Source organism: Hydra vulgaris, chromosome 03, assembly GCF_038396675.1.
Source record: "Hydra vulgaris chromosome 03, alternate assembly HydraT2T_AEP".
NCBI classification, from domain to species: Eukaryota; Metazoa; Cnidaria; class Hydrozoa; order Anthoathecata; family Hydridae; genus Hydra; species Hydra vulgaris.
Genome location: NC_088922.1, coordinates 65,980,888 through 66,052,976, shown reverse-complemented (window position 1 = coordinate 66,052,976; position 72,089 = coordinate 65,980,888). Strand labels below are relative to the sequence as shown.

Below are 72,089 nucleotides of genomic sequence, written 5' to 3'. Positions count from 1 at the left end.
GTTTTGGCCTAATTTGGCTTTTGCCCATTATGCTAAATCAGCGACAAGCTACTTGATCTCAAAATACATCACTTTTGTTCAAAAAACAGATAATCCTCCTGCAGTGAACTTCTTACAGTTGAGAACTTTTGGTCAGTTTTGAAGGGAATGGTTTATAAAGACAATTGGCAGGCTACTTTAGTTGATGAATTAAAACAACAGATCAAGTATTAAGATCAAGTATTGAAGAAGAAAGTAGATGTAAATGCTGTACAGAATAAGGGGGGAGGGGTGTATGGAAAGCTTGATTTTGTAAGACGAAACGGTGAAACAAGTTTATTGCAACTTCAAAAACAAAATATTTGATTATAAATTTACGAGCTGTTTTTTATTTTATCAAAAAATATTAATCTACTGCAAAGTTAGAGCGTTTCAAAAATATTCTCAAATTTTACTGTTCACCCGTTACAAAGGCAATTGTAGAAAGTGAAAAAAGAGCAAAAATATGGAAAAAGGGTGGAGGAAATTTGTTTACTTTTTTAAGTCCTTCAACTGTAACAAAGGTTATTCAAACAATTTGTAAATTATTATTATTAAAAATATCTGTAGAAGTAAATTCACCTGGTATTTACTCAATTACTATGGGTACAACTATGGATATATCTACCCATGATCAATGCGTATTTATTTTGCGGTATGTTAGTGACAGAACTGAAGACACCAGGTATTTATTTGAAGTTGTCGAACGTGTTATAGTTTTAAACAACGTGATTTTATCTTTAGGGCCGGATTTATTTGATTTATTAAAATTAACTTTAAATTCTATGAACATTAGCTTAGATAATTGTGTAGCAAATGCTTTTGATGGTGCTGCCAATATGAATGGTCGATATAAAGAAGGTCAAGCAAAGCTCAAGGAATTGGTGCCAAGGCATATTCATAAATGGTGCTACGCTCATGTTTTGAATCTAGTCCTACAACAAACTACTTCTTGCTCAGTTAAAGTTATTACTTTTTTTAGACTTCTTCAAAAAAAAATTTTTTTTTCAAAGAATCTTATAAAAGACTCAATGTTTATGAAAATCAGAATAATCCCAATCGTCCGTCACATTTGATAAATATTGGTAAAACTCGATGGCGGTCTAAAAATGATGCGGTTATTAAGATATTTGGTCGTATCGATACGTGGAATGAAAGAACCAAGAATGATGATCGAAAGCAACTTGTATATGCGCAAATTGTATTTGCACTTTATGAAATTTCTGTTACTAAGGATTTTTCAAACAGCATAAGAAATACAGCTCAAAATTTACTAGGTCAACTTACCCGTTATGAAACAGTATTAACAGCAATGATATTTTTGCAAATATTTAAGTATACTACTGCTCTATTTGATTACCTACAAACACCCGGTCTAGATTATATTCAAGCATGGAGAAAAACTGATGGAACAATAAAGTCTTTAAAAGAAAACCAAAGAGAATTTTTACCAGTTAGTGCAGGAGCAAAAATATTTATTGAATTTGTATACAGTGTAATTTGGGAAGATGAGTCAAACATCGATTAGAATTAGAGCTTCCTGAAATGAGAAGAAAAACTATTCCAAACGTTAAAGTACTAACTAAAACATAGAAGATGGAGATACTCCGAGAATGTTTATAAAATCAAAACATTTAACGTAGTTATGAATATTATTGCTTGCTCAGAATGTAGATTTTCGGGCAGTAAAGAACTTTATTATGATCTTGAACTATTTGATCAAAAAAGGATTAAAGAAATTGCGAAAAATGGAATACATTCTAAAGCTATTCAAAAAATTTGTGAATTTTTACCTCATATCAATAAACATAAATTAAGAGAACAATAATTATCGTTTGTGAAATTCTGGCCTTAAATATCCAAAACTGATATTAGAGATGTATATGATATATACTAAAACCAAAGCAATTTGCAAGAAGATTTTGAGAATTTTGAATACTCTCAGGAAAATGATAATAATAAGTGTCCAAGAAAAAAAATGTTACTCATGTTTATTATGCGTAACAAACGTTATTTAATTCAATATGTATACTTTTGAGTATAATGAATTATTTGAAGTATGGAAGTTTCTTTTAACAATTCCCCTTACTTAAGTAACGTGTGAACTATCATTTTTGAAACATAAAATTATAAAAACACGTTTAAGAAGTTGTTTAATACAGGAAAATTTGGAATCATTGTTTTTGATGAACTGTGAAAGGGAATTGTCGGCAGACAATACACCTGATCAAGCCATCAACTTAATGTGTGAAAAAAGTAATGAAATGTTAAGAACGTTGAAATATTTCAACTATTTGTACATTGTTTTCTCTGTATTGAACTATATTTAATAACTTGCTATCCATATTTCATAATTTATAATACGCAACCAAGATCACTTAAATAAAAATAATAATCTTAATATTGTTGTGTATTTATTTATTTTTATAGACTTTGAATTAAAGTGTAGATTTAGTTTATTAATTAGGTTAATGTTCATTGTATAGTTTTTTTTTTAGTGTAAGAAATGGGTAGATAATTTGGCTATTATTATAGGTCTACATGGAACCCATTGATATTAGTAAGTATATAAAATTTAGTAACTGGGCTCTAATTATATCCGGTTTCCCGGTAGGGAAAATGGACCCAGTTCGCACCTGCCTTTACCTTGGAAATAAAAGCGCAAACAAATTTCAGAAAATTATGAAAAAAGCAAACTTAGATTGTTATGCACTTACAACCGTCTAAAAAAAACCCCAAACTTATTGCAACAGTATGATGAGATAATTGCAGCAAGAATCAAAACAATATTATTACAAAATTTTACAATCATTATACAAAAATGAGATTATTATAGAAAGAATCGCTGGTTTTCCACATCACGGAGTAATCAAAGTGGAAAAGTCAAGAAACTACGATTTGTTTATGACGCAAATCAAATAGTCCTTCGTTAAATGATAGTTTGGAAAAGGGTCCTTGTCTACTCCCATCTTAATTGCCATTCTTTTAAGATTTGGAGCTTACAAAATAGCAGTGGCCAATGATATCGAGAAAGCATTTCTTTACATTGCTGTAAAAAAAAAAGATCGTGACTTCTTGAGATTCTTGTGGTTCGACAATGTAAACAATAGCAATCCAAAAGTTATTTCTTCCCGCTATAATAGAATACTATTTTCGTATGAACTCACCATAATTCTTATTATTAGAATCTATCATAATACATCAAGATCGATACAAAATTTGTGAACAATTTCTTAAAATATTTGTATGTTGACGACAGCAATCCAAGAGGAGATACATCAAAAGAGGTACTTGAATTTTGCCTCAAAGCAAAATTTCGTCTAAAGGCAGCAGGTTTAAACCTTAGAAATTGGCTTTCAAATAATAGTTGCCTTGTATCAAAAATATCATCTTTCAATCCACAAGATCACCCAAGTACGGAAAGTAAAATTATAGACATCACATGGGACTCTGGTCATGACAAATTGTCAATTAATCTAATCAAACAATATAAAGCAGGAACAAATGAAAGAGTTACAAAGAGAAATGTTCATTAAAACGTTAAACAATAAAACGGACGTTCATTAAAACGTTAAACATTAAAACGGAAACTTTTACATTGGTTCTTTTTTTTTGTGGGCAATGGTTGCGCTCCGTTACTGATCTTTAAATTCCTTATATTGGGATTCAAAAGGGATTAGGGTAATTTCAAAAAAAGGGTGCAGCAATTAAAATGGCGGTCAAATAATCAGGACAGAAACGGACACAATTGGTACTACATTGATATACACTTCAACCTATAAGGTACCTTATAGTGTTAAAGTGTATATCAATTTGATACACTATTTGATATTCTACAGAGAGGACAATGGTAACAACGACGACTGCAATGATGAACTTATTCTAATTTTACTATAAACACTAATTATTTTTTTATAACAGAACGGATATTGATTTTTTGCTTGGATTTCTTGCAGGGTAAAATTTACGAAAGAGTAGAATTATAGGCAGAAAGTAATTAGAAAATAATATGTGTCCACTTTTCTTCTTCTTCTATATAAACTTTAATTTTGCAATGGACATGTGTCCAATTTTAATATTCTGATACTAACACCTAATCTTACTAGTTTGGTTTTCTTTATTACTTTCAGGCTATTACGGCTTAAAGTGATCCGACCAGTAAACGAACCTATTTTACAAATACACGTGCATATAAAAATAAATAACTTTGTAAAAAAACATTTTTTCACAGTATCTCATCTACTCGCTGTGTTCAACATAAAAAAAAATCTGGATTGATAGAATTTTTGAAAAAAAATACTTTTGCCATCGCTTATGACCGTTAAATATCAGGGCGGTCCCTAATATTGTCAAAAAAAAACACTTTAAAAGTATGTTATTTTGGTTTTCAAAAACGACTAAATTATAAAAATGTCATTTGTAAATAAATTGTAAAAATACACTTATTAATCAGTTTGTACACAGATTAATAATTTAGAGTATATTGCAAAAAAAATATCGTTTTTTAACATTTTTTAACAAAACAAACTTTTTTAGGGTTTCTTAAAAAAAAAAAAACTTTTAATATATTATATATATATATATATATATATATATATATATATATATATATATATATATATATATATATATATATATATATATATATATATATACATATATATACATATATATATATATATATATATATATATATATATATATATATATATATATATATATATATATATATATATATATATATATATATATATATACATATATATATATATATATATTCTAGTAGTAATCTAGTAGCTGCATAAAATATTGTTCCTTTTACTATAAAAATCATTTTTTGTTATGAAAGTGTTTATGTAGCTCATCTCTAAGTTCTGCCGAATTTCATTTTAAGTTTCAGTTATATGAATAAATCCAAAACACAAAACTTCCATTACTTCTGTTCCGTTTTTTAATTTGTTCGGCATAATATTTACTAATGACGGCATATTTCTATTGTATTTCATGTAAACAAACAATACACGCGACGCATTCTTGTTTATTTAAAAATAATGAAAGCAACATAATCTATTACAGCATGCAGCAGTGTTTTATCTATTTTAACTAATTTGTTGTATTTTGATTCGAATGATTCTTTTTTTTCTAAATATTTTGCATAAGTAACAGCCGCTAAATCATAAAGTTTACGTACAAAAAGAAATGTAATTAAAATTCTTTTTTATATAATTAAATACCATGAAATTTTACGATACTTAAAGATTTTTGATTTAAAATAAAATAACTTGTTATTTTTAAACAACATAGTTAGCTTAGATGTGTTTAAAGATAATTTAAAAAACAAGGTTAATAAAAAAAACGAAGAAGCACGTATCATAACACTAATATATTTTTTAAGAAAGCAACTAAATTTATTAATTCTATAATTATATTCATCTTTCCATTCGTTTTTAAGAAATGAAGATGTTTTACGATTTATTATTTTTCTAGCAGTCATAAAATTTAATTCATTTTAACATTTTAACATGTCATCGCATACACAAAAAAGAAAAGAGAATTTGTCTGTAAAAAATAATTTGACTGAGTCAATTAAAAAGAAATACTCAAAAGTATTGAACTCGACAAATGAAATATGGTTGGTTGGATATCCGCTGGCAGATATTAATACCAGTTCTCTGCCTACTACTAGAGATGTCTACAGATTTTTTAGGTTTATACTATTTAAAGATTTTTATAACTTAAATTTTTTATTTCCAAAAATAACTTTATTTTTCAATTTGAAAATAAACTTAAATTCATCTTCTGTTTTGTTTGTTAAGGTATCAATTAAAAATGATGAACCATTCGACTAAAGTGTTTTCTAAATGTACAAAAGAATTAGGTACTAAAAGCAATATTTCAAAATTAAAATTAGCTGCAAAATTAACAATGAAAACCACTTGGTATCAATTGCGGTAAACCAACTCTTCCAGTGATTAGAAAAAATTCCGATACTTTATCTTATATTGGGAACAAGTCTTGGTTGATTTTTCTTAATTTAAAAGATGATGGAAAATGGCTTAAAATTCTTTTTTCAGAATGGGACGACAATGCCTATTATTTGAAAATGAAGCTGTTTATCAAAACTCTAAAAGTGACTAATGACGCAGCCGAGAGAGGAATTAAGTTGTGTTCTGATTATCTCCAAATACTTACAAAGGTAAACCGTAAAATTAGTTGAGAAGAAATTATGAATAAAAATCTAAATAATCATACAAATCTACTTTTAGAATAAATTATAGATAAATAATATTTCTTATCTTTAGGACGAGGCTGTACGAAACTAAGTTTTTAACGTGGTTGAAAATCACAGAAAAGTTGTAGGCAATTTTAATAAGAAGCAATTATTCGTTGATTTAGCTGAGTATAGATAATAACCACTTTTTCATTAGCTTTTCTGTTTTTAATTAGACCCCAAAAAAATTTCAAATAAAATAACTCTTCTGTAATCCAGGCAATATATAATTTAAAAAGGGGTTATAAAAGCAGTTATTACTTGTATTGTGGTAAACCCCTCCCCATATGGGGGAGGGGTATTGAAAGTGTCACCAAATATTACATGGAAAGGGTGGTTAGCTACAATGTGACGTGAAAAAAACCTTTTAATTACAATTCTTATTACAGCAGAATCAGTAAATTTTTAGCAAAAAATTACTTAGAGATATATCTTTTTTAACAATAATGGCATTGCACATAAAAGAGGGGGCGGGGGAGGAGTTGATAAACAAGTAACACAAAATTATACATTAGGGAAGTCCAAAAAGGTTCAAAAACGTGTTGCCTATTAAATGAACAGCCTCAAATAACAAATATTTCCTATAGATATAAAAATTTTAATCTTTTTTCACTTTCCTACAAAATCCTTATTTTGACCTATTTTAGACTAAAAATGAAAATAATCAAATCAAATTTGACAGCACTCAATGATATTTGTTTTCAAATTTTTTTTTATAGTTTGTATTCATATGTGAAAAGGATCACGTTTTTTTGCAGACATGTTAAATTTTCAAAATTTTTTGTTTTTGGCTTACCCTAATATATATATATATATATATATATATATATATATATATATATATATATATATATATATATATATATATATATATATATATATATATATATATATATATATATATATATATATATATATATATATATATATATACATATATATACATATATATATATATATAAATATCGTGTAAGACTAGTTAAATATTAGCATATTGAAAACCGGTTTTTTAAAGCTTAGAAGTTTTTATTATTATAATTTAAAATTAAAGAATAGCAAAAACAAAAATTAAGTACATTGTATATGTTTGTGGTAAAGAAACAGTGAATTTTTCAAGGCTTCTTCAGAGTAAATGTCATGATTGGTCTAAAATAAGTGCTCAAAAAGCATTCTCTTACAAAAATTATCGTAAAAGATTTATAAATTCAACACCAATATTAATAAGCTGTCCGCTTCCAATCTGTATGTCACTTGTGATAAGGCTAGATGATCACTCAAAGCAGGTTTAACTTATGAAACGAACAGATGAAAATTTTGAAAGCGTTCTAAAAGCAGGAACTATTTTTAATAAAAATGACCTTCCTGAATTTAACTCATTTTTCCTAAAAAAATTATAAAAAAAGAAAAATAGATTCGGAAAACAAAGTCGATTTCAAGCTAAATGACTTTGAATCGTCAATTTTCAACAATTGTTCTAAATTATTAGACTAGAAGTTAGCTGAAACATTCTAGAATCATTTCAATAACGATTCTAATCTTGAAGAATTAGATAGTGATAGTTCTGATAAAAGTTTGGAAAATAATGAAAGTTTTAGAGAAAAAACATAAAAAAAAACAAAAAAACGAACGAAAATGAGTTTTTAATTCTGAAGAAATTTCTTTAAAAGCAAATATTGTAAATTTATAATGTTCTTTGTTGGTCCAGATAATAAACAAGAAATTGGATTTTCAGTTAGAGCCGTTGGCGATATTAGTAAATTTTTCAAAACTGTTGAAACTAATCAAAGTGTATGCGAGATAATAAATATTCATACGTACAAAGATAAATACATTTTCAAACTCGAGTAAAAAAAATTAAAAGCAGACTCAAAAAATAAACATTTATTTTCACTTCAGAACTTGTACACGTTTAAAATAGTTGATAAAACTGCTTTAAAAATATCTGGTTGTAAAAAGTCAGATATTAACGACCTAAAAAGTCGTTCCTGCTCTTGCGGAAGAAAGATGTGTTATTTAATAGCGAGAAACATTTACAAAAAAAGGATATTACAAAGAAAAGCTTTGAAAAAATGATTTCAAGTTAGCTTGAGAAACACACAAAAAGTACTCTCAAAGAAACGGAACGTTTATTAAAAGACCAGGAAAAATCATTTACCTTAATAATCAGTGCAAATCTCAAAATTATTACAGATAGATTAAACATGCTTGAGAAAGACATAAATAACAACAAATGTAAAATATCATTATAAAAAAAGACTTGAGTGACATTAAATTTTCAAGAAAATAACATATCGGAAAAAATATCACAAATAAAGAAATACTATGACAAAGAAATCAATTCATTATATAAAAAATCTATAGATCTAGAAAATCAATTGAGAAGAAACAACTTAAAAATAGATCTAGAAAATCAATTGAGAAGAAACAACTTTAGAATAGAAGACCTCAAGAAACACCAGGCGAAAGTTGGAAAGACTGCGAAAAAGCTGTTTAAGAAATTTTCAAAACAAAACTTAAAATACAAAGCAAAGTGGTGGTTGAACGACCTTATTGTATTGGTTCAAAGACAACAAACCAAAAACATTAGTCTTAAAACTCTTCAATTTCCAAGACAAAAACAAAAATCTCATGCATAAATGAAAACTTCGCTCAAGAAACAATATATCATATCAAGTTAAAATATTTACACGAGATTTTAAAAAATAGCGCTACACACATTTGTTTTACTAAGTAAGCGCGTTTTCAATTTTACGCTCTAAAATAATGGCAATAAAAAATAAAGCAATAGATTTCGAATTGATGCACTTTAATGTCTTTGAAACTGCGAATAATATACTCAAAGGCGCTGATACGCAAACTTTTCAAATAAATAATTTTAATTCTCGATATTTTCAAACAGAATCTTTTAAAACTGAACTTGAAGCTTATAAAAATAATTTTACGGTAATTCACATAAATATAAGCATGAATAAAAGCATGACAAACTTAAACATTTCCTAATTGATTGCAATTATTCATTCAGTATGATTGGCTTAACAAAAACTTGATGTTCTAATGAATCAATCCAAAAAAACTCTAACTTTCAAATTCCCAATTTTAAATTATTATCTTCTGAAGGGAAAGCATACAAAAAAGGAGGAAGGATCGTAACTTACGCTCAGAATGATCAAGTGATAAAAAAGAAAAAAGATCACTCCATTTCTAGTCCCGATAGTGAGATTTCTACAATAGAGATCAACTCCAAGTTCAAAATTATTATAGTCTCTACCTGCTATGTACCACCTGAAGGTGATATTAAAAAAAGTTCTATATATCTAAAAGAAATTTTTATAAAAATCAATAGAGAGCAAAAAAAGTTGTTCTATATCGGGGACATAAACATAGATTGTTTAAAATACAGAGAGCTTCCGATTAACTAAATTATATTTGATAACATGTTTCAGCATTGTATTTTACCAATTATTAATAAACCCACACGGGTAACCTCGAGTTCTATTTCTGCTACAGATAATATACTAACAAACTCATTTCTAGATACCTCCTTAAAAGCAGGAATAATAAAAATTGATATAACAGATCATTTTCTAATTTACTTTACAATAAAACATGATACAAAAACAAATAATAACTCGAAAAAAAAAATTTATAAAAAAATAAATAAATGAAAATACTATTAAATGTTTTAAAGACGCACTATCGGCAGAAGATTGGGTTAAAGTGTATCAAGAATGAAACCTTAGGAACACAAACTCTGCATATAATACTTTCACAGATATTTTTCTAAAACACTATAATAATCATTTTCCAATCAAAGAAAAAGAAATCAAAGTAAAACATTTGAGCTGTCCATGGATTACCAGCGGAATCAAAAACAAAACAAAAACTATATGTTTAGTATTTAAAAAACAGAAATGAAGATAACCTATTTACTTATAAACAATATAAAAATTTTTTCAAAAAGGTCAAAAAACATTCTAAAAAAATTTATTATTCTAAATTACCTCAAAAAACAAATAAAGATACCAAAAAAAAATAGAAAGTCATGAAAGAAATAATCTATAAAAATATATAAAAACAAACAGCTCACCAGATTACCAGAATTATTATAAATGAAACATAGCATAACGATAAGAACTGTATTATCAAACAATTCAACAATTTCTTCGCATATATTGGCCCTAAAATGGCGTCTAAAATTCAAACCCTAAATGATTCCTTTGAAAATTGTTTTACTGATGTAAATAGCGAACTAACTTTTCAACTTCAAGCTATGAAGAACTCGAAAATGCAAAAAACTATTTAAAAATAACCAGCAATTGATGAAATTTATAGCAATGTGGAAATGAGTATCTTTCCGATAATAAAGAAACCCCTCTTGGAAACATATAAATCTTCAGTTACAACAGAAACCGTTCCAAAGAAATTAAAATTTGCAAAAATTTTACCAACATATAAAACTGGAGAACCATACTTACTAAACAATTATAGACCAATCTCAATTTTTCCTGTATTCTTAAAACACCTCGAACGAATGATTTATAATAAATTATACAAATATATAACAAACAGCATCTTAAATACAAAATAACTCGGCTTTCAAAAGCAACATGCAACCGAACATGCAATCGTAGATCTTGTAAATAGCATCAATTACTTATTTGTTAATAAAGAATTTGTTCAAGTAATCTTTAGAAATCTATCGAAAGCATTCGATACTATTGATCATGCTATCCTGCACAAAAAATTGGAAAAATATGGCGTAAAAAAATGTTGCATTTCTCTGGTTTAAAAACTTTTTGCTAAATAGACAGTAATATGTTAATACTGATAAAAATATCTGTTCAAAAATGCTTAAAACTAAATGCGTCGTTTCCCAAGATTCCATTCTAGCTACCTTATTGTTGTTATTATGCATTAATGATCTTTCGAAAGTCTTAATCAAACCTGATGTCAAAATGTTTTCAGATGATACTAATTTATTTTATTCATCTCAGTCTGTTAAAGAACTCTTTGCAACAACGAATATTGAACTTGAAAAGCTTAATATTTGGCTAAAATCTAATAATAAAATCTTTCAACACTGAAAAAACCAAGTACATTTTATTCCATCCCAACGAAAAAAGAAAAAAAATACCAAGTATATTACTATTGCTAAAAATAAAAAATAAAAGTATTGAAAGAACCTCAACAATAAAAATTTTTAGGTATACTAACTGACAAAAAAATTCCATGGAAATGCACACATTGCCTATTTAAATACTAAAATAATCAAAAACATTGGCGTGCTATACAAGGCTAGACTAATGTTATCCCCAAAAAATCTAAAACATCTTTATTTCTCATTTATACAAACCTATTATACATATGGTAATATAGCATGGGCAAGTACCAACAAATCCAACTTGAAATCACTTAACCGATATCAAAACATGCCGTTAGAATTGTCTATAAAAAAGATAAATTCACTCATACAGAACCTTTGTTAAGACTCCTTAATGCACTAAACGTCTTTAGCATTTATCAAAACTTATTGTTTATGCGGAAATATAAACTCGGGCTTGTCCCATCACATTTCTCAAATGATTTCTTTAAAGGCAGTAGAAATAGATCTGACACTTGAGAAGTAGGAAACTTTAATATACCGTTTAGAAAAACCAAACTATCGCCTTTTCATAATTTCATATCGCGGTCCCTACCTCTATAACAAACTGATATCCAGAAATGACATAATTACAAAATTAGATATCCTAAATAGTTTAAAAATCTTACTAAAAAAATTTGTTGTAAATATAAACAATTATATGAACATAAACTAAACTAATACTGAAACTAGAACCAAAATTAACGTTGAAACGAAAATCCCAAAACCTTCAATAACAAATATCAATATTAAAAATATATAAATCCATTATAGTTTTACTTATACCTAATCATATATTTATGTGTACAAAATCTAGTATTTATCAATTATTTACTATCTTACATTTTATTTTATGTAAATCCAATATAAAATGAACTACCATTATATTTTATGAAACTAGAAACTTGTAAAACGAAAATACAAAAAATATTACTAGTACAAACGGTTTCTTGATGACAAGACTATCTGGTCTTCTGCAAGTTTCCCGCGTTCTTTTAATATTAATGATACCCTGCAGTTAAATTTTTTTGTATTTTTTAAAATTGTAAGATTTTTATTTTTTTCTCTTACCATTATATACTTTATAAACATTGTAAACTTGTATCAGTTATATAGGATCACAAACTGTACAAATAAAAAGGAATTAAAAATAAAATTAAAATGCAACATCAGTCTGAGGCAAAATATATCGCAAGACGACAAAAAAAACTTTTAGATTCGCCAGGAACTTGTTTACGAATTGATCAATTCCTGAGCAAATAGCCAGTATCTGAACTCTGAAAACAATTTAAAAGCACAACAGTTATTTGATTTTTTTTACTTTGGGCGAGAAAAAATTAGTCAAACTGAATTTATAACTATGAGACCATTTGTTTGTGGAAACACACATCGGGAATGCAAACTGGTCAGGTGTTGTTTCAAATATGACAACTGATGTGTACTACAAATATAAGTTTCATGACATTTTATATACGATCTCAGTTTCAAAACCGAAAACATTTGACACTTTTGGTGCTTTGCATGTAATATTTAAACCAAAACAATTTGAATTTGCGTCTTAAATGCGTCTTAAAGATATAACCGAAATAACTTAAATAAACGTACGAATTAACTGTAAGAAACTTATCTATTTACATAATTGACCAACAATTTATAAGAAATCCAAATTAAGAAGATGCTGCATTAGGGGCATCCTGCATGCTAAAAATTTAGTGGTTCAAAAAATGCTTATCTGAACATTTAATGGAACAAAAAAGGTGTACCCAATTGGAAATGCGCCCCCATGGAAGCACTACCGATCTGCTAAACACGAAATTGAGCAATGAATAATTTTAACTGATATGATACGGAAAAAAATTAAAGATTATAAAAGTACTTGTTAATTATAAATATAGTAATTTTCAGCTTCTTCAAACTTAACAGCTGTTAAGTGCATATCCACGCAAATTCCTTTGTGCGGATTTTATTTCCAAATGGAATTATCTTTATTTAAAACATTATCAATGTTCCGAAAGCATTTTACAAATTGCTAATGCTGATTTCCAAAGGGAATTGTTTGTGTTAAAATCATTGCAAAAAGTTAAATTTTTTAACAAATAGTATAACAAAGAGCAAATAGTATAGTTATTTACCTAATTTTTATGAATTTAACGAGCTTCGCCAGTTTTTTTGTCGACGTCTTGAAATAATTTTTTAAAATTTGCGGTTAGACTTTTTGAAAGCTCTTTTTTTTGTACGACTTTTATTTTTCACTTATTACAATATGAATTTATTAAAGAAAGATCAAGTCAGATACCCTTGTGTAATGTGCTCTAAAGAGTGCGGAGATAAAACAATTTGTTGTGGGGCATATAAAAAATGGGTTCACGCAACCTACCTTGATATGAATGACGAACTTTTAAATCTATGAAAAATCTTGAAAATAATTTTTTTTTTGCCAGCCCTGCTGTTATGTTGGAGATGAGTTTGATTAGAAAAAAAGTCTTACAATGTATTTTTTAATAATTATTAGTATTATTTACTAGATTTGTTTCAAAAATAGGGTACCCATGGAGGCCAACACCAGCAAAACAATACACAGGGCCTTTACAATTTATCAAAGATTTTCATTTATTAAAAATGTTATTTTACAATCGTTTCCAACTTTCATTTAATATGACAGAGAATGCATGTATAGTGTATGCAGAGGAGATTCTACGAATAAAATGAGGGGGTGAGGGTGAATCCTTAAAATGCACTGACTGGCTTCTTAAAAAAAAAAAGTCCTCCAAATTAAAATTTACTGGACTGAACTGTATCAAATACCCGACTAAATTCGTTAAAAAATCGGCTATAACTTGGAAATTGCCTCCGACTGTATGTACAATCGGAATCAAGTTTGGTGTAAATTATCTTTTTACTTTTAATGCTGACTTATTTTAAATTGAAATATAAGCCAACTTCAAGTCGATGTTTGATCGAGCTTTTATTGCTGAAAACATATACTGTTTTCAGCCTCAAACTTTACAACTTTGGCCATCATATCTCATTCCAGGATTGGAAGATTTAACATCCGTTTTGCTAATCAACAAAAGTCAACCTCTAATTCTGCAGAAATACATACCAAGTTCTACAATTAGTGATGGTAACTGCCTCTTCCGGACTGTATCACTAGCTCTATATGGTCCGTTGAGATAATAGAGCACATAAGTAAGACATATTATCTATATGGATAAAGTAAATATGATTTATAAAAGTAAGAACTGTATTACCAAGTCATTCTTTCCCTCCTATTGATTTCTAATAAATAATAGTGAGAATCCACTATTGTGAAGTAACTTACATTTATATAAAAAATAGTTAAAAAAAGGTAGACTATTATTGAATGCTTTATGATATAAATTGCATATATGAATGTACAACGTTTATTTTTTGATTGCTATGATTCATCATCCAAAATATATGCAGGAACAATCACGGACTGAATCAAAACACTAAGGTATCCATAAAAATGTGTTTAATTTAAAAAAAGTGCTTTTTTTAATTATAAATATGTTAAAAGATGTCTTAGATTCATGTAATGTGTATGTGCTTTTGATATGTTAAATCCTTTTTTTATTCTTAGGACTTTAGTACTGTTATAACTAAAAACTGATGTTATAACTGAAAAAGGGTTACCCACCAAGACTGGTTATTTTAGACAAACAAATTGTTTATTTCCTACCCAATAGCTACAATTTTTTTGGAAGATATATTTCTGAGTGAACCGGAATCAAGATGGAAAAAGTTTGAGTTTATTGAATTTATTTTGGAAGCTGGGACATTAGAGAGGTCCAATCAGATGCTTCAATTTCAAAATAAAGATGAGTCAGAAATTCATGGTTTATATTTATTATTATAGTTTTTCTTGATGAAAGAAACTATTACGAGCGTATTAATTATTTTTTTGTCTCGTTTTTTCTATAAGGAAAATCAAAAGAAGTGTGAGCACCTAGTCCTGAGCTAGAATTCACTTTTTTATTCTAATGAACCTACGACAAGTGTATTTTCTTGAGCTGAGCAATAGAAAATCAAATACAGGAGAGAATGTTCTAAATAAAGATTTTCCAGAAAAACTTTTTGTTTGTGTGTTGGAAAGAACAACAAGCTCCCAGTGTGATGTTTGATTTACCGCCTAGTTTGGTTAACAAAAATATTAGAAAACTATTACGAAAATTAAAAAAAGTTCGAGCACCCAGTCCAGAGCTAGTTTTTCACTCTAATAAACCTATGAGCTGTGGATTTTCTCATATGCTAAGCGAAAAATATTTAAATACAAGTAACTAAGTTTTATTAGATATTCCAGAAAAACAATTTATTTTTTGAACTGTACTTTTAACTTTATATAATTTTAAATCTGGTAAATTGAAAATGAAACACTCAAATACAGGTGACGGTGGAGTATCTTTCAAAGAAATGCCAAATGGCGTAGATACTTTTGTATTTATGAAAACTGTTTTATTTTTTTGTTATACATATTTTTATATTATTAATAAGTTTTCAACTATTGTATTTGAATTTGTTTTGAAATTAATAATTTATTGACCAATGAATATAATTAAATCTTGTCAAAAAGCTACATTTCATTCAATTTTAGGTAATGACAACTTGCTAATAATCAACGTTAAAAAACGTTTGCTACAAACGTTACGTGAAGCATCGTTTGTACACTCCGATTTACAGTTCTTAAACGTTCAATACGAACGTTTAAATAACAAATATCGAACGTTTACTTGACGTTAACTGCCAACATTCTTTTGGTAGCTCTTGAGCATTCACCTCAAACACCCAAACACTATTTAACAATTGTTAAATAAGTACTTAGGTAAAAATTTGTTTGTACCTATGTGTAAATTCAACACGTTTTACAGCTGAATTACACCATATCAAGATTATATGAGTCCATGATTTATTATTAGATTTCAACCATGTTCCACAAAATTAGCTGAGCTGATTACAGTAAACAAAAGTTCATACTAAAAAACACTTATTGCAATGAAAAAGTTCATTTATCATTGCTAGTTAGTCTTTAAAGGACACTAATAGCAATTTACAGAAATTTAAGTTAAATCTGTTTACAAAACAACATCAAAAACAAATAAAATAAATGCGTTGTTTCAGTAAAAAGATACATCTTTTACCACTTAAAACATAAAAAAAGTTTTTTTATGTTTTTAGTGGTAAAAGATGTACCTTGAGGATGAAGTCTTTTATAAAATAGCCCAATTTACAAAACTTTATCAAAAAAATATTTTTCTTCTCTATATTACAAATTTTATTTTTAAAAAATGCTTTTTTTTTTAATTTTTTTAAAAAAAGTAGAAAAGGTCTTTGTAGTTTTAATAAACAAGCTAGTTTTATTTAATAAAGACTTAAATGTAAATTTATAAAATACTTAAACTATTATAAACTGCCAATTTTACATGAAACAGTTTTATACACAAACCACAAAAATAGAAACCACAAGCTTGTACAAAATACAATAAATAAAAATCATTATAATTAATACTCAGTACGATTCATTAAACGCTACTTTACATAGTTGAAACACAAAAATATTTTCATAAAATAAAAAATTTATATTCATAGCAATTTCGAACCAAGTCGAATAAATTGTTTAATTTGTCCAATTTAAGACGACCTAGTAATCGTAACAATTTTTTTCCTAGATAAAAATAATGCATGACAGATTGGTAATTAATTTCTGAATGAAAAACTGATTTTACCAAAGGCATCAGAATCTTTATCAGATTGAACGAAAAACTCTTTTTCTGAGTTGCAATAACCTAAAAACAACAGTTGCTCGACATCTGCACTATCATTGGCACATCATGAAGTTGTATCAAAGCAAACTCAATGTCATCGTCGCTTTAACTTTTGCTTTGTTGCGGTTGTTGCTAAAGAAGTCACTTTGCCACCATCCACTTTGGTCTATTTATCTAGCAATGGATATGGTTACGCTTCATTTTGACAATTTTTAAGTATGATAATATAATATATTTAATCTAAACAGAACTAAAGTATTTTAACATAGCAATGTATTAAACAAAATACGTGAAACATCTTCATGTATAGCATTTGTTAGAGTCGGCAAATCGAATCTGAAAAGTACAATTATAAAGTTATTATTATTTGTCCGAGTCAACTAGCGATCAAGTAAGAAAAACACTTCCTATAAAATTTAGTTAAGAAAAACAATACTTTAAAATGAACCTATTGATACTGCTAAAAAATTATTTATTTATTTAGATATTAAGACCAAATTTAAGTACCAATAATAGTAAACAAGCACAACAACAACAACAACAATATATTACAAAGTAAATATCAAACATTGGTTTTTAAGTAATATAATATCACCTGCTAAATTCACTATCGTATAACCTGGTTAAAATAAGAAACACGACTTTCTAAACAATATAAACTCAAAAAAGAAACGGACAATAAAATAAACAGAGAATAAAAATGAAATAAATAAAACATACTTTCAATATATATTCATACTTTTATCTTCTACTTTAAGTTTCACCATTGCTGGATCATCAGGAAGAGAACTCTTCCTGATGATCCAGCAATGGTGAAACTTAAACTTGTCGCAAAGAACATAACAGTACTTTCTTCATGCGACTGAGGCAATTATAAATGGCAAAAGAGCAAGTATAAATTTAAACAAGGGAGCTAAAAATCGGATCTAAAGTTTACGAATAGTGACATAATTAGAAATATTATTATTTATATAAGACAAAGTTGTTATCCCAGAAAATAACTATTACTCTAGTGTTTATTAGCTTCTTATTTAAATTTCATATCAAAAAATTTGCCTTCGTATAGTGTAAAATATAATTCATATGTGTGCCTTACGGTTGAAATGTAATCATTAAATCATGCGCTCTCAAACAACCTTGATATGGTGTAGTTCATTTAAAATGTTACTGTTAAAAAATTAGCTCAAAACTAATAAACAGAGTTATAGTTATTTTGATTTGAAACTTACAATTTGATGTAGAGTGTTATTGTTTTTCCTTAAATAAACTTAACACAAGATCGAAATTAGTTTGCACCATACTTTTTTTAGTTAAAGCTTTTATTGTCTGTAGATTACACAGATTAAGGGTGTTGGCGGTTCAACGCCACGTAGACTTGTTAAAAATCTGATAAACGTCACAATGACTCTACGTTCCAGAAAGTGGAAGAAAAAAGAAAAAAGGATGATCTCACTTGACTTTCATGATCCTCAAGGTAGGAATTAGCTAGATTCCTGTTTGGCATAAAATGTCAATAGTTAGAACTTGTTGAATATATTCTATATTTTAAATAAATTAATGACTAAGCATTGTATAAATAAATGATAAGTAAAGATAATTTTGAATCATTTGTTCATGTACAGGTCCTGTAAATGTTTATTTTGATGAATGTGAAAACCCAGTAGATTATTTTTTGAAATATTTTGACGATAAAATTATGGAGTCTATTACTTATCAGAGTAACTTGTTTATACATCAGTTACAAAAAAAAGTTCCAGTGCTAACAAAAAACGATTTCTATGCTTTCATTGGAATCAATATGGTGATGGGGTTTCATAAGCTTCCTTTCTGAAGCAACTGTTAGAGTAATGAAACCGATTTGGCAGTGCCGTTTGTTTCAGATATCATTCCACGGAATAGGTTTATTCAAATACTTTCAAATATACATTTAAACAACAACATCGTCAGGATGATAATTCTTTAGGTGTGACGTTAGTCTATATAATCCTTATCTTTTGGGGTCATCTGATCCTCTTGAAACTTTACCGTTGCATATTTTGCACTAAACTATTCTTGGATTGTTTGTTTCAATTATGAAGTATTTCCATGCTTAACTTATTTTTCTTTTTGAATTCATTTTGATAGTATGAAATATAAGACGGTTTTAAATGTTGCTGGTTTGCGTCAAATACAAATGTTAAAAATATACTTGACAAGTTTTTTGTATTTCCAATACTTATTGTAATGATTGCTACACAAAAATTTCCTTCGGACAATAATTAACAATATGCTCTCTTTGGACAAATATTAACGATATCAACACTACAATTTCCTTAAGGAAACTATAGTGTTGAAATTGTTGTCTAATTGGACATTGTTTTCTAAGAAAAATTCTCGCATGAATGCATTTAAAAACTGTAGCGCTAGACTTAAAAAAAAGTTGATTGAAGAGAAACAACAGATAACTTACACTTTAACAGATAATAAAATAGATTATATAAAATTAGGATAAAAGATAGATTGTTTTAATTAATTGTAATATTTGATATATATATATATATATATATATACATATATATATATATATATATATATATATATATATATATATATATATATATATATATATATATATATATATATATATATATATATATATATATTATACTCATAACAGCAATACTATCTTTCAAATAATATCGATAATATTAATTTAAACAAGAAAATTATTTCGATTTCAAACAAAGCAAAACCTTTTTTCCGTTATTTCTTAAGTTTATGATTTAATATAAAAAAAAATTTTTTAAATTATTTTATCAAAATAATAATACTTAAAAAAGCTATAAGATATCCATCTCGGATATCAAACTCGGTTTAGTACTATATGGGAAGAAAAATTAACATCATGTTTGTTACCTCATTTTAAACTATTATGAGTTGATGATGTAAAAGCTTTCACAGCAAAGGCCTGGGTAAAATCTCTGTTCAAAAATATGAATAATCTTGCAGATAATTGTTATGATAATCTTGCAGATGTAGTGCGGGGCTCACTATTAACAATATTCTTAAAAAACCTGTGTTCTCGTGATCTACTCATGCGTCTTTTACCACAACTTTTCCGATTTGTTGAGTCTTGCAAACGAAAGGCGTTCTGCACGGCAAATCTCGATTATTAGGGGTTTTGATATACTTCTTTGAGAATAACCTATTTTTACACAGTTTAACATTGTTTTGTAGCCTTTTTGAATTCAGATAAAATATTGCTTTTAATTTTTGTATTTAACCTATTACAGTTAAGGTTGAAAAGTAAATTATGGCAATCAAAAAAAGAATAAAAAGACCAAGGAAAAGAAAGTTTAATGGCAATCAGCATTATAATTTCAATAATACCAATAAGCAATTTGATTCAAACGCAGGAACATGTTCTACAAGTAATAAAAAGCTGAAAATGATCTTAAAAAAACATTATTTTATAATGATGAATTTATATTATATATGCATTTTAAACAAGCGAAAAGTTGTTTTGAATGCTACTTGTAATATATGTGGTACAAAGTTTTTTATGTTGCATGATCATTCAAGACGTTTGAGTTTTTTTTTGTTTTTTCAAATTTCTTGCAGTGGTTGTGCATTTTTTTCTTAATCATTCCTGGTAAATCACACTAAATCAGCTGGTGCCATGGAGTCAGCTGGTGCAACAGAAATAATTTCCTCTTCAGTAAATAAATATAGCATTCGCTACTCTAAATATCTTGGGGACGGAGTCACTACCTAAACACAGTTTTTGCACAAAAATCTTATGTTGATGACCTTGTTCTAATAAAACTAGAATGTATTGGGCATTACCTGAAGCGAACAGGGAATCGACTACGTCTTAAAAGAAAAGTCAAAAATCTCTTTAAAGTTTAAATATTGGCTCATATTTAGCCTTTTTTAATCTTATACAAGCAGGTAATCAGTAAGAGGGACCCTCTCATAATCTGTATAATATTTCCATTCGCTTTTTGGACAACTAACAGTAGTATAACACTATCATAATACTAACTTTACATGTTCTAATAAATATAAAAATATTAACAAATATCGAAATATTAAGTTGGTACCAGGGTAAAAAATTACTATTTTTGGCAAATTTTGAAAAATACCAAAATAAATATCTCGAATACTAAATCAACCTAAATCAATAAGCGTCTTGCTTAAAGCTAAAAATTTTCTTAATTTTAATAAATTTTGCCCCTTTTTAAATAGTAGTTTGATTCTGACTAGATAAGACATTTAGCAACGCTTTCACTCCAATATCTTCTAAATTAATAGTTCCTGTACCCTAAATGTCATGATTATTTGTTACCGAAATAGTCCATAAGTGTCCTCACATTTTCGGAGCTCCTGGAACGAAATGGTGATTTTATGACTTCAGAATCTGAAATCCATTTTAGGACTTCCTTGATACTTATACTACCGATTATATATTTAACTTAAAAAATGTTCACAATTTTATATATATTTAAAAGAATTTCTTTGATAAAATGGACACATCAAAATTTCATATGTTGAACATATTCTTGTTAATAAATTTAATATTGGCATAATTGGATGTGGAAAACTTTGTTTACCTTTAAAAAACCGTGAATTAGAAGTCGATTTTGATACCAATATGAAAAGAAAAAAATTATTATTAAATTGTCAAGTAGTTCGTGGATATGATTTGTGGAGACAAACCAGTTACCGTTACTTAAAGGTACTCTAATCTTTTCCCTAATAACAATAATAGTAATAAAAATAATAATAATAATAAAATTGAAATAATAGCTCGATTTTTTATTACGATGACTTGCACTTTCTTTAATGCTTATTTGGCAAAATAAAACTAATATGTCTGAAAATGTTTTGGATTGGCAGTGGATCAGCCACAAATAACCTAAAAGTCTTTCACAAGGTAACTTTTATTGTCAAACAGAATTTTTGCATATCAAATGGTACTCAAAGTTTACTGGACTTAAGCCTGTATTGCACACAATCTAGGTTTAAAAGTTAAATACAAACTAGCTAAGATAGTAAAAAAATTAACATGATATGTTTTAAATCTAAAGCTAATGCATTTTTTCTTAATAAAGGGTTAAAACATTAACTAATAAATATTATATGAAACTTTATAGAACATATACCGATTGAAATTGTTTTAAAATAGATGTCTAACAATCTCATTTTGAGAAATGCTTACTTCAGTTTATTAAAATAGGTCAATTTAAATTTTGTAAATATTTCTAGATTCTGATTTTGAAGAAAGATATGTCGCTCTTCAATCTTGGTAACAACTGATCAATGTTACCTGATGATGAAAAGGAAAGCTGAAATAACAGAGCTTTGTCGCAGCGCAGTAGCTCTCTTCCTTTTATAAAGGAGAAGCAGCAATTAAAATCTAAGAAATTACTAAAACAGTTAACTGAAGTTGTAAGTTTTTAGTTAAATTTAGTATAAGGTTTTTTGAACTTGTATTGTCTTTTTTGAATCTTTATGTATAAAGTTTTTTAAGGTGGAGGAATTAACAAATCTATGCAATGAGGTTGTTGCTCTTACTTGTCTGGTTCAGGGTGGTGCTCTAGTAGTAGTTACGTCTGAAAGAGAATGTCAGTTTTTACTCAATTCTGAATATTTAAACTTTCAATTTCATTTGCTGAAAATTTGCAAGGTATGACAGTTATTTACTGGTATATATAAGGTTCACGGTTCATAGATTAACATTATAAAAGGAGAATTAAAAATAATATTTGTTGTAAATCATTACAAGAAAGATTAAAATTTTTTTTTATTGCCCATACTTATTTCCAAGGGCAAAACTAATACAAGACAGACATTTTGGTTTTTGCGTTTAATAACATTCTAATGACTTTTTCATACGATATTTTCTTAATAACTTTTACGTTTTTTCTAAAAATCTTTATATAATTGCTAATCGTGTTCGTTTATCTTGCATATAATGATTTTTAAATTTAATGAACAAATCTATCTGATCGATAATAATATATATTTTTTAATGAATTCCGTTATTAGTTTTAGCTCCGTTTTTAATAATGAAATAGCTGAGAAAATAATCTTTGCGTTAAAGTGGCAGACATTTTGAACCAAAAATATTGTATGACATAAAAGAAGAGCTAATTTTAATTTTTTAACATTTATTTATATTTATTTATGTTTGCTTAATAAATAATTTTTTTAAGAAACTAGTCCATTGAAGTTACCAAGAAACTGCAACAAAAATTTAGAAACAATAGAAATTTACAAAGTGTCCCAAGTGTCATTAGTGCACTGGGTTTTTCCTGTAGGACAAATTTTGAAACACCCATCGTCAACCGGGAAAAGTGTGTTATCATATATTGTTGAAATCCACTATTTATTTGAAATTATTCTTAATGTGAAAGTAAGTTTCCTTACAATACAGTAAATATAATAAATCATAAATATTTTTAATAACAAATTATGCAAATTAATATACTGATTATTTCTTTTTTATACAAAATTTGACTATTTTTTAGTGATTTTAATTAAAATCATTTTTTTTAAAAAATTAAGAAATTTACAAATTTTAATTTTAAGAAACTTACAAAAAATTTTTTTGTTAATATTTTGTATTTGAGACTATCAGAACAATTAATGTTTGTTTTAAAGGTTTGTTGCATGTAGAATCTGTCTCTTTGCCAAGTAAGACATCAATTGTTTTGCATTTATACTATTTAAAATAATTAGATATATTTTAAACTTTTATTTAATAATTATCCATTATGTCTTTTTTATTATTAGTTTCCATTTTTTACTAGCAACAGACTAGCAATTGTTTGTTATCAATAGTGTTTGTTGATGTTTTTCTTTTTTCAAATTTTTTGAAATTTAATCTATTAGAATATTGTATTCAAATGATGCAGAAGTATCTTTTGCAAATGGTGAGTCAAATCTTTTATTTTTTATAAAACAGTCGTGAAAAAATGCTAAAAACTAATTTCATTTACATAATACATTCAAATGAAACAAACTCATTGTAATTCTCATTGACGTTATACATATATCATTTTCTTCCGGGGTTTCCTGGAATTACTGTAATTTCCCGGTAATTTTTTCACAAAAACATTATAGAGAGGTTGAAAAAATTGAAATTGATTTTACTGTCTTTTCTAACAGTTAAATTATTACTTTTTGTTATTATTGTTAAAAAAAAAGTAAAAAATACAATAGTGGGGGCTCTAAGCATAAATATTTAGCAAAATAGTTCAAAATGTGATACCAGCATGAAACTTGGCGAAACTGTTGTTAATAACTATACAAATTGATTTAGAAAAGGACCCCAATTGTAAATGTCTTAGGTTTTGAGTTATAGAGATTTATTTTTTTTAGAAATGGACTTAAAAAACTTCATTTTATAGTGTAAAATCGGCTTGAAATAACGACAGAAATTATGTCCGTGGTCATACTGTAAAAGTTTTATAAGTAACAGATTTAGATAATTTGTTTAGGTTAGTGCAAACAGTGTATGTAAACAAAAAATGATTTTTTTAAGTTATTTTTTATTCACAAGTAAATGTATCTTTCAAAATAAGTAACTTTCATGAGCATAAACCTCATGCATTAAGATTTTTGGTATTTCCGTAGCAATTATAGTTTACCAAAGAGATTGATATGTTTGTTTTTAAAATTTTAAAATTTTAAACTATTTACTAGCATTTATTGACGACAATAAATCTATATAAAGCTTGCTACTTTTAGTTGTCTTTTACTGTTATTTTACTATATTTATTCAAAATAAGTGAGACCTATAAAAATCAATATAACAGAATTAGCCCTTAAAATTTAATAATAAATGTCTCAGAAGAGTTTTAAATTTGTAAATGCTGCAACTAGTTATGAATTACCAACAACAACAAATAATGCCATTGAGTGGGATAAATGCTTTATATGTCAAGAGCTATCATCAAATAGTTGCGACATTGTTAATCCTTTTAAATCCAAAAAGCTACCAAGAGACACTGGTTATAAAACATTGCTTAGTAATCTAGAGAAGTTCAAAGAAATGGGTTTGATTTTATAGCAATATATTTATTTTATAGCAATATATTTATTTTATAGCAATATATTTATTTTATAGCAATATATTTATTTTATAGCAATATATTTATTTTATAGCAATATATTTATTTTATAGCAATATATTTATTTTATAGCAATATATTTATTTTATAGCAATATATTTATTTTATAGCAATATATTTATTTTATAGCAATATATTTATTTTACAGCAATATATTTTATATATTGCTATAAAATAAATGCATCTTTTTTGACATTTGTTTTTGAGAGAGGATAGGTTAGTTGATCTTAGGTATAATCATGTTTTGCTTTCATACTTTTCCAAGTATTGAACCAGACTTTCGTTTTGTTACTCTTTTTCAAATGCCTCATATCTTTTTTATATTATTCAAAGAAACTAGTGAGTAATATTTTGCTGAAAATTGAGATTTATTTTATACAGGTAGTTTGTCAGCTGATTTAACTTCCAGATTGCAATGCGAAGATTTGCTACAACAGCTTTGCAACAACAATGCGGTATATCACAAAAAATGTTATACAAATTTTGATAACTATCACTACCAGAGAGCGTCTAAACGAAGAAAAACATTAGACACGACAGAAGAACTACCAATCCCTAGCCATGGTACAAGGTCAAAATTTCAGGCCAACAACTATCAAGAAAATTGTTTCTTGTGTGAGAAGGTGGATAATAAAAATCTAAGTCAAGTGATGACTCTTGAACTAAATAAAAAGGTTCGCAGTTGTGCTGAACTTCTATCAGATGCTAAATTACTTGCAAAGCTGAGTGAAGGTGATCTGGTAGCTACTGAGGCTCATTATCATAAAGTGTGTCTTAGCCAGTTATATAACCGCTTGCGTTCGTTACAGAAAGACCAACCAGTAATTAAAAGTGAAAACAACATTGTTTACGGGATTGTCCTAGGAGAGATAGTGGAATATATCTATCAGTGCTATGAAGATGAATCAACTATTCCTGTGTTTCAACTTTCAGGATTATACCAATTATTTTGCAATCGTTTAGAGAGCTATGATTTAAATTCAAAATGTGAAAACAAAACAAGACTAAAAGAAAAAATTTTAAACCTAGTACCAGAATTAGGAGAATTTAAAAAAGGTAGAGAAGTTTTGCTGACATTTAAGGCAAACCTGGGAACTGCTATTTCTGATGCTTGTTATTTAACAAACGAGGAAGAGGGTTTATGTTTGGTAAAAGCAGCAACTATTTTGCGAAACCAAATTTTTAAAGTCCTAAATACTGATAATGCTCCAATATTTTTGAATGGTTTAGATAGTGAACTAATCCCAAACACATTAAAAAGCTTTGTTAGAATGGTGTTATATGGAAAAGAAGTAAAAGATGTTAACATTGGTTCAGCACATAGTAAAGTTGCATCTACTATTTCTCAACTCATATTTTACAATTGTTTAAAAAACAAAGTTCCAACCAAACAAGAAGGAAAATATAAACGTCATAAAAAAGATAGAATTCCACCTTTTCCATTATATGTTGGTTTAAATATACATTCCAAAACAAGAAAGAAAGGCATTGTAAACAATTTAGCAAAGTTTGGAGTTAGTGTACCTCAAACAAGAGTTGATGCCATTAAAACCACAATTACCAATCAACTATGTAAACTCTACAATGATAATAACATTGTGTGCCCTCCTTCACTTATTGAAAATGTTTTTACAACTGCAGCAATCGATAACATTGATCACAACCCATCTTCTAGTACAGCTACCAAATCTTTTCATGGAACATCAATATCCATATTTCAACATGCTGAAGTAGAATTAGTTGTAAAGAAGTTTGATTATGATTTTTCAGGAAAAGTTACTAAAAATATTTTGGAGTTACCATCATATTACACTACAATAGAGCCTACTAAAGACCATTATGTAGAATATCCATTACAAACAATCAATTTCAACCAGTTCGAAAACTTTGACGCTCTAAGTGAATCAAGAGAATGGTTGACAGCTGTATTTAAAGTTTTACAGAAAAAATCAGAAGGGGAAGAAATAGCAAAAATATCTTGGGCAGCTTTTCATTCGAAGACAGTAAAAGATAACCAGAAAACAAAACATACTTCTGTTTTGTTGCCACTTATTAATGAATCTATCAACTCGACATCTATGGTTAGACAAACTTTTAACATAGTTAAAAAAGTTTTAGCAAAAATCAACCCAGATCAAGTCCCCATAATAACCGCTGACCAACCAGTGTATGCATTAGGTAAACAAGTTCAGTGGCACTACCCGGAACTATATGGTGAAGATAAATTATTAATGATGATGGGTGGGTTACACATAGAAATGGCCTCATTATCTTTGGTTGGAGATTGGTTAGAAGGTAGTGGTTGGTGTGATGCCATAGCTAAAGCCGGTATAACAACTTCTGGTCGAGCTGAATCTATGCTAACTGGTCGAAAAGTAAAACGCTCCAGGTATGCAGCTCAAGTTTCATTAGCTGGTTTATACTCACTATTGACTGAAGCATTTGAAAAATTATCTACAATTTCCTTTGAACTGTGGATCCAACAACAAAGAACAGCATACACCCAATTTAACTATTGGCTTACTGCTATGGAGTTACAAGCAATAGTCTTGTTGCTTGTTAAGAGTTTCAGAATGGGAAATTTCAATATGTTTGTCAGTGCTTTGGAACAAGTTATTCCTTGGATGTTTGCTTTAGATCACACGCACTACTCTAGATGGCTTCCAATTTTTCTTTCTGACATGAAAATGCTACCTCATAGACACCCTGAGGTTTACACCGAGTTCTGCAAAGGTTTTTTCGCGTTTCAAAAGACAAGACGCCCTTTTTCGTCTATGGCTACAGATCAAGCCCATGAACAAAACATTAAGATTATAAAGGGAAATGGTGGCTCGATTGGAATTTTAGATAACCCAAGTGCGTTGATGAAGTGGATGGTGTGTGAACCACTACTTGCTGAGCTTCTAGAAAGATTTGGAGAAGAAAAAGATGACGATGAGAAAAATCATCACGAAGACACACCTGCTTTTGAAAAAAATTATAATGAACATGTATCAGAGTTTATTGAAGTTATAAAAGATTTCGGAAATCCCTTTTTAGTTGAAGAAGACATTCTCATGAATTTATCAACAAAGACATTACTTGATGCAGAAGCTAGAGCATCCGTAAGAAAAGCTAAGCAAATGGGTATTGAGTCATCCAAATGTTATATTCAGAATTGTTTAACAATTGGAAGAGATTCAATATACAAGACAATTCCCAAAAATAACTTATGCTTGTTTAGAGAGAAAAAAATCCTTGCCACTCAAAAAGGAAGGTTAAAAACAGTAATGCTCAAAGAAGAATGTAAAATGTTCGCATCACTTTATGTTGCATCTCAACATAGAGATGGAGATTTATATGATTTTTTTCGACATGAAAATCATGCTTATCCACCAGCAATATCTGAATACGGCAAACTCCGAAAAACTAATAAATCGGATTATCTTAAATGCCTTGAAGAATATTCGGCACCTTTTTTGACTACTCCTGAAGGTATCACTGCAAAAGTCTTAGATGGAGGAGCAATTGTTCATATTTTTCATCCGGTAAATTCGAAGACATTCAAGGAGTATTCAGATATTGAATTTCGAGACAAAATAATCAATATCTCATCAGCAAAACATAAAGAAATACAAAGGATTGACATTGTGTTTGACCGTTATTTTGAATGTAGTTTAAAAACCCAGACCAGGGATAGTCGTGGTAATGGAGTTAGAGTGTGTGTTTCTGATTCAACTCCTATTTGGAAAAATTGGTCACAGTTCTTACGATTGGATGAAAATAAAAATGAGTTGTTTAAAATGCTTGCAACTAACTTTGTCCAAGTACCGACATTTGACTTACTTTTAGTAACAACGTGTGATGAAACTGTTTTATCTAATTCCAAATATTTTAGCGAGAAATCTATTTCACCTTGTAACCACGAGGAAGCTGACACTCGGATTTTGCTACACGTTAAAAACGCTGTTGATAATGGGCACCAAATTGTTTGTATTCAGACAGTTGATACAGATATTGTTGCAATCTCAATTTCTGTTTTTAAACAATTAACGGGTATCAAGCAACTTTGGATAGAGTTTGGAGTTGGAAAAATAAAACGTTGGCTTCCCATACATTATTATGCTCAAAAGTTAGGTGAAAAAGCACAAGCTGTTTCATTGTGGTTTGCATTCACTGGCTGTGATACTGTATCTTCCTTTGCAGGGCGGGGTAAAAAACTTGCTTGGAATCTCTGGAACAATGGAGATGAAGAAATTATAAGAGCATTTTGCAGGTAACTTATGTTTATATTGTTATAAAAAGGCAATAATTTTAGATTTGTAAGCTGCTTAAATTTTAAAAATGTGTTTTTGTAGACTTTTTTTTTTTATTATTTAGCTTGTCATCTCCAAATACTAGAGTTATTTCAACTGATGTATTTCTGCAGTTTGAGCGCTACGTTATTTTACTTTACGATAAGACAAGTTCCACTAATGACCTCGCCATATGCCGAAGAACGCTTTTCACTAAAAAGTCACGGCAGAGCGAGGGGTTACCACCAACAAAAGATGCACTTTTTCAGCATTTGAAAAGAGCTGTATTTCAAGGAAGGTATTTTTTTTAAGTAATTAAATGGACTTGTAAAATAAATTCCAATAAAAAACTTTTATGTTTAAATATTTGTTTAGTATAATATGGGGACAATCCTTGGTTCCACAACAGATTTTACCGGACGTTAGTAAATGGGGTTGGAAGAAAATAAATAACGCAATGACACCTTTATGGATGACTCTACCCGAGGCATCAAAATCATGCGTTGAGTTGATAAAATGTAGATGCAAGAAAAGTTGCGGAGCACAATGCAAATGCAAACGTTCAGGATTAAGCTGCACGGAGTTATGCGAGTGTTCTGGTCAGTGTTTAGAAGAAATTTGAGCTAACTTTAAAAAACTAGTTTTGTTCAAATCCAATAAGTATTCATCCATAGAGTAAATCTGTTATACACCCTTTTAATTTCGTTTTATATCTTTAGCCTTATTCTTCTATATAATATGATATGTTTGTTTACTTGAAGTTAATTCTTCTTTAAATTCTGCTTTTAATTCAAACTTATATAGTCAGTTTTGAAAATTATATATTTTTTTACAGTCATCTCGAGGGTCCCCCTAGGATCAAAGAAATGTTCTTAGAACGGTGTCTTTTTTTTTTGTGAATTCTTTTAGTTCTTAGACAAATTTCAACCATGTATCACAATTTGAACTATTTAAACTTATTGTCCCCACTATATAAATAAAGGGGTTTTGACTTGGGAGTCGACCCAGGACCAACAAAAATTTTTAAAAGTCTTTTTTTTTATTTGAATTTTTTAAATCATAGAGAATTTCCTGAAAGTTTTAAACCGGTATAACAATTTGAACTATTTGAACTTATTGGCTCTCACTATATAAAATAAAGAGGTTCGAACTTGGGGGTCGCCCCAGGACCAAAAAAATATTTTTAGAACGAGATTCAAAAAATATATATTTTTTTGAATTCTTTTAGTTTTTAGACAATTTCCTGAAATTTTCAAGCTAGTATAACAATTTGAATTATTTATACTTAATGCCCCCTCTTTATAAAATGAAATTCTTTAAGCCCATTTCACTAAAAATAGAAGACTCCATAACTCAAAACCTAAGACATTGACAAGTGGGGTCCTTTTCTATATCAATTTGTATAGTTATTAACAACAATTTTGCCAAGTTTTATGCTGGTATCACAATTTGAACTATTTTTATGCTTAGAGCCCCCACTACAAGTGATGTTTGAGAAACAGGACTTTTAAAAAATTTTATTAAAAGGTACCAAGTCTTGAAAAAAATTCCTTTATCGTTTGACAGTGTTTACCTTTACTTATAAAATTTATAAATAATTGAAATTTATAAGAAATGACGTTATTATTGAACTATTATTAAAATACTGTTTATTTAATAAACAGTAATTAACGTCATTTCCGATTACAGTAACGCTGATTTTTCTTTTACATAAAGACATATCTTATGCGCTCCAAAAATTTATTTCGTATTGTAATTAGTCACTAATCTTTATCTTTTTATAGCTTTTACTAAATACTTAATTTGAGTTGGTGTGTTACATACAGGTTAGCAAGCTTTGAATGTATCACAATTATTATCTAATGTTTTTGTTGTAATTATCGGTCAGAACAGCAACAGTTACCTAAAAAATGGCGTGTTGGAAGACTTAGACCTTTTTCTGTAGAAATATTTTTTATGCCAGACAAACAATGCAATATAGTATTTTACTGGTTAGACCTATGTTGCTCGTTTTTCTTCTTCCTAATAGGGTTTGTTGATACAGTGTTGGTTCAATGTTAGAAATAATAAAATCTAATAACAGTCGCATACTATTAGTTTTTAGTACTTTAAAATAAACTTAAATGCTTTGTTTTAGCACACATAATCAATAGTGGCTCGCAGATTATCCAACAAAGAGTTAGCAAAGCTGCTGAATAAATTCGGTACCCATAAACTTCATCCGTCAGAACTAACTCATGCTTTTCATGATATCTTTGGGGATCGGAATTCTGATTCCTCCGGTAGCAGTAACGAAGAGAGTGGCATGGATTCCACTCATGATGACAACATGTCTTCAATTGAAGTAATTCCGAGTACATGTCGAAACAACGATTGTTGAAACGGCGATTGTTGAAACGGAGATTGTTGAAACGGCGATTGTTGAAACGGCGATTGTTGAAACGGCGATTGTTGAAACGGCGATTGTTGAAACGGTGATTGCTGAAACGACGATTGCTGAAACGCCGGGGTTAATGTCAATTGAAGAAACACAAACTACTGAAACAATGATTGCTGAAACGTCAGCTGATGAACTCGAGGCAATGTCGCATGAAGAAACTCCAACTGCTGAAACGTCGATTGTCTAAACGACGATTACTGAAATGTCAGCTTATGCACACCAGCCCGTAGTCGTTGATAACACAAAAAAAGACAACGAAAATTCTATGAGATCTCATAGTTGGGCGTGGTTTAATCATTGGGGATGGTCAGTCGGATGGTTGGTAAGGAAATTTATAATTGTTTCGTATTATTATAGTTCGGTACAATAGGATTAGTGATGCGCAAGTTAATTAAGGTAAGATATAATCTTTTTGTTTTTTACTCAACTAAAGTATTAATAATGCACAAATTATAAACTGAATATTTTTAAAATGAAATCGGTTATGTGTGAAAGAGACATAGAACTATTTACTAAGAATATTTGTAATTGTACAAATTGGTTGCTTTGCTCAACATGCTCAGTGCAAATCAACTTGGCAAAAGACCTCGAAACTGATGGAAAGACAAAAGCTTCAAGATCAGAACAGCCAGGAGTTACGAGACGAAAACGTCAGGTCGAACGAATTGAACAAGAATTGGAACAATTACTCGGTGAAGGATGCAACTCCGAAGATACCGGCGAAACTAACAGACGATTGTTTGCACTTACAGGCGATGAAAAATACGCCAACCGAATCTCCGGAAACGACGAGGAGACGTTTAGACTTGATGATTTAAATCACAGAGAAAGACGTAATAAAATTAATAATAATGATGTATTTAAACAAATTACTTTATGTTTAATTAAGGAATTTATGAGAATTATTAATTATTTAGGAGTTATATATGATTCTGAAAGAAAAATGGGATTTAAGCTATTCCATGTAATTTATACAGGAGATCCCAACAACGCATTATGGTACAACAACAAAGAGCAGCGTTGTGAACGATTGCTGTTGCTTTTCCGAACCCATGTCAAGTGCACATATTTTGACGATAAACCAAGCGAATTTGATGGAGCCAGACACATACATGTCCTATTTGTAACGTATCACATGCAAATGAACAACTCCGATGATAAATCCTTACGATTTAGACAATGCTACTTCAAATTAAAACAATATTATTGTAGAGGATGCGCTGACCGACACCGTCAATGATTTGGAACAATAGGCAAACACAAGATTAAGGTTAAGCACATTGGTATGCCTTCTTACCTCGCGAATGCCTTTAGATACGTTAGTGACATAGTTTAACTATATAACTGCGTATATAGTTTTTAATTTGAATGATGTACCTGATGTATCTGGAGGCATGATAACAAGGACGTAAAACAAATAAACAATCTAAAGTTAATTATGAAGATTACTTAAAATCTATTATGATTTTAAAATCCTGACATCATGACAAATTACTAGAGACTGATCAAACTTTACGAGAACTAGAATATACAGTAAATGTTAAGGATTTGGAATCTATTAAGAAAACAGTATTCAGACATAGTTACCTTCAGGTTAGACGTCATGATGTACTAACTCCTATTATTAATGTTAGTAAATTTATATAGATTTCGTATTATAAGATGCATAATAAGCCAAATCTAGTTAAAATTAGAAATATTTAATAACTTTGTTTTTTTCTCAATTATAAACCATAGTAACGGATAATCTTTTTATTTTTAAATCAATTAACTACATTGGAACTTAATCTGTTTGAGTGTATATAATGTTAAAAATTATATTATAAGCAAGTATGAGTTTTCAAACAGATAATAATTTAGTCGACGAAGTTAATAATCAAGAATGTGTTCAATCAATGAGTTTGAGTTATCCTTTCCGAAAAATCTCCAAATCAGAACGAATCAAACATTTGCGAAACGAAATCATGGAATACGTTGGAAATCAACTTGGAGAAACCGAGTTGCGAAGAGAACTGTATGAACTGTCCAACGATGAAAGAGACTTGGACCCTTCAACCTTCTACAGAGACGGCATATCGAATGCTGCTGAGCGATTGTCACCATAAAATATCCAAATGGCTTATGAGAAATCAAATAGAATGTCCAAAATTGAAGTTTCCACTAAAGAGGGAGAGAATAAATTCAGCTGTACCAAGGGAGATAAATGGGAACTACTTTCTCCATACGTGGCAGGGGTTGGCCAAATACGATCAAGAAAGAGAAAGGGTGCGGAGGTTATGGAAAATTCAACGCAACCGATTAATAAGGATGCAGGACGATTATTACAACAAGCTCGACAAGTTATCCAAATAGAGGACGATGTGGAACATATAAACATTAATGAAATTAAGATGGAAGCAAAGGAATTTATTTAAAAAAATATAAGTATTGTAATATGTGTTATGTAAAAACATATAATAGTAAAAATTTAAATGATATGTGCAAAGATTGTAAATATAGTTTACTACACTTATTGTAATATTTGTAAATATTCGTTGTTTTTATATACTTGTGAGGAAATTTTTGAATTGAAATAAAAAATTTATATTTAGACGTTTTTATTGTATAAACCGAGACATCGATCAAGAATGGTCCTTCATACATGTTATGTTCGATGATAAATTCAAACCACAAACATGGTATGACATCAACAACAATCGTGTCAAATATTTGCCAATCCGACGATTTACACATATTATATGCCACAGAACAACAAACGAACCGGGCGAATTCCATGGCAAACTACACACCCATGCCATCTTCGCCTACTGGAGCCAAAAATACGAACAGATTGATGCAATTGCACAAGATGTCAGGCGTATGTACTTTAGGTACAGGCAGTTTAAATGCAAGGGATGCTTTACAGTTAACAAGAACAGATACGGTTCAAAATGTAGCATGTGCCAAAGTAAAACTAAGACAATTATTTTTTGCGTAAAGCTTTCGACGAGATAAGACGCTCTTTTTCTTTTAAAAAAAATGGCTAAAAGTTTAACAATCACGCAAGTGAAAGAACTATTAGAAGCCCATGAAAATACTTTATTAAAAATTTTTGGAGAGAAAATTGACAAACTTGAAGGAAAAATAGAGCAATAAAAAAACGAAAACATATTACTAAAAAATGAAATTGCTTTAATAAACAACGGGATGAATTTTCAAAACGAATTATTCGAAAAAACCATAAAGGAAACAAACGAACTTAATGAAAAACTAAAAAGTCATATCAAAGAAAACGAAAATTAAATTCAAGCGAACTTTTTATCAACAAAATTGCTGAATTAGAAGATCGTAGCAGGAGAAACAACTTGAGGTTCGAAGGTTTTGAAGAAAAAGAAAACGAATCATGGAAAGAAAGCGAGTCGAAAGTAAAATGTTTTGTTAAATATCTGTACCAAAGAGCGTTATGTACATTTCCTATCCTACTTTTCAAGAAATATGCAAAATTTGTTAAGACATTTAATTACCTATTATTGACGGTTATGAACAAAAGAAAATTACAGTTCGTGTAAAGGTAAATAAAAGTTCGGAATTTAAACAGTACATTATAACCAATAGTCGACATTACGATGCTCATTTACGCCAATTTGAGACAAATATGAAGTCTAATGATATAGAATCTTGTAAAAAGTCTATATTTAGACAAGTATTATTGTCTCAACGAGGCGTTGATGTTCTATCTCCTAGAGTAGTTCCATCTAATGATTTACCTAAAATTGGTGCTTTAAACTATTTCATTGATAACATTGCACCAAGCAATTTTATGACCATTGAATTAGTTAAAGCTTTATTAACCCAATTTGTGTTTAATACACACCACAAGAAGAAAGGACTAATTCTATGCGGGCCGTCAGATACTGGTAAAACGTTATTTGCAAGTTTACTATACGGGATGTACAAGCCCTATGATATTGGCTATTTCAATTGTCCAATCGGACCGAATGCTTCACCATTTCTATTTCAAGCTTTAAGCTTCGCAAAGGCATATCGATGTGACGAACTGGTGTTGGAATTTAATCCAATTGTTCAATTGATGAAAAATCTGTTAGAAGGGTCAATAACATTAACAACCGATGTTAAATTTAAAGACGCTTTACCAATTGACCCCAATCCTGCCTTAATATCAATGAATTCAGTTTCAAAAGCTGACATATTTAAGTGGTTTCCTAACGAAATGTCATCTTTTGAGAATAAGTGTACCATACTTTATATGGATAAACCTTTAAATTCATTGTTTACAGGAAATGAAATTAATACCCTTGCTGAATGTAGTTCTGAACTTTTATTTATTCTAAGTAACCTTAAAAATAACATTAATAACAACAGTAATAATTTAAATAGATTTATTAGTTATCAGTAATACATGTTTTTTTATTTTGCGGTTCCCCTTCTTCTAATGTTTTATTTTTTGCAATACACATTGTCACAAAGACTGGTCAAATATTTTTTGATACGAATTAACAAATATTATATCACCATTATCAGTATTAATTGGATTTTTCATAGTAACGATAGTGTAAGTTCAGTATTTTTCAAATCTAGATTGCTTAATAGTTGGCCGTTTATAGGCATCATTAATAGGCAAAAGTCTAGTTTTATCATAAGAGGGTGCAGTGAATTTTAGTTTTTTTTACAATTCATTTAGCCTGGGTGTGCAAAAGTTGTCTATTCATTTCAGAAATACTCTGGAAAAATATCAATGCTCTAGGAAATTATCTTGAGGTGCCCCAAGACCTTTAAAATTTTAATGGGTCCCAAATATTATATAAAAAAAAGTTTTTCAAAAGTATGTCATGTTGGGTCTCAAAAGAAGCAAAATTTTATAAAAATTTTAAAAATAACAAATATTTTAAAAAAAAACAATCATCTTAAAAAAAATGTTATTTTATAGTTTATTGCAGAAAAAATTACCTTTTAAACTAAAAGTGAAAAAAGTTTATTTTTTTGATAATAACTTCTAAAAAATCTTAAATAATATTTTTTTTATAAAACAATTGTTATTTTTTGAAATTTTTATAAAATTTTGCTTCTTTTGAGACCCAGCATGACATAATTAAAAAAAAAAATGTTTTATATAATATTAGGGACCCATTAAAATTTCAAAGGTCTTGGGGCACCTCAAGATAATTTCCTAGAGCATTGGTATTTTTCCAGAGTATTTCTAAAATGAATAGACAACATTTGCACACCCAGGCTAAATAAATTCTAAAAAAAAATAAAATTCACTGCACCCTAATCATAAGTCTATTCTTTATCAAATATTTGAATATGATGTTTAACCCTTAACCTTCCGCGTAAGAACGTTAGCATAACATTAGTACCTAAGTAAGCTGGATCAACACAAAAGTATATGTTTTTACATGTTTTATTTCCAGAAAACGGCATAACTGTTGGTAAATTATTCCATTATGTATTATAAGTAGTTTTTACAAGTTTATCACCACACGCTATACCATAGTTTTCTCAATTTTTAAATAAAGCACTGTCCCTATCAAATTCACGGTATGGTTGTACAAAAACATCACTATTAACTTATAATTATAAGGCTCTCTTGAATCACTACAATAAGGAGTAATAGGATCATATATTGTATGTAAGTTACCAGTATTATATATTTCAACTGAAATACCTTCCCTTTGCGTATACCATCGTGTTAACTGACCAGGATACAATGCCCTTTTCCGTTTAACATCGTTTTCTTGAATAATTGAACGTGACCATAATGCGGCATACTGATATGACCAAAACGATAGTCACAAGGATATGTATTAAGAACACTCCAATTTTCATCACGGAATCCATTTTGTTTTTGACGTTCTAACGTTTGATCAGAGTCTATAAACTGTCCGCCTCTATCTAATGATGTATCTACTAATTTAATATTCACTGATGTATTGAGGTCGTTTAATAATAATTTAATATGCTTTCGAAAACCAATGTCATTAATCCATTTACCACTAAAAATTTGCTTTCCAGCTACATTATTTTCCTTAATAAATCTAGGATCTCTAGTATTAACATTAATCTCTAGAATAAGACTAAAAACATGTAGCGATACGTCCAAATTGGGTGCACTTGTTTTCTTTTTTGGACATATTGCTACTCAAAACTAAATGAGTGTCAATAGACTTCGGCAATTACTCTGTGCTTGTATTTTCAATCTAAATCATAAAAAAAGGGGTTTAATTCTTAGCGGGCCTTCGGATTAGGAAAAAAATTTCTTTGCAAATTTATTCTTTTCATTTTTTCTGTCTCATGAAATAGGTTTTTTTAATCGTCCTAACAGGTCCTTCTTCTTCTGTTTATGTTACAGTCTTTGAGTAATTGCCTAGCTTATCGATGCGATGAAATGAAGTTTGAGCATCTTGAAGTTATACAAATCATGAAGCACTGGAAGGCTTGACAACATTGACCACAGATGTGAAGTACAAGGATTTAATGCCAATAGATCCACATCCAACGCTAATAACGATGAATGCGGAATCTAAATCTTAAAATGGCATCCTTACAAGTACCAAGCATTTGAAAATCGATGCTTGATATTGTGGTTTGGGTGCCCCTTACTTGCTATTTTCAGTTCTTTAGAGTTACAAGAACTCAGTAAGTGTGGCCCTGAATTACTATATCTGTTGAGCCTGAACAAAACTGAGAATACCAGAGAATCAGAAGGCGTACTAGACAAATTCAGAGACTATATATTTTTTTAATTATATATTAAAACATTGTAAATTTTTTATAGATTCATTCTAACAAAATGTATTCAAAATTTAACTCTTTTATTTTCTGGTTCATCGGTATTATTGGCGTCCTTTGGAAGTTCTGCTATAAACATAGTTATAAATGCAGGAAAGTATAATTTTTGATAACAATTTTAAAATGTCAAGTTATTATTTGTAGTGTTAAACGGGTTAAATATTTTTACATTAGAATAAGTACAATCTTTTACAAATGCTGCTTGAATAGGCGTAATTTTCTTATAAGTTGCATTAACAGGAAAAAAATTGTCTACATCGTAAAACCATTCTTTGTCATAAGTAGTAATAGTATGTTCTAAATTTATTTTAAATCTAACGTAGGCTGGCATAACTTGGTTTCCAAATATGCAGGATCAAAACATATATAAAAGGGTTTTATAGTTTTATTACCAGTAAAGGGCATTTGTGTAGGTAAATAAGTCCACGCTTTATCCACGGGTTTTAAACACACTAGCATCATGATCAAATTTACCATAAGGATTATAAATTAAATCAAAGTTACTTTTAAAATCGATCGGATCGTTTGTTTGACCAAATACATTAAAAGGCATGGTGCATTGTACATTTCTTCCCGCTACATATCCACTACCAGGACTTACTTCTGGAGCAACAATATAATTACAAGGGAAATAAATTTTACTGTGACTAGAGTTATCGACTAAGGCTTTAGCTAATATATTTCCTATGCCATAATAATGTGTTATAACGTGCCCAAACATATAATCTGCTCTATATGTATTTAATATATAAAATTTCCTTTGCGAAATACCGTATTTATCCAAATGTTCTTTTTCTGCATCACTATAAATTATAAACGATCCTGCACCTTGACTATCCCAATCTTTTCAAAGAGCTTTGTTTATAGTCATAGCTATATTAAGATCTGGTTCATTAATTAAAAGTTTTATCGGCTTTTTTAAACCTATATCTTTTTGCCATTGGAATGAAAACATAGTTTTTTCCGCGCAACTATATTTTTCCTAAAATCGTGGGTCCTAAATATTCACTTTAGAACCAAATCTAGATGCAACTGGTTTACCAGCAGCATCGTTAAAGAATAATGAGTTTTCCAATAAATCTATCGTAGGTAAAAGTTTTGGAAATTTTGTCGTGGAATTATCTTTTACATCTTTAATAATTTTCAGTTATTTGAATTTGTTAAATTTGAATTTGTTAAGGATACATTCTATCTGTAATCGTTTGATCATGTTCAGTTGCAAATATTTGTACTCCTATATTACACACTTTTAACGGTATAGATAAATTAGCTGTAGTTTTCAATTGATTTTCAACTCTAACATTAGACATTCGAAAAGATAAACATGATAAGATAAGCATGATAAGATAAAAGATAAACATGATAAGATGATTTGTCTGGATAATATAAATCTGTCATTACACGATGATATTGAGCAGGGTCTGCCCAGAGGTTAGGGTATTCCCATGGAAAGTAGCAAATTTTATCAACAGTATCAGCAGCTAAATTGATTCCTATATACAAAGTTTTCTTAAAAGTAATTTCTTGAAAATAATCTTTGCTATGTTCATAATCCATTACCTCCTATAGTAAAATCTATATCCGAAGACTCTACTATGTTCGGTGGATGTTCGATCATTATCTTTTGTAAGAGTGCCTCTCAGTGACCAACCGCTTCTTCCGTTTGCGGTCCGTTTCATTGGCCGCTTCTTCCTTTTGCGGTCCGTTTCATTGGCTGCTATAGCTTCAAATGAATTATTTTTAATTAATGCGTCTATTAAAGGTTTTAATTTCTTCCGATAATCCTACTGTGTAGCATATTTAGTTAAATCGACGGCAAATTTTGGAAATGTAAACGGTTTTATTGCAGGATAATCTCCAATATTTTGACCATCTCTGGCTACTTTCATTAAATCAAACTGTTTAGGATTAAACAAACCTACGTACTTTAATGTCTTCTTTAATGTCCTATAGTCGGGTAAATCATCTAACGGAATTGATTCAAATCACTATGTTGATTCCAATCACTACTAATAGACGAATTACTTTTAACTGTTGAATTTGAAGTTGTAGAATCTAAAGACGTACTAGACGAATTTAAAGATGATATAGATGACCAGTCACTTTCGTCGTATAAATATTGTTCCAATACATTTAAAGGCCTCGTTCTACCCATTTCTTTCATAGTGAAATGTTCATAATGTCCTGTTCTATTTTTTGATAATAGATATGGTTTTATTATTTTTCTAACGCCTGTTAATTTTGGTAAAGAAGGTAATTTAACATTACTCATTATATTCTTTGATACCTTGGCAACATCTTTAATTGCATTTGCTGTATTTAAAACACTTTTTTGATTGAATGCACCTGTTAACCCAGTTACTACAGACTTTACTATTCTGGCAGTATTTGGATCTTTTTTTATTACCACCATATATTTGCTTATTCCATCCTGGTGCTACTTATAATCAGAGATTAAAAAATCGAGGTCGACGTGTTTCGAAGTCGAAGCTTCGACGTCGCTAAAAGTTGTGAAAAACGTTAAAAATTGTATAGAATTTAATTTGACGGATTTCAAAATCGTATTAGTTCAAATAAAGTATATTTTCACGGTTTTCAAAATCGTAAAAAGTTAAAGTTAAAAATGTAAATTCTAAAATGGCGCGTTTTAAAATTTTTTATAATTTCTAAAGGCTTTCAAGGATGTATGTGGCTGTACTAGTACTATTATGCTTTTTCCTTCTACTCTCCAACTCTACTAAACTCCCAGTCTATCTCTTCGATTTCGAAAAAATCACAATCGATGAGAAGCTACTTATGTTCAGGTTTAAAGACACCGATATAAAGTAAAGTAAAGTGATATCTGGTTGGGTATATGCTAGCAATCTCTTTCCTCCTAAGTGTACACTACAGTAACATTACAGAAATAAAAAGATATGCTAAAACTCTTGCATTTATTTAGCAATCATTCAAGATTTCAAAAACCCAATTTCTCAAATATGCGAAAAAGTTATCTGCATATTATTGATTATCTAATCTAAATAATCCTAGCATGATACCCGGGAGCGGATCCAGGCTGTAGCAAGTGTAGCAATTGCTACAGCCAGCTCAGTTTTTTGTATTTTGTACATACAATTTTTATTTTGTACATACAATTTTTTTTTTTCATGCAAAAGAGAAAAAAAATTTAAATAAAATCTAAAGGTTACAAGTAATCAAAATACTGCGCTTCAAAGATTTATTTAAAATCGTATCTGAGCCAAGTTGATTATATTACGGAAATATTTTGTTCGGAAAAATGAAATGCTTCACTGAAAAACCCATGTTTTAAACGAGTTTTGTCTCACATGTCCATAAATTTTTGAAAGAATGTCAAACATTTCGGAGCTTATCAACTTAAATTGATCTAGGAGTTAAATAAAATGGCAAATCGACTGTAGCAACTTAGCCAAAGTCAGTTTGTCATATTTTAAAATAACTCTATAAATACCCCAGATAATTTATTATATATTAATTCCACTTAGCTGCAATTTTTTTATTAACTAGGAGGTCTTACTTCGTGACTAATAGTCATCAAGCAAGAACCTGTAGCAAAAAAGAATTTGTGTAGTAAAAACAGAAATTTTGTTAAATATTCACTCTCCAATTACAAAAACATTTTTTAATTAAGTGGGTACCAAACATTAAATGAAAAGGTTTTATGATTACAAAGACTAAATTAAATAGTACCGTCTGTTGGTTTCTTTATTTAGTCTATTAAGAAAATGGTGAAATTTGTTTATATTTATGAAAAATGGTGAAATGTGTTTATTGCTGTTCAACGAGTTATTTATTATTAAGGAAGTCAAACGACTTAAAAATGTTTTAAAAAATTTATAGGTTTCCCAGATACAAAGAGAAGAAAACACGTTGAATAAAATGTTTACCTATTGCGAGTTTTAAAACGTCTCGCAACACTTTATTATATGATCTGATTGAAATCACAAACTTCGAAAAGGTTAAACTAAAACAATGTTTTGCCCAATTTTCTTCTTAGACAGATTTTTAATTTATTCTAAAATTGCAAGGAATTTTCTACTACTTTTTGTTTTAATTTGAAAACTTCTACTAGGAACTATTATTCTCCGTGACAAGGTGTATGTTACAAAAATGTTATTGTATCAGGAAGTTGCTGTATTTAGAAAAACAGTGGTATAAAATCTTTTTCGAAAATGTTTATAATATAGATATAAATCACTGTAATAAACATCTTTCCATGTTATTGACCCATTTCCGATCAAGATGGAAAGACGAGTATTTAAAAAATCTGCGGGAATATCACAAATCTTTCAAAGTTAACGGCTCAGCTCTAATTAAAAATGCTAATTAGTTTTATTAAGAGACTCACCTAGGAATTGTCTAATTAAATTATATCAAAGGAACTTTCTACTACTCTTTTTTTTTAACTTCTACTAGGAACTATTGCTCTCTGTGATAGGGTGTATGTTACAAAAATGTTATTTATCAGGAAGTTGCTGTTTTGGGAAAACCATTGATATAAATTCTCTTTCGAAAAGTGTTTTGGATGTTATGATAACTTTTACTACAAGTTATATGTTTTTTAAGTAATATAAGTTATATAAACTTCTTTTAAAATATTGTCAAAACCTGTAAACAAATAAGCTCCTAATTTTAATGTGATCAAATTCATTTAACTTTAGAATCAGTAAAAAGTCAAATAGCAAAGGCAATTATATGTGATAAAAATCTAATTCTAACTTTAATGAAAAACCTTGGTTTACTACAGATGGAAATCTTTTGTTGTTTGACTTTTGTCCACGTTATCAAAGACATACAAAATAATGGACTCAAAAACCGAAACTTTTGTTTATGATATTACTTACAATGTTCTTCTTAATCACCGTGAAACTTTTACTATCTCAATCATTAACAAGACTGGTGATTTTATGTCACATGATAAAAAACTTTTAATTTAAAAAGTGTGGGCATATATTTTAGGTTCAATAATGATCAAAAAGCTTCCTCAGAGGTCTAAATGATAATCACAAAAAATGTGTGTTTTGGATTTTTGCGATACAGCATTATGCATAAAAAAAATCAGAAAATAGGCATATAATATCAACACATGTCACAAGGCATTTCACAAATTATTCACGTGAAGAAATAGTCTAGCTGAGTTAAACACTATCAAGAGAAACACTTTTGTTACAAATATGTTATGTTAAGAAAATTTGTTACAGAACTACTTAATACAGAATTTAGAAATTTAAGAAAAGTTTTTTTTGGCATATTTTTAGGTGTTCTTCGAAACCAAAGAAGTGTTGTTTACAGTAACATATATTTTGAAATTAGGATTTGCCTAACGAATATGAAATTTTAACAGTATTTTTTATTTTTTTGAATATCGGTCAATATCCAAAATCATTCGAAATTAAAAAAATTTTAAAGGTGCATTAAAAAGTCTTTTTGACAATACTGTTCAATGGCTCTTTTTCAATTTGATTAAAGATAAAGTTTGTTTAATCCATATTCAATTATTTTATGCTTTAATGCATTACCTAATTGAAATTGAGTGTTATCATCACAAATACTTTCCTATATTAATCTATCGAAACCCACAAAAAACTTTCTACACCAAAATCGAACAAAGAACTATGTTGTTTTAAAAAATTATTGACCATTTTAGGTTTATCTTGTTAGATTGACATTTATTTATCGACACTTGTTTTTATTATTTGCTGACATTTGTTGATTGTATTGTTAATTGTAATATGCCTGAAGTTTGCTGTTTTGCGATTTTAAAATCATTTACTTATTTATTTAAAGCAATATATTTTTATTGAAAAGTTTAGTTACTTTAGTTCTATTTTTATTTGATTTAAAAGCTGTTTAATTTTCATTATTTGACAAAAAATTTATTGTAATGAAGTTTATTATTAAAAATATAAAAATATTTATAAATTATTTTAATAATTTTATATAAATCTTTATAGTGTCTATTTTAATTTTAAGATATTTTATAAAGTAAGCCATTAAATAAAGCATAACGTGTTTTAAAATAAATTTTAATTAAATAAAAAAATTGAATTTTAAACAATTTTAGATTAAATTTGTCGTTTACATTTTAAAATATCAATCTCCAATTTTTTTGCTGACCAAAACATTTTAGGAACCACAAATATTTTGTTGATTTATGTATATATATAAATTTATATGTTTTGTGTATTTTTTGACCTTAATACATTGACTGGCAATAGGAATACCAAGAACTAAATGTAAATACATCGACTGAGGATAAGGGTTTGTTCAGGGTGTGTAATCATGATTAAAAGTCACAAAAGACAAGTAAACTATCATTTAATTAAAAAGTATTCAGTTTAATTAGAAGGTTTTAACGTCGCATAAATCGAAGTAACGTTTCTGCGCTCTAAACGGACGAAAGAAGAAAGCAGTGGTAAGGGACCTCATGTATCACTATAAGCCACTGTACATCATTCGTTAAATAATATTTTAATTGCTTTCTGTAAACCTACATCGTTCTGCCATTGTAACGAAAACACAGTTTTTTCTGCACAATTGTTTTTTTCTTGAAATCGTGGGTCTTTAGTATTTACTGTTGAACCAAACCGAGTTAAAACTGGTTTAGCTAATGCATCATTTAAAAATAACGATTTCTCTAATAAATCTATGGTAGGTAAAAGCATTGGAAATTTTGTAGTAGAGTTATCTTTAAAGTCTTTAATAATTTTCCAATCATTTAAATAAGCAAAGAGATACATTCTATCTGTTACTGGTTGATCATGTTTGGTTGCAAATATACGCTGTTGTTTTAATTGATTTTCGACTCATGACATAACATCTGACATTTTCAGCGATAAACTTTTATCGGTATAATAAAATCTGTCATTATAGGGTGATATTGAGCAAGGTTTCCCTATAAATTAGGTTATTCCCATGGAAATTAATATATTTTATCTACAGTATCAGCATTTAAATATATTCCTATATAGAGTGTTTTTTATTAGTAAATTCTTGAAAACAACCTTTACTATGTTTATATTCATTATTTATTATGGTAAAATCGATATCAAAAGGCTCTACCATGATCGGTGGTTGTTCGGCCATTATCTTTTATATACGCGCCCCTCACTGACCAACCGTTTCTTCCTGCTATCGCTTCAAATGAATTATTTCCAAATAATGCGTCTGCTATAGCTTTTAATTCCTTCACATAATCCCATTTGGTTGCATATTTAGGCAACTTGGTGGCCAACTTAGGAAGTTTTAAGGGTTCTATCACAGGATAACCATCAATGCTTTGAGCATTTTAGGCCTCTTTTATAAAATGTAGTTGTTTTGACTTAAATACATCTTTGTCTTTAGTTTTTTTTATCCGCAAATAGTCAGGTATATTATCTAACCAAACTGATTATGAAATCACTATGTTGGTTCCAATTACCAATAATAGATAAATTACTTGTAACTGACGAGTTTGATGTTGTAGAATCTATAGAGGTACTAGAAGAATATAAAGATGATATAGAGGACTAATTATTCTCGTCATAAAAATATTGTTCCAATACGCTTAAAGGTCTAGTTCTACCCAATTCTTTCATTGCCAATTGTTCATATTGGCTTGTTCTTTTTTTGATAATAAATATGGTTTTACTATTTTTCTAATGTCTGGTAACTATGATAAAGAAGGTAATTTTACAATACTTATTATATTCTTTGATACTTTAGCAACATCTTTAATTGCATTTACTGTATTCAAAACACCTTTAGGATTAAATGCACCTGTTAGCCTAGTTACTACAGACTCTGGCGGTATTTGGATCTTGTTGTTTTTTTCATTAACACCGTACATTTGTTTATACCAGCCTGGTGCTACTTGCAATGGTTTTTGTTTGTAAACTTTTTCTTCTTTAAATTGTTTTGTATTTTCATTAGCTCTGTGGAATTTCAAAGGAAAAATCGTCCCCTATTTGAAAACTTATATGTAACGTGACAATTACAGATATTCCAAATATCACATACAAAAGAGTTGTGGTCAATACATTTATTATATACGCTCTCGCATGCAGTTTTACCACAATAATCACAATGACTAATATGAAGTGACGCTAGCAACATTAAAAACATTATAAATGGATTATATTAATAATAACCTCCTTATATACTCCTAATCTTATTGTACAGAATCATAATAATTCGAAACATTTTTATATTTCCTTACCAACCATCCCACTGACCATCCCTAAAGATTTAATTTTTTATTCGCAGGTTGCTGCCGATGAAGATGGAAAAAAAAACAATACTTTCTGCAAAAAGGTGCGGGTGTCACAAAGGTGACAAAAACAAAGAAAATTTGACTTGTTTCGATGCAAATGAAATACGGGAATATAGATTACAATGCTTTGAAGTTGATATTATGTTGGAGCATCAGAACAGACTTAATGACTTAATCGTGGCCCAACTTAGTACTCTTCTGCACCTGTTTCTGAATTCATGTTTTCAAAAACATTAATGGACTATCGCTTTCGTAGATACTCCATCTGCATGCGATATTTTCTTTTTCTGCATGGCATCGGTAGGAAACGGTTGCGTTTACTTCGGAAAAGAATGTCAGTGTCCGGCATAGGTCCCGTTATGCATAGAAATACTGGCAAATCTCCGCCCGATGCTTGCAATAAAAACGATGCAACTGCTGTTGTCTTATTCTCAGGTAATTATGCCGAATATACTCTCGTTTTACTCACAAAAGCAGCAGGCATACGAGACCACAAGATGCTGCTCCTTCATGGGAAACATAAAAGGATATTCGTGACAAATACGTGGTTTTAGTTCAATCGGCAGGCATACGAGGTCTTTAAATAGACAGCTTCAAAAATATATAGAGAAGTAAATGGTAAAAGCGCTGGTAAATGCAATTATTCAAAAACCGAGAACATATCTATGCAGTGTCTGTCAAAGAAACACCGTAAAACTGTCAAATCTGGCCAATCTTAATGACGAGATCAAACAATCTCGGGTTGATGACATGGTTGCGTATTTAAACTTAGTTAAGATGAAATAATAAAAAAATAAGCACAACTTGTTTGACTGCGCGCAACAAGTGTTTTTACGAAATTTGTCAGACCAGCCCGGCGCTATACTTTTTTCACCCTCCATTCAAGGTGGGCGTATTTGGCATAGCAAATGAGGCAGCTGGTACTCAACATAATTATCTTATTCCCGAGAACATGCTTACGGGCAAAGGTGCTAATTGCATAACAAGTATGCTGCTTCACTATCTAAAGCATGTAACTCAAACCACGATAGTATTTCATGTGTCGGACAAAATAGCAATAACATTGTGATGGACTATTTATCCTGGCGTGTAGTAGTTGGATTAAATAAAAATATCAATTATGTCTCTACCCGTTGGGCATATGAAATTCGCCCCTCAAGCGGGTTTCGGGATACTTAAGGCAAAATTTCGACGATCAGAGGTCGCTTCAGTTGATCTTGCTAATTGCATCGGCAAGTACATCAACCTAAAAAGTATACAAAGCAATCAAAGTAGGGAATGAACATGGTGACATTTTTGTTCCTACCTATGAGTGACAAGACATTCTGTCATCGTCTTTCAAAGTGATTCTGAACATTAAACATTGAGACTTGAGTACTTTTGATTATTCAAAACCAAGAATAGTTAAATGGTATTTATTTGACAACATTTGAGTACTTATGCAAGAACGAGGTAGGGACTCGATATGTCAAAAATCCCTCTGTGAAAGGATCACTTTTGTCAGATCTAACAAAGCAAAGAAAGTTACCAGTGTCGCTCTATATGCGGCAGCCATGGTTCACAACAAAGTTCTTCTGGTTGCAACAGTTGGAAAAGTACTTCGAGCCGTAACTCCATCCGCCAAATCGAAACATCGTACATCTGACAAAACGAATCCTCGAACAATTGCTGATCCACCTTAGCTACTGGATTGCCACCGTCGGAACAATTGGAACCTCGGAACCTTGCCACCGTCGGAACAATTGGAACCGTCGGAACCTCGAACAATTGCTGATCTACCTTAGCTACTGGATTGCCACCGTCGGAAGCAGGCATCCTGTTCTTCTTGCAAGCAGTTGAGACATATCTACAAATTTGTAAAAGGTTTAATAATAATATTTTATAATAATATTTTAATAATAATATTTTTCAATTTATGTTTACAAAATCTTCTATAATTAAGCTCAGTTTTTTTGTTTAAATATGTGGCTAGTATTGCTGCTGTAGAACAGACCTTAAGTTTACAAGAACATTTTAAACTTCTATAACTAAGTTTGCTTATAATTATCTTATATAATATTGATATCAGTAATGTTACTAATCGAAGACACTGGACTTGTTACTTTATCATATTGATAATGTTTAAATTTTTTTTTTAGTTTCTGTTGAAAGTCTTAAAAAAATGTTTATTGTAATTGGTTTGCAATTGATAACAAAAATAAAAAATGTATGAACAATTCAAAGAATTCATTAACTTAATTACGGTAGACTTGGTACCTTATCCTATTGACACTATTTAGAATTAAAACTCTACTTATTGTTAATTATCTTGAAAAGTATTTATTGTAAAAGATTTTCGCATAATTTCTAACATACTAAACATTTCTAACATACTAAAAAAATTCAAAATAAACACTAACTTCATTAATATGTGGTAGTTTTACATTTTTTAAGTGTGTCATACTTTCAAAACATTTTTTCTCAACAATTTTATTTCTAAAGCACTTCCATTCAAAACTCTGTAGAATTGCTGATGATTCTATCAAGCTGATCTTTGTTTTACTTTGTAGCTTATTTTTAACTCTATGCAGGTGTCAATATAGCTCCATTTCACAGATTTGGTACCTTATCTCATCTAGCGCCATTTATATATATATATATATATATATATATATATATATATATAAATATATATATGTATGTATGTATATATATATATATATATATATATATATATATATATATATATATATATACACACATGTAATTTTTATTTTTTAATATTAAAATTATTAAAACACCAAGCTTTTTTGCTTATTTGATTATTTCATTTTTTTTTTATATTTGTCTTTTTTAATCTCTGTTTATATCCTATTCTTGTCGTTTTTGAGTTTGCATTGTTTACATGGTTGTTTTTCTTATTTTAACTAGGTTATATGAGAGTGAATCTTCCTGTCAATATTATATTACTTAAGAAACAATATTTACTGATAAATATAATACTCTATAATATTTACTGATAAATATTGTGTTGCTGTTGTGGCTGTTGACTGTTATTTGTACTTAATTTAATTATAACTACATTTAAATTAAAATATGTAAATTTTAATGACTGACTAAGAAAAAGAAGATTTTGAGAAGTATCATTGCTTCAATTACAGGTTATATTACTTATTTTAAAAACATTTGCAGAAATATGTTTCAAATATCTAAAGAAAATATATATAGTATATTATTTACATAATTTATATACATATCTTATAAAATTTGTAAACATATTAACTTATAAATAAAGTTTCAATAGTTGCTCTTTTAGATTAATTATTCTGGCAGTCTTGGTGGTTGTAAATATACAGATGCAATTTAACGCATTATATTAATTATACAATAACTAATTAAGTTAACTACTATACTAATTTAACTACTATACTAATTATACTATTAGTTTGGACAATGTTTAGTTTCAACGACAATTTGATTGCTGTTTAATCTGTCAAGTAACTATTAGTATGTTTTTAAAAAGAGTAATTCTGCGTTGTTATCTTTATTATTTAGCTTTAAACAAAGTGTAAATAAAAAATAATGTTTGTTTTAATAGATTTAATCATTATCATTAATACATTGTTTTTTATTATCAGGTTCATAAACTTCAACTGTTTTATTTTTTGCAATCCACATAGTTACAAATGCGGGTTTAGATATCTTTTAATATGAGTTAATAAATGTCATATCAGGATTATCTACATTAAAGGGTCTTTCATTGATACTGTAGTATAGGTACTATCTTTAACAAATCTAGCGTGTTTAATAGTATGACGTTTAAATAAATCATTTATTGGTGATACTCTAGTCCATTCTTTATCAAATCCTTGGATTCGATGTTTTACTCATGGCGTCCTTTTAGAAATGTTGGCATAACATTATTACCCAAATAAGCTGGAGCTACACAAAAATATATGTTTTTACATGTTTTATTCCCTGAGAATGGCATTATAGTTGGCAAATTATTTCAATAGGTACTGTAAGTAGTTTTAAATTATTTATGACTAGAGGCTATTTCATAATTCTCTCTGTATTAAAATAATACAGTCTCTATCAAATTCCCTATATGGTTGTAAAAATATATCATTATTAACTTCAGAATTATAGGGTTCTCTTAAATAACTGCAATATAGAGTTATAGGGTCTAATTATCGTGTAAATTGTCACATTATATAGCTCAATTGATATTCCTTGTCTTTGATTATGCCACCTACTAACTTGAAATGTATATAATGTTTTTTTACGACTAACATCATTAGCCTTAATAATGGAACGACCTAATATGTGTTTTAATCCATAATGAGGCATAGATATGTGACCAAATCTATAATCACAAGGTTAGGTATTTATAATACTCCAACTTTCGTTTCTGAATAAATTTGCTTTTTGTCTCTCTAATGTTTGATTGGAATCTATAAATTAACCTCCTTTACCTAACGATGTATTAATTAATTTAACATTAACTGATGCATTAGGATCATTAAATAATAATTTAATCGGTTTTCTAAATCCAATGTCATAACCCGTTTCATACTAAGTATAACCTTTTCAGCAACATTATTTTTTTCAATAAAACGGGGATTTCTAGTATTAGCAATGTTGGCGTATCGAGTTTTAACATGTTTACCACTTTTATCATGAAAAAATAAAGAATTTTCTAACAATTGTATAGACAGTAGAGGTGCCAGTAATTTGTCATTAGATTGTAGTTTTAAATCAAATACTTTAGTCCAATCATTTATAAATCAGTACAAAAAAAATTGCTTGTATTTAATAGAAATTTTTAAAAACAGTTAGTTGATTGAAATTGATTGTCTATTCATACAAATAACGAGTCTAGGAACGGACATATACTTTTTATATCAATTAACAATGGAGAACTGTATACTAAAACCGTTGAAAAAGTCAATGAGCATTTCAGCTTTAAGATAACAGCAAGTAATATCAAATGTCTTGTGAATATAGCCAAAAAACTGGCTGTCAACTATAACAGAGATTCGAAACATTTCTATGCTTTTGGCAATAAACACTTTGCTTTCAATAAACCGGTATTGAAAATCAGACAGTTGTTACAGCCTACCCCTAGTAGTAATACTTATATTTTCTCATGCTTTTCAGTTGCAACATTATCAGAGCACATTGATGTATTTTCTCCAATTATTAGTGAATCTTTAGCTTTCACAAGCATCACTTCAAATTTGGAAAGTACTTCAAGAGAAAAATTTACCACAGAAAAAAAAATATTAAAAAAAAATTGTCAGGCTTGTCTTCAATGCTTGTTCGTTCTTCTAAAAATTAATTATTATAAACTCTGTATATTATTTCTAATAATTATCTAAATTAATTATTAGAAATAATATAAAGAGAAAACGTAGTAAAATGGTCTAATAATGCAGCTTGTTAAGAAAGAACAACATTTCAACTAAATCATGCTGCATTACGAGCAGAGATTTTAAAAAGACAGATTTGCAAAACAAAAAATGGAATAAAAAGAATGTGTACTATTTTTAATGTTATAAAGAATTTATATAAGCACTTGCTGACTGAAATGACGTAAAGAATGTCCGAGAGAATTGTTGGGAGAAAACTCTGCCATGAATGGCTTGATATAGATAATAGCAAATCTGTTCCCGTTGTGCACAACACTGCTGCTTCAACTTGATCCGGTGATGTTGAGTGGTGGTCAACAATGATCAACAAATTAACACTAATAAACTAAGGATGTTAAAATCGCCATTTACAACCGTTGTCAGAACACTGACGCTTTAAAGTCGTTTCAGCGCTAGTAAAACTTTAGCAAACACGCATTTATCCATGCGTGCTTGGTAAATTTTAATCATGTCACATGTTATTGTATGTAAAGATTAAATTTTGTTTTGAGGATAACAAAAAAAATCTTATTAAAAAAAATAAAGGTAAAGAGTATTATTTGTATATAGTATTTTGTTTACTTTGAATCTTTTAAAATTTTCTTGATTCATTTTTAAAGTTTTTGTTTGCACATGTTTGTTTGCATACATGCTTTTTGATAAGTATGTGTATGTATATGTGCTTTATAGTTGTTTTATCAATATGTTTTTATAATAATATAGAGTGTTTTTTTATTGTTTGTTTTTGTGTTAATATGTGTTATATAATTGTTTAATAATTGTGTTTAAATATGTTTCTATAAGGTTAAACATATATATTGTGTTTATCGTTGGTACATATGTTTATATTATATTATTTCTATGTTTTCAAAGTGCTGTGACCTGGTAAACGTGCAGAGCAAGATTTGTCAACCTTGCCAGCAAAGTGATGTACTTATAACAGGGTTACACGGCAGTGTTTAGTGTAAAACTGTTACTGCTTTAGGTCTAGGTGTTTTCAAGCCTTTAATATTAATTATTCTAAAAATACATAATAATGTATTTTAATAACACTTTGCGTAATATTGTTACTTATGTTCTGTTGAATATGAATGTTATATTACTTAAGTTATGTTATATGCATATTATATTAAATTATTGAGTGTGTACTTTTACGTTATATGCATATTATATTAAATATTATATTTTTATGTTATATGCATATTATATTAAATTATTGAGTGTGTACTTTTTAGTTGATAGATATGGCTTGCTTGATTTTAACTGTTTGGTTGATTTATGTATATGATTTAGTTTTAAAGTTTTCATTTGTTGGATATTTTTTTTAATTACTGAATATATATAAAAAGCCAATTTTATCAATATTCACATATCAATACTTTAAAATACTTTTTTTCTGTATATTTTGAATTGATTTTTGATTTTAAATATATATTACTTGAATAAAGAATTTTTGTAAATAGATTAAAATTCTGAGACTTATAAGTTAGTTATGGCATTTTCAAAAGTAAAATGGGAACAACCACATGCATATGGGTCGAGTAAAATCCAATACGGGACAAACTGGATTGAAATAAAAGGACAATTATTTATTTGTTGACCTTGCAATGCTAAAGATGTAGAGCCACACATAAAACATTGCCAAAATCCTGTAACTAATTGGTTATTTTTTGTTTTAATACAAAATTTTGGGAGCGCATGTATTTTTAAGGGAATCCATTTCATTATTTATCAAATTAATACTAAGTTTTAATGAATTTTAATTATGTGAATTAGTATAATTTTTGATAGTTACATCAGTTGTGTTCAAAACATGCGCAGAATCTGAATCTGACCACAATCCACGATTACGAAAAAGAAAATAAAACCAAAATGATTCATTTGCATATCAAAAGCAATCCGGTGAGCATTTTTCAGGTGTATTTCTTGTATAAAACTTTTTGATTTGAATCAGATTATATTGAACGTAACTCGTATTAGTCAAGACAACCACGATTAGTACTTGTAGTGTTGAAGTAACTCTTATTTATATAGATCAATCTCAAAATTATCAACTGAATAAATTTACACATATAACAAAATAGAAATAACAATAAGTACAACTAAGCTTTTTGTTACATTTCAAGAAAAAAGATTCGCTAATACCAGAAAATCACAAAAAAACAAGTCAAAGGATACAGAAACAAGTGAGGATAAAGTATGTTTTTCCAATACACCATTTATAAAATTAGGCGGTAAAGATTATGTTTACATATTTTAGAAATCCAGTTTCATCAAAGTTTTGTTTTCTTTCTGTTCTTTTTTCATACTGATGATTGAATTTTTCATACTGATAGATTTATTAGCAATAAATTACAGATAATGGTTCTCGTGTATCCTCATACAACAATTCTGCAGCAAATAGTTCTAGTGAAGGGGTCAGTAATGCTGAATTTAATAATCAGGAGTAGTCTTTGTTTGAGTTTGTTTCACTTCTTTTTACAATTAAGGGAGCGGATTCACCAAACTTTCGTAACTCTTGCGTAGCTCAATTAAGGTTACAGAAACCGTACGTTCAAAGTTGTTTTCGTAACTATTTGGTATTCACCAATTTTTCGAAGCATTTCCGTAAATTTAGAGTTGCGCTGAACTTACGCTAAAACTTACGCAAAAAAGCAACCAAGTGAATTTTTTGTTTAAATAAACCAAATTTAGCGATGATTTTTAAAGCAAGTATTTTAACGAATTTTTGTGAAAATGAATAAATAAATTGTTGCTAATATACATTTATGTATAATATACATATGTATATTTTAATATGTATTGTATATTTATATATATATATATATATATATATATATATATATATATATATATATATATATATATATATATATATATATATATATATATATATATATATATATATATAAATATACAATGCATATTAAAATATACATATGTATATTATATATATATTTATATATATACATATGTATATAGATATATGTATATGTATATATATATATATATATATATATACATATATATATATATATACATATATATATATATATATATATATATATATATATATATATATATATATATATATATATATATATATATATATATTAAAATATCTCATAAAATAAGTAATAACTTAGTATATGATGTTTAATTTCAATATTTAAAAACTTTTAATCTTGGTAGTTATGAAAATATTTAATAGTTATTTTTATTTAATTATTATTATATTTAACATTGTAAATATAATAATAATTAATTAAAAATAACTAGTAAATATTTTCATAATTATTACTATGTAACAATATTATTACTAACAACTGTTGTTAACACTGCCAGTTGTTTAGACAATAAAGATCTTAGAATGTAGTTTAAGGGGGCACAACCCTATTAAAAAAGTGTAAATTATTGAAAAAATTAATTTTTCAAAAATACACTTATTGTAACTCAAATTTATCGTAGAAACTATTGCTGATTTTTAAATTTTAGCTATCTATGCTGATATTGGTCAAAATTTCATTTATTTAGATGTTCATTATTTAAATTACCCTAGCAACGCGCAGAGCAACCGTTTTTAAATGTTGTTTTTCATCTTTTTAAGCCCTTTTTTCAAAGTTGATTTTGGCTTTTTGTTTGTAGAGATGTCTTTTTGTTTGTACAGAAAGCTTTTTGTTTGTACAACAACGTAATAAGCATAATGGTGTTATTTAACTAATTAAACTACTGATTTGACAGACTGGTCTAGTAAGAATGTTTGTTTATGTTTTACAATATTGGTTTTTATATATTTTTTTATTTTTCAGTATTATAACAAGGTAGTATGCTTTATAAGATGCTGTTTTGCTATGTATATTTATCTATCTATGCTATTTATAAGCTTTCTATCTATTGCTTTGTATATTTATGTAACTAGTATAACTAAAAAGTTGAAAAATGTTTACAAATTGAAATAGAATCATCTCGTAAGTTTCGATCTAAAAGACATAAAAGTAGGAAGTTTTATGGTAACCAACACTCTAAATTTTTACTGAAAATTCTAAAGTTACAAATAAAGAAAACATAACAACAACAGTTTTTTATACAAAGTTAAATGGTTCAATGGTTAAAGTTGTTGATAACTGCTGTTCAAAAAACATTACAGGCAACCGAATAGTTGATATGGAATTGTTAGCTGAAACTTTCAAGATTCTTTTGTGCCCAGATTGTTCACATGATTCAGTAAAGCTTAATCAAAAGCAGAAATTAGGAATTGCTTTTGAACTTGAATTAAATTGTATTATGTGTGGTTGGTTTAAATTTTTCTGGACTTCCAAAAAAAGATCAAAAACAAAAAGTTTCAACATTAATAGTAGAATGTTTTACAGTATGTGTAGAATAAGAAAAGGTTATCAATATTTGAAACTATTTCTTACATTACTAAATCATCCTCCCCCTATAAAAGAAAAAAGTTACTATAATATTGCTTCTAATTATCAAGTTGTAATCAAAAAAGTTGCCAAAAATATAATGCATCAAGCTGTTAAAGAAATACAAACATTGAAAAAACTAGATCCAATCGTCAGACAGCAGCAATCTATTTTGCCTCATTTAGATAGTCAAGCAGATATATTATGTGATGCAGGTGTATCTGTTGATGGTACTTGGCAGCGGCGTGGATTTAGTTCAAATAACGGTATTGTTGCAGCAATTTCTATTGACACAGGTCGAGTACTATATATTGAGGTAATGAGTAAATATTGCCAGGCTTGTATTAATGCCAGAATATGGAAACATTCAAACGTAGAGAAATATGCAAGTTTTATAGCAGACCATACTTGTACAAACAATCATCATGGATCTGCACCATCAATGGAATTGGTTGGCACAGAAAATTTTTTCTAAAGAATTAAATAAAATGCGATACACTGAGTTTTATGGGGAGGGGGATTCAAAAAGTTTTTTGTCTATTGAAAATGTTTATGATGGCACAAAAGTGGTTAAACAAGAATGCATTGGCCATGTCCAGAAGCGCGTTGGAACACGATTACGTGAATTAAAAAAGAGAGAGAAGGGACTAGGAGGGAAAGGAAAGTTAACTGATGCTGTTATTGATAAGCTGCAAAACTATTATGGTATTGCAATACATTCAAATACAGGAAATCTAAAAGGAATGCAGATTGCTGTGATGGCTGCACTTTTTCATGTAGCATCATCAAAAAAACATAATTATCACACATTTTGTCCAAAGGAGCCAGGTACATGGTGTCAATATCATCTCGACAAGTTAAATAATACCCAAAATTATAAACCAGGACCAGGACTACCCATGAGTGTTATAAAGTTTGATAAACCAATCTTTATAGCTTTACAAGATGAAAATTTACTCAGCAAAAATTTACATGGCAAAAATTACACAGCAGCATGAGTCTTTCAATGCAACAATATGGAATCGTGTTCCAAAGGATAGATTTGTAAAACTAGAACAGTTGGAAATTGCAGCTTATGATGCAGTTGCTCATTTTATTATTGGAAATTTAGCCACATTAAAAATATATGATAAAATGCAGATGGAGAGAGGCAGCTACACTGAGCTTGGTTGCAAAGACAGAAATCGTTCACGATTAAAAAATGCAAGTCGAAAAAATGGTGAGAAGTATAGGATGCGTCGCAAGTTTCTGCGTGGGGCGAAAAAGAGTAAGGGAAGTGAAAATAAAAATTATGAGTGTTTGTCATATGGAGCAGGAAGTTTTTAATGTTTATATCAAATTAGTTTTATCATACTTGTTTTGTAATACTTGCAGTTTATATGAACATGGCATTTAACAGGGAAAAGTAAATTTTTTTTACCATTTTAGCTTTTTATTCATTCTCAAGTAGAAGAGGGTTATTAAATAAGACTTTTGATAAATAAAGTACATCTATTGTTTGAATATAGTCAACAGTGCAATACTTAATAGATAAAAAGGCTCCAGATAAATATAATTATTATTAACAATAGAGTTAATATAACTTTTTTTTTTAAACCTTTTTTTCTAAGATTTCCACATTTTCCTAACTTTGCCTGACTGTGGCAAAGATATTTCAAAAACAGTTTGATTAAAACTTCTTATATTTTGACAGATTGTTTATTATGTACAAGGTTGTGCAATAAACCTCAAAATTATAAGAATATATGTGTTAAAAATAAAATATAACGATTTTTCGGTCATTATTAGGGATAAAAATATCATTTTTTTAGTATCCTTCAAACAAATAAAGCACGACCTCAAGGAATAAGTTGTTAAGTTTTTGAGGTTCATTGCATACTTCTAACATCAAGCTAGTTAAATGACAAATTTTATTCTATGTGACCTTCTGCGTTTTGAAATATTTTTGCCACAAAATGGTAAATTTTTAAGTTTTTGCCCCCTAAAAATTGGCCCACAGGGCAACCCTTTCTTTTTTTTTAATTTTTTTTTTTTAATCTTAGTTATAATATGAATTTGCTTAATAAATAGAAAAAGTTATTTAAATATCACAATTAAAGATTTTTTATTTATGGGGTTGTGCCCCCTTAATACCACTAACAGCCTTAACAACTTTAAAAGTACTATAAACAAATTTACTATAAATAATTGTTTGCAACTTAAAACAAATAATTCGTGTGAGTCAACTCTGAATACAATTTACAAGTAAGTCATTTAATATTCGTAATAAATTTTATTTAAATAATTTCCATTCGCCTTCTATTCTTATATAGTAATATGGACTATAACCAGGCGTGGACACAAAAAGAGTACTGTAAGTAATTTTACTTGAACGAGTGCGTTGTGGTGCTATACACAAAATACCCATGCAAGGGTCATACTATATACATCGATATACATCACATGCAATATACATCACATATAATCCCATGCTATTTTATAGTATTACGTAGACTTTATGTTTTATATGAATAAGTTTTTTTGTTTATATAATTTGTTATTTAAAATTTTATATGTATTTTCATATGAACGAGCCACAGTTTATACCATGAAGTATTTTTAAACAACATTTACGTTTTGTTGGTTTATATATTTTTTAATTGTTTAACTATTTTAGTGTCCGAACTGCCTAGAGGTTTAAAAAAACGTTCTGAAAACTGGACTCACGAAGAGCTGCTTGTTTTGGTTGAAAAATACAATGAGAATTAAGAAACTTAAGATGGAAAGTTTTCTCAAGTTTGATTTTTATTACAATTATTACACTCATTTAAAGTAATTAAAAAACCTATATAAGTAATATGTTTATATTAGACATATTTTTAACTATATTTTTTCTAATTTTCAAATTTGTATTAACAGTAACAATAGCTTTTAAAGTTGTCTAAACTGCTATCGCTTTGCGTAAGATATTTTTTTCTCCGTTTTTGCATTGGGGATTTAAACTTTTTTTTTAAATGTTTAAAAGACGTCTTTTTTGTACCAAATGCCTGCTGCCTGCTAAAATCTAAGTATATTATAAATTATTGATATTAGAGAGTTTTTTAAATAACTTTTAAAATAAATAAAAAAAGTAAATAAAATGAAAGTTTTATTTAAGTTGTTGATTCAATGTGTCAATATAAAAGTTAAATAATTTAATACGTAATGCATGTAATGTATACAACTTTTAATTTTTTTATTTAGTTGTCTCAAAACTAACAAAAGATGACTTATGGTCTAAAATTGCCGATCAAGTTTCTGTTGTTGGTTCTGATAGAATAGTGCTACAGTGCAAAAAGAAATTATCCGATCAAAAGTCGGACAGTAAGGCAAAGGCAGCTCGTATTTCTTCTAGTTTATATAAGACAGGAGGAGGTAAAGGCAACAGCGAAGAACTGAGCTCAATTGATCAAGTATTGATCAACAAAATGCCTAATGTGTCATACATGGTATATTGGGACATTTAATAAAGTTAACCTTTTTACCTATATTTTTCTATAATTTAGTAAAATAGGTTTCTGAAAATTATTTGAAACTTAAACTGATGCTTTTTTAAAACTTTAAATCCTCAACTTTCAAACCTAATTATGATATTTATAAAGAAAGTTTTATATGAATTACGGTTCGTTATTTTCGGGAATTCCAGGTGGGACTGACACTCATCAAAAGCTGTGCATAGTAGATCCCAATGAGGAAGTTAATTTTGACATAATAACGGGAAACTTTGTACTGCAACCCGTAAAAAAAATGGATACTCAGTTTATTGAGGTAAAGTAAATTATTTAGTAAAGAATTATCTTGTTATCGTGCGCTAAATGTTTATAACAGCAATTGTAAATATATATTAAGATATATATTTACAACTTTTACTTTAATTTACAGTCAAATAAGTTCACTTTAACTTGTTATTAAAGTAGCTGTTTAATGCCATCTTATTTTAGACAACAAAATCAAAACTACTTCTGAAATGTGTAAGATAGAGCAATTTAATGAGTATAGTAAAATATGTATTCCTCAACCAGATGAGAAAGAAGATTGCATCAGGGTAAATCATTTTTTGTAAAAATCACAAATATAAAAACTCATAAAAAAGTCATTATTTGTAGATGTTCATTTTCAGCAATCGTTCTCTTGTTTTGACTTGATTAATCATAATTTTTTTTTTCGCAAATTTTTTGTTTAACAACAATTTACAACTATTAAGTCTTATGTTATCAAAAGGTTTTGTTTTGTTCAACAAAAAAAAAATATAATCATTCAAAAAACCTAAATTTTTAGAAAGAGAAAAACTCCATTGCGAAAGTCTTTATCTTCACCGGCTAAATTGTCTTCGTCACCATTCTCTCAGCTACAGACTACGCCTGATCGCTCGACAACTGAAGTTCGCTTAGCAAGTTCTTCCCCATCTGCGGATCCTGCGTTAATATTACAAAATAAATCTGCCACTGTAAATTCGTCACTAAACAATAAGGTATATTTTACAAAAATATACCTTTATAACAAATATTAAAAAAATAACAATGTGATATTAAAAAAAGTTGCTTTTCTTTTTAACACATGGGTTTTATTTTTTTTATTTTAAGTTTTTTTTTGAGTTTAAAAAATGTTTTTAACAAACTAATTACATTATTTTAATTGTAGTTTTGAAACCAAAATAGGCAATTAAGAAAGTTTTTATTATGCCTGCCTATTTTAATTATATCTAACAAAAATTCTTTATTGTGTAAATATTTTAAGTCGTAAATTGTTTTTTTACTGTTTTTTTTAATATCTTATATTTTAAATAATATAGGATAACCGATATAAAAAACGGGTAAAAAAAACTACTAGTCGAAAGCTGTCGTCATCAAATGTTGATGGATATATGACTAACATGTCAAAAATCGGAGAAAAAGTTGTTGCAACCGGACAGAAAATAGCTGCTGTTCTTAGCCGTTCTATTCCGAGCAATAACCTATTCTATGAAGGTATTGCTGAAACATTAAACCGCATTGCAACTTCAGCCGAGAGTTTAGCCAGCTCCGCTAAAAGAATTGCTTGTTCACTGGAAACGATTGCTGTGGTTGACTCAGAAAACAAATAAACTTATGATACATTAATGCATTTATGAGCTATTACTTACATAAAAATAAACTTTAGTTTTATTTTTTTATTTTAATAAATAACTTTTCTTATAATAATATGTATGAACAATATTCATATGTAAGAATATAAGAATTTAACTATTTGAGGCTTTTAGATAATATCTTGCTTTGCCAGATATTCCTAATAAGTTAACCTAAATAATCTTGATTCCGGATTAGGGTTTCATTAAGTGTAAAAAACCATTACTTAATGCTTAATGAACTTAAAATGCTTACTTAAACTCTTCAAAAAACTAACCAAAAAAGGAACAATGCTTACTTTAAGAAAACTTTAACTTAAGCTAATATATTTCATTAAACTTTAAACTAATAATTATTTTTGAAATTAAACTACAGAAAATCATATACAAGTACAACATTTTAACAATGCATTAGCGCCTTCAATTTGCAAATATATAGTTTTTTAGTTGGTTTCTTCTTAAAATACCAAGTCGAACTTGGTTTGCTTGTGTTAGTTCAGGCTGAACATCATCTTCTTCATACTCAAAGTCAATGTCATCTAGAACTTCTAGTCCTAATGAATTGCGTAAGTTTTCAAGTAAAATACATGTAAAAACTATTTTGCAGCAAGTACTAGGGGTGTATTGAAGTGCCCCATAACTTTTGCGCAAACACCTACTACGGTATTTTAGACGACCTATACATCGCTCAACTTCACTACGTACTTGACAATGAACTTTGTTAAAATATATTTCTTCTGGTGTTGTTGGCAGGCTATACGGTGTAATCAAGACTGGAGACAATCCATACCCTGAGTCAGCAAAAAGAAAACCAGCATTAGGATCATACTCTAATGTCTGTTTTAGTATAGAGTTAGAATAAATAAAGGCATCATGACACGATCCCGCATACTTGACAACAACATCTCTAAACATTCCATCGTAGTCTACAACCACTCAGTTTAAAGCAGGATATCCTTTTCTTGGCTTCATCCATCTCCTCTTGATTATCATACCATTTTACCAGGTGAAAATAATGCGGAATGAAAAACTTGCAAAATTGGTGAATTATGCGACTGCAGCTTGGCTGACTTACATTAGAAGTGTCACCTATAATCACCATAAAGTAAACCATTATAAAAAAAACCGTTTACAGTAAACTTTAAGTTTATATGCATCGCCATTAACATTTATTTATAAAAGTTAACTAAAACAATGACAATAAAGAATCTTAAGAGTTAGTATTTTTTTGGTATTGCTAATATTATATGCAAATTACAAACTACTCTTACCAACAACACCTTGAAAACTCCCAGTTGATAAAATTCTTAGAGAAATCAACATCTTTGCTTCTGGAGAAATCGGGTTACTTCTTAATGTAATGGGTGACAAACTGTTGTGAAGAGTGTTGATAATTTCTGTTATATTAGTTTTTGGCAAACAAATTTTTTTTAGACATTCAACATCTGAGTAATCAGTTAAAGAAACACGCTGAGCTTCACGCCATATTTGATCATCACCTTGTTCGGCTAGAATGATTGGAATATCCATTTTCACTAAAATTAAATAGCTCTGTTAAAAATTTTTTATGGATTATGCTCATAATACTTAATGAAACAAAAAAAGTCAACTCTGGATCTACTTAAAAATTAGTGTATAACTTTTTTAATATTTAAACAAAGGAACAACTAAAAACTTTATTAATTGCTAGATATTTATAGATATAATGTTGAAATATTTTACTTTACAACTTACTTTTACCTTTCACTGAAGTTTACAAATAAATTATATAGAATTATATATTGTTAATATTATTACATACTATATTAATGTTACTATATGCTAATAATAACTTTTTTTAAGGAACAGGTTTAAAAAGAAGTGTTGTTGGAAAGTTCTTGAAGTATTATTAAATGTTTTTAAATATTATACAAATTACGTTCACAAATAATATTACAATGTAATATAAACATTTATAATGAAAATGAAATATCAAGCCAACTAATGCAATCTGATATTACATGACTTTACAATTGGAAGGATTATTTTTTATACTTTTAGTTGCTTTTTAACAGTAAAATTTAAATAGATATAACTAAAAATTGTGATTACAATTTTTAGAGTAAACAATAATAGTATTCTATATCTATGACATAGAAATCAACAAAAGTATACATGCATTATAATAATATAATATCTTAATAATATATGAATTATGACACAAAAGATATATATGCATTTTGATAATAAACACCATTTTTAATTTTTAGTGACTTTAACGTTACGCCAAAGGTAAGGCAGCTAATAGCTAACGTAACTTTTCTTGCTTAAATTGAGCTCAGCAAGTTTTCAAAAGGTTTGGTGAATACCATTTCAGCTTGGTGAATACCGATTTTTTAGCTCTGAACTTAGGAAAAAACTTACGTAAGTTTTGTTAAACGCTTTTGCGTAAGTTTCGTGAATACGCATTTAACAGTTTTGAACTTACGCCAAACTTACGCAAAAAAAGACTTTGGTGAATCCGCTCCAAGATTTTTATTGGTAGAAATTTTTTTAATTTTGTGTGAATCAAAATAATTTTGTGTGAATCAAAATAATTTTGTGCAAACCAACCGATAACTATACTCATTCTTTGGGTAACTTGAAAAAACAATAAAGAAGTTTGTGAGAATGCTGGGGAAACAGATTAAGACCATATTTTTGATCAAAGTAAGAAGAAGTTCAAATAATATTTCTTTATGATTAAATCTAGTAATTTTATTCCTGTTTTTTACAACCCTAGTTGCAGCTCGTAAATTAAAATTGTCTAAATTAAATTTATCTTAATTTTTTTAAAGCCTTTAAAAGAACAATGTTAGTAGGAATAGCACAAATAGAAAAAAACTTTAATGACTTCAAAGCCTCATTCAAGCAGAATGATTTAAAATCTTTAGTCGAACCATTACATGTATCAAAACTTCTTTTTGACGAAATTTTAGATCTGGAAGTTAATCTGTCAACTAATAGTAAAAAAAGGATTATGTAGTGAGAAACTATACATTAATATTTTTTACCTTGAATTTTGTGTCGTTTCTAAAGTTAACAACTTTTTTCCCCCAGGTAGAATCATTATGTAATGTGGGTGGAAAATCTACTATAGTTGTGACATACAATGTCATGAAAAAATTGATGAGCGGATAGGCTTCATATCATTTTAACATAAAAAACAGTAATCAGAAAATCTCATTTTGTGAAAAGTGCCCAATATTGTTTTCTGCTATTATTGGTTAGTACATCTTTTTTTTTACTTTGTTTTTACAGTTTTTACTTTGTTGTTTTGACCACTTAAACTCTAAAAAGTTCAATCGGTTGCATAAAAATGCTGTTCAGTTCAGTCATTTCGTACCTTAGGCAGAGGGCCTAATTAGGATTACAAAGTGAGTCATTATACGTTTCATATTGTTAAATTATTTTTTTTTTTGAAGTCAATAAGTAAAGTAAAGAAGTAACTAACGTTTATTTTCTAATCTTATACTAAAAATTACAGACCTATATTCAATACGGGCTTTAGGAAACTGCCTACTTTTGCTTAACGGATATTCCACCACTGGCCGTCTTTTGAGGCTCTGATAAACATGGAGCACGTTCGGCATAAATCCGGCCGTATTGTAATACTTGTTAATTATTTTGGATTCTTACTTCGGGTTGTTACTTTTTTTGATGCATCATTGTTTGTTTATATTGTGTGTTTTTTTAGATGCCATCAAATTACAAGATAAAACTGCTAAAGATAGCGATATAACAACCGCCATAGAAAGTGGCTGCGTATGCATGGTACGCTGTATAAACGTCAAACGACAGAAAAGAAATAAAATAACATCGTTCAATTTGAAAATATATTTAAAATGCAAAAAATATTTTACTTATTAAATAATAGTTTCTGTTTCTAATTATTTACTACATAAATAGAAACAAAAAAATTTATTTTGTAATATTCTTTAGGATCTAGAAGACATTATTATAAGAGTATTCTTTTAAGATAAATTACGAATAAAATTTAGTTATTCTTGGAAAAAATGCAACAAGTCTAAAACAAATGTATACATTTGTAAACATAAACTTGTGTGTAACAAATGTATACATAAAACTATATATATTTTTATTACAATAATATAAAAAATGCGCTTCAACGTCTCCTAGTTTTTTAATTATTATTATAAAATTAAAACACAAAATAATTAAAACTATATAATTAGTTAAATGAGTAATTTTATACCTTTATTTACTTTAAATTGTATTTATTTTTAAATATAAACGATTAAATTTCATTAACGAAATGAAATCAACAGTTAAAGATCAAAGAATCACCGATGCAAATGTTAACAAAACTCTGCAGTCAGCTAACGGTTGATCATCACTTTTAAAAAGCATTCAACCAACGTTAAATTAGCAATAACAAAACAACAGTGATCATCGTTGATGGAACAAATGAATAACACCGTTGCAAATGTTAAGAAAACTCTGCACTCAGTCAACGGTGAATCAACGCTGCTCGGAAGCACTCAGTCAACGTTAAATCAACAACGATATGCACAATGGTCATGTTTGATGAGCGAGTAGAAAAAGTAAAGAAAAGAAAAAAAGACAGAATTTTTACTATTTCTTACTGTAAAATCGAAGAAAACGATTTAGAAGTTGTTGACTATTGCATGAAAAAGTTTCAACTTGCAGCGGATGTTATACCAGGAGAATTGATATTTTTATAAGACTGTAGTTTTAAATATGCACATATGATGAACTGTAATAATAATAGTTGTAATTCTAAATATACTGTACTAATATAATATAAACATGCTGCACTAATATAAAAACTGTAATAATTTTGGATGTGGGTTTAGGTATGCACATAATAATTGTAATAATTTTGGTTCTATGATATAAGTATTTATTAAACATAAACAAAGCTAAATGATTTGCAAATGTATATTATTTGCACTTGCATGTACTCCAAGTGGTGTGACTTGCAAAAAGGTACCAAGTCAATCCAGTTTAGCCTGCACATGTCAACCTTGTTATTCGTTATTTAGTTTTCGCATGAATTCACTGTTTAAAAAGCTGTTTGAGTAAATATCGAGTAAAATATTTTGAAAAATCAAAATTAAATTCAGGGTATAGTCTGTTACATTAGAAAATGTTTAAATTTTATAAAGTATATATTAGAAATATTGGAGACATCAAATAATCCGTTCACTAGATTAGATTAAAATGATAAAATTTTTTTTGTTTTGTTTGTGGTTATGATAGACGGCTCAGGTTTATGTCCTTTTCGTGTAAATTTTTAATTATTCACTAAATGCCAAGACATATTGATTACAATTTTGTTTGAAAAAATATTTAATTTTTCTTTTTTAATTTAAGATCAAAGTAGGAGGTTACATTACTTCATTTACTGAAAATATATATATTTTGAAGCATACGGTGATGAAATTTTATACTTATTTCTATTATCTTAAATAATATTAATTTTAATTTATTAAACTTGCATTAAAAATTTTTTTAAAAGAGAGCGGGAGTAAAGGGGGGGGGGTTGAGAAAATTATACACCCTTTACCATCAAATTAATTAATTGTTGTAAAGAAATGATATAAAATTGTTATATATATATACACCACTTATTACATAATTATATATTATATTATTATTTATTATTATATTGTTATAATATTATATATACACCCTTTACTTACAAACCAATCAATTATGTTGTAAAGTTGTGATATATAATTTTTGTATTTTTAAATAAATTTACCCATTTTAGAAAAGTATGAATATATATATTAATTAGTTATTTTTGATAAAAAACCATGCTAAATCATTTCACCATCATGCTCCCTTAAATCAAATATACACTACTCAAATTTGGTAATGGTGTGGTAGAAAATAATAAAACTTTTTTGTACAAAAGAATTACATTTAAAAAAATGAATTTTTTAATGGTGTAAATGGTGGTTTGGTTCGAACACTAGCCCCTGACTACGACCTGTTGGGCAAAATTATTAAAAAATGTGTATCCCACTCTTACACCGTACTTTTGATATCATGAATTGACTAAGTTATAACAATTTATGTAAAGAAAAACTAAATTTTGACCAGTTTCTTTAAAAAAATCCACAATTCAAAAATTTGCTTTGTGCAACTTTTTGCATAAATATTCGATTTATATAATTTTTATCCATTAAAATACTGTACTGAAGTTCTTTTTAATGATATTTGACAGTATCAATCTAGAAATTATTCAATTTAAAGTTGTAATGAAACATACCTTAAAAGGATGGTATAACTTGTACAGTATTATTAAAGTTCATTGATCGGCTTAAAGTTCACCTAGTGTTAAATTGCAATAAAATTGAATTTACCCATAAAATCATCAAAAGTAACTAAATTTCGAGTTTGAAAAAAGTATTTAACGTACCAATAAACATTTTGAAATTTAGTAACCAAGCCAATATCTAATTTAACTAAGTTTCTATGAAAGCTAATGTAAAGTAAATCAGGTTGATAAATCAAATCCAAAGTATAATTATTAGGTAAATGGACATCAGTTTTTAATATACATATAGACCAAAACATTAGACCAAACCCTTCCCTCTGGTCTCAAATAGGTCCGGCTAATTCTAAACAGGTCCGCGGTGTGGTCCAATATACATATAGACCAAAACATTAGACCAAACCCTTCCCTCTGGTCTCAAATAGGTCCGGCTAATTCTAAACAGGTCCGCGGTGTGGTCCATAATCTAGATTACGCGGACCTGTTTAGAATTAGCCGGACCTATTTGAGACCAGAGGGAAGGGTTTGGTCTAATGTTTTGGTCTATATGTATATTGTTGTGATAAGTTTCGGCGCGGTATTTTGCGGAACAGGGATAGGATATAAATGATCGGTTATACTTATTTCTATTAATTATGGCTACTCAACAGGGTTTAGAGCAAGTGTTTAATGTTTTTAAAGAATTTTATGATGCTTATTCAGGTAGACATGGTGGCGCAATAGATACAGTCATGGATACGCCAAGAGCATCTGATGGAGCAGTAGGTCATATTGGACATAAAAGACCTCGTAATTTTTCACCAATGTCGCCAAATTTATTTTCGTCACCTGATATTCCATCTATTCCAGGCATTTCCGCTACGCCTTCAGATTCGGGTAGTGCTTTGGTAACAGAAAATAGAAGTGGTGATCCAATGAAAGCTGAAAATAGTAATATTCATGGATCAGATCATCATTTTAAAGAATTAAGAACTGTAAAAACAGTTTACCAAATGAAGGTTGATAATACAACGTCTGTACCTTTTTATATTCCTTGGGAGTCACCTTGTATTCATCCATATGAAGCTTTGCGAGAAATGAGTCGTAACATTTATAAATGGCGGCCCTATAAAGCTACTGTAAAATTCGATACTGGACGTGCATTTTTAAAGAATCCTGGAACAAACGCTTTGGAATTGCAAAAGGAAGCAGGAGATTGGGAAATGTTATTTTTTGCTGCTGGTGAACAATCACCTATTCATACTACTGTTTTTCAATCATGGTCAGATGCTGATGATTGGTATAACCAAACTTATGGCAGTGATGGTTTAACTTATACTAAACCACCAGCGAGGCATCTTTATACTGGTTTTGATAGTGCCTCCATGATTGATGTAAATAGAAGAGATCCTTGTTGGATGACAAAAATAGCTGGCCGAAATACATTTGGTTTTTTTGAATGGGAACATAATTTACATATGGATTCACCGTGGCGTTTACCTAGAGATTATTTGTGTAATAATGATATATTTTATAAAGACGCTGATAGACCTTGGAATAAAATATTTCCTTGGGATAAAGATGCTGAAGTTGAATTAAGAAGTTATCCTAGGTTTGATTATTTAGGTGGATATGTATATCATCCGTATGTAACGTTTTGTACTTATGAGCAACGTAAAAAGATAAATGATTTATTAACGGATCAAACAAATGTTGAAATTAATAAAGCTGGGGAAATTATTTTTAGAGATTTTGAAAAATTTTATTACGATAATATGTTTGAAGGCGCTCAAACTATGATTAATAATGATATCGATAATTATTCTCCTACGGCACCTTTTAAAAGAAGAGTTTATAAACGAGTTAATACTGTTGAAGGATTTCAAGGACAAAAATCTTCACCTTATCCTACTTCTTATGTTCAACATTATTTTGAAAATCATTTAATGAAGCCTATTTATTTTTGGCCTAATCAATTACTTGGTGGTGATGGTAATAATATACCAATAACTGTTACGTTTAATGTTACGGTGGAGCATGCATTTGAAGTATTAATTTCTCGAAGAGAAGGATATCCTGAAAATATATATCGAAAGTATCAAGGTATAGCTAAAGATCATATAATATTTGACACTCCAAGTTTATTAAGGGACGATTTAAAAACTATTTATTATTTTACTGATGTTTATAACGGAGAAGATTATGTTGATCAAACTAGTAGTTATAATTGTTATGTACCTAAGTGTTATCCTATTGTAGAAAAAATTAACAAAATTTAAATTTAATAATATATTTACGAATAAAAATGAGTTATATTTATTACACAGTTATTTAAATATATATTGCGGTTGCCTCGTCGTCGCTGTATCCCTCTAAGTCGTCTGTTGTTAATTGTTGTTGTTCTTTTCTTAGTTCGCAACGTTTTAGGTAAATTTCGTACATTCGAGCCATGATCGCTTTCCGATGTTTCCAAATCGTTATTAAATGTTCTTCTTTTATTAATTTCGTTATCTGTGTCCTTAACATAAACATAAAGCAACGATTTTTAAATGCTTCCTTCTCACTAGATACATATGCCCAAATATCGTCTATATTATTTCCGTTGGCTGATATAATAATAGGTGTTTTCGGTACAGTCATATTGTCTTTGTACTTTACATTACCCAATAACGACGGATTACCTTCGAATAATTTTTTAAATTCCTGAGCTATTGATGATGTTGTTATTATTAGCTCTTCACATTTTTTAATATGCGTAAAGATACAACTCTGTAACCAGAATTCTGATAATCTATCGTTATTGGGATTTAGTATTCCACCAACCTCATATTTTTTGTATACGCTAGTAATTAAATTTGTTAAAAAACTTTTGCCTGCGTTACTTTGTCCTATTAGAAAAAGTGTTATTTTTTTATTATCTTTTAAAGTTAATTCGTCAAAAATACTGTCAAAAAAGTACATTGGAGAGTAATTATTTGAAGAAGATATAGTCTTTAAAAATCTTATAAGTAAACCTACTAAACGTGTTACCGTAATGTTAGTGTCAATTATATGTCTACTCATTATTTTGTGGAATGGAATTACCTTAAAATTGGATTGACTACGAGTGTATAGCTTATTTATAATGTTATTTGTGTTATTTGGTGGTAATTTAGAGTGTGCCTTTGAAAATGTTTTGTCTTTTTTCAAATAATGTAAAAGCATTGCATAAGATGTTATATTGTATTTTAAGAATAATGTACTAAAGTCATTAAATTCTAAAAATTTTAATTCAACATTTTGTGGTTCGTCAAATATGAGGTCGGTGAAATCAGTACAAAAAACAGAATTGTGTACCTTATTTTTAGTCCTTTTTGTAGAAATCACGTTGTCTTTCTGATTCAAATTCTTGTCTTCTTCTAATTTTGTCGTTAATATATCGCATGTGATCTTCGTAGGAACAGTTGTCATATTCGTCGGAGGAAAGTATTTTGATAACTCCGCTTGTTTTAATTTCTGGCTCAAAGGACAGGCACTGCGCACAATCGTTACAACTTTCTTGGCACATTGTGGGTTTATAGCCCACTCTGCGCCAGATGTAATTAATTGTATTTCTAAAATATTCTTCGGATTGTATGATTTTGATCTCAGTAGATTGATTACATTTGCAACATTTTTTAGCGTTAGCTGCGCGCCCTGCAGCAATACAACCGTCGCATTTAACCATAACGTGCTGTCTGTGATTGTTAATACAGATTGTAGAGTTTGCAATCGAAGAAGATATTCCACAATCTCTACACCTATAAATATTAATTATTAA

The 72,089-nt window shown here is 28.6% G+C and overlaps 1 protein-coding gene across 1 annotated transcript; it reads right to left on the bottom strand.

The window, feature by feature from the left end:
- Window positions 1-62,445: 62,445 nt before the first annotated feature.
- LOC136078846 (putative nuclease HARBI1) lies at window positions 62,446-62,940 on the bottom strand. Its single transcript, XM_065794661.1, has one exon. It carries the CDS (start codon window positions 62,938-62,940, stop codon window positions 62,446-62,448), a length of 495 nt encoding a protein of 164 aa, XP_065650733.1.
- Window positions 62,941-72,089: the final 9,149 nt, after the last annotated feature.

Bases quoted from the DNA above. Each gene is read 5' to 3' on its own strand.
- LOC136078846 (XM_065794661.1), bottom strand. From the start codon at position 62,940: ATGTTTAGAGATGTTGTTGTCAAGTATGCGGGATCGTGTCATGATGCC.